This window comes from Euphorbia lathyris, chromosome 8 (genome assembly GCF_963576675.1).
Source record: "Euphorbia lathyris chromosome 8, ddEupLath1.1, whole genome shotgun sequence".
Lineage (NCBI taxonomy): Eukaryota > Viridiplantae > Streptophyta > Magnoliopsida > Malpighiales > Euphorbiaceae > Euphorbia > Euphorbia lathyris.
Window position 1 is genome coordinate 53,168,749 of NC_088917.1, and position 72,089 is coordinate 53,240,837.

The 72,089-nt window shown below is 35.9% G+C and overlaps 2 protein-coding genes across 4 annotated transcripts; both read left to right on the top strand.

The window, feature by feature from the left end:
* The first annotated feature begins 13,041 nt into the window (after positions 1 to 13,041).
* On the top strand, positions 13,042 to 25,154 carry LOC136202234 (formin-like protein 13). Of its 2 annotated transcripts, none has more exons than XR_010674365.1 (17): positions 13,042 to 13,393; positions 13,960 to 14,651; positions 16,761 to 16,982; positions 17,093 to 18,561; positions 18,644 to 18,767; positions 18,974 to 19,045; positions 19,335 to 19,433; positions 19,561 to 19,602; positions 19,894 to 19,974; positions 20,063 to 20,113; positions 20,516 to 20,597; positions 20,756 to 20,850; positions 22,606 to 22,677; positions 22,784 to 22,895; positions 23,821 to 23,889; positions 23,971 to 24,037; positions 24,427 to 24,499. XR_010674365.1 is itself a non-coding variant. In XM_065992736.1 (17 exons), the coding sequence occupies exons 1-17, from the start codon at positions 13,321 to 13,323 to the stop codon at positions 24,597 to 24,599; spliced, it is 3,600 nt and encodes a 1,199-aa protein (XP_065848808.1). In that variant the 5' UTR covers positions 13,044 to 13,320; the 3' UTR covers positions 24,600 to 25,154. The 2 variants fall into 2 exon arrangements, 1 of the variants encoding a protein (XP_065848808.1); XM_065992736.1 differs by having other exon boundaries at positions 13,044 to 13,393; positions 22,784 to 22,900; positions 24,427 to 25,154.
* A 22,676-nt stretch (positions 25,155 to 47,830) lies between these two features.
* On the top strand, positions 47,831 to 53,461 carry LOC136202235 (reticulon-like protein B21). Of its 2 annotated transcripts, none has more exons than XM_065992737.1 (9): positions 47,831 to 49,087; positions 49,153 to 49,206; positions 49,292 to 49,394; positions 49,473 to 49,547; positions 49,621 to 49,765; positions 49,849 to 49,918; positions 51,324 to 51,389; positions 52,860 to 52,982; positions 53,058 to 53,461. In XM_065992737.1, the coding sequence occupies exons 1-9, from the start codon at positions 48,091 to 48,093 to the stop codon at positions 53,249 to 53,251; spliced, it is 1,827 nt and encodes a 608-aa protein (XP_065848809.1). In that variant the 5' UTR covers positions 47,831 to 48,090; the 3' UTR covers positions 53,252 to 53,461. The 2 variants fall into 2 exon arrangements, with proteins under 2 accessions (XP_065848809.1, XP_065848810.1); XM_065992738.1 differs by having other exon boundaries at positions 49,156 to 49,206.
* Positions 53,462 to 72,089: the final 18,628 nt, after the last annotated feature.

Here is a 72,089-nt window from a genome sequence, read left to right on the forward strand (position 1 = left end):
GTATCTAGTTAGCACCTAAACTATACACAACGAAGTGTTTTAACCCTTCCTATAAAACAAAAATGTTTCAACTCTTATTAGGTGGGCTAGGAAAGAAAGAAAAGTAAAAATAAAAAGGGAGAAACAAGATGGGTTGGGTTCCAACGAAATCAGAATGTTGATTTGCCCATAACCCATTAACCTTAAGGCTCTTCCCTTCATTTATATACTACTCAACAAACCCTAAGCATCTTACTTCCCCAAATTAAACAGACATTCTTTGGCACCTACATCTCACGCCTCTCTTTCTCCTAAAATGGCAGATTTTGTCCTACCTAAAGCTTCTCCGGTGTTGTCCTTTGGCTCCGACGGCCATCCTAAACGCCGCTATTCTCAACGGTGGTGGCGATTCTAATGACCCCCCCTCTCTCTCTCTCCCTCTCTTTGCCGTGAGACTGGTTATCTTCCTAAGGAGCAAGGTTATCGTCTATGGGTTTCAAAGGTGTGGACTCTTGCATGTTTGGGTTCTAGCATTTTTTCCATTTTCACCTCTCATTTATTCTTTACTCTTACTTAGATTAATTTGAAGAAAAAATAGAGACACCAGTTGAGGATAGCCAACGAGGAGAGAATTTCGTTTAATCGAAGCTCAAAGCACAGGGATGCCTTGATTCAACTACTTGTTGCAAAGCAACCCAAGAAAGCGTTTCTGTTCAGTTTGGAGGAGTTTCTTTATTTAGGTCTTTCATGTAATTAGTCCTTAGTGAGTCCTACTTTATTTTACATATGATATTTCTTTCTGAGAGTCTAATAAGGAAAACACTAGCTAAAGGTTCCATTCATATTGAGTAGAGATGAATCTGTAAAGCTATTACGAGTGCTTTGAATGCACAGTTTGGAAGCCTTTAAATGATACGGAAATAATGTAGCACATCCTTCCCTCTCATTTAAAGGCCTCCAAAAGAGAAGAGTCATATTGTCCCTATAGCATAGGCACCCCCCAACAATTCTCTGGACTGTGCTTCCATAAGCTTCGATGATAAGTTTAGATCAGCTGTATAGGGATTTCACCTGAGAAAAAGGGTGTTTTCTTGTTTGCAATCTTTACGTCCTTCTCCTTCCTCCTCTTCTGCTGGTTAGTGTCTTGCTATTTAAGGGTCTTCTTGTGGACGTAATTAGTCTGGGTTAAAAAGGGTTTGTCACTGCTTTGTAATTATTCTGGCTGTAATTAAAGAGGTATTGTCACCTCTGTTTTTTTTTACTTTTACAGTCCCTCCCCACTTTGTTGTTTCCTACATTTGGCTGAAGTTTATGCGAATTGCCCTTTGTCTATACAAATTGTTTTTTTCTTTCTATTTTTTCTATGATTTGGCTTGGTTTAAATTAATTAACCATTCTTGTGTGTTTTCTGTTTAGTTAAAAACAAAATATCTGTACACCCAAACAATGAATGTTAGTTTTAGTTTGTGACAAAATGGATTTATATCAATTAATTCGGCTAATTTTAAGTGTTGTTTTAATAATATTAGTCTTTATCAACTAAAATATAATTAATTCAAAATAATAATATAAGTATCCATTAGCCTTTGTGAACTAAGTTTCGTCGATCAAGTCGTCAATCTTAAAATCGATTATCCTAACATTGAAAAAGATAATAGATGAAAAGTAATAATGAAACGATTAAAATTCAAGACCTAAAAAGAGTTGATCAAATATTATAAGCGAGATGAAACAAAAATAAGTAAAAAAAAAATTCTTGAAGCATTTAATATGTATTTATGAAATATTTGAGAAATGGGTAAATTACTCCGGACAAAATGGGTATCTACAAGTTTATTTCTGATGACATCCATAATAGGCCAAGAATCAAAACATGAACATGAGAAAAGATTGGTCTAAAAATTCTGAATTATAACATCCAAATGAAAGACCAATCCCACCAGCAACCCTGATCATCTATAAGCTTAGAGAAAACATTCTTACGTCTTGAGGAAGAATTGGGAAAATTATTTAGTAACAAAACTAAAAAATGATGTAATAAAACACAGAAGGAGACATAATTATGCATATCCTTAGTTAACCACCATTAACGAAAAACTTATCAATCTATTATATATAGTTAACCTGTTATTTTGATTAGGGATAAGGTGCAAAAATACATATAACGTTGATAGCCAGGAGAAATTTTACCCCTAACGTTTAAAATGTTGCAATTTCATCTGTAATGTTTCCAATAAAGAACAAATTTACCCTCTAATATTGACAAGTTTGGTCAATTTGGGAAATAATTCATCAAACTGTCTTCTCAGTCATGAATCATGTCATCTACACTTCACTCTCATCTATTGACTAGGTGCGGATGGACATTCAGGGGACTAGCAATGCCTATAAAAGAAAGAAGTAAAAGATTGCTCTGAAATGAGACTTGTTAGTGATATTGATATGGAAAATTATGTTGTGTTAGAAGTAAAATTAATAAGCGTCATTTTATCACTCATTAGTAACAGATTACAACCATAAAAATAGACGTGAATTATTTTTAACAAAAATTTAAAAATTATGCTGCATTTTATACGACTTGGACAAAAAATACAAATATTTCATCGAATTTAAAATATTACTTTTTAAATATTACTAAAAATATTAATTTTTTTAAGAACCATTTGATATGCAAACTAGTGCAAAAAAAGGAAGAACATATATGTCTTTTATAATGATATTTGAAATTGGTCCAACTTGCCAATACTAGAGGTAAATTTGCTATTGGCTACCAATGTTAATGGTAAAATTGCCCCTGACTATTAACGTTAGAGGTATTTTCACACTTTATCCCTTTCGACGATTAACCTATATGTTGATCGACAATTGATTATTAAGAATTTTTCATTAAAAAAATTTAATCTATATTTTAAATTTAATAACTAGTTATTTAAATATAAAATTAAAAATATTAAAATCAAAATTCAATTAAAATAAAATAAACACTTACATAAATAAATTTATTTTTTCTATATATTTTTAACTTAAAAATGAAATTTAAGTATATATTTATATATAAATAATTTAAGTTTTTTTTTATAAATTTGTATTAATTATAGGGTAAATCACGAAAAAAATGCTCGTGGTTTGCCTTATTTGCAAATAGAGGTCCGTGGTTTAAAAGTTTGCAAATAGAGGTATGTGATATGCTTTTTTTTACAGTATTTAAAATTAAACTTTTAAGTAATTGATGACAACATGAGTATTTTTTTATTTTTTTTTCAATTACATTTATATATTGACAAAATACAGATCCCAAAATCAAATTGCAACTGTGTAAATGAACTTAAATACCAATTTAGTTCATAAACTGTTAGATTAATAAAAAAAAACATAAAATTCCACCATATTATTTATTGTTTTGATTTAGAAAGTTGTTTTTTTCGGGGGGTTGTGTTTTGTTGATATGTAAGAATAATTTTTTTTAAGATAAAAATATATTTAGTTGTAATTAGAACTTAACTGTGTAATTGTAATACTTTGTTTTGTAAATAAAACATACCACAGACCTTTATTTTTTAAACTTTTAAACCACACATCTCTATTTGCGAATTGGACAAACCACATGCATTTTTTTCGTACTTTTCCCTTAATTATATATATAATCTAATTTATTAGTATTTAGTTTTAAATAATCATTAATTTTTGAAATGAAAATTATACTCAAATTTTAGTTAATTTATTTTTCGATTTGATTTTAATTTAATTTTTATTTTTCCAAACATATCCCTACCAAGGGCATTATCTCTAGCGATTATTTTTCGATTTGATTTGATTTCAATTTAATTTTTATTTTTCCAAACATATCCCTACCAAGGGCATTATCTTTGTACTGGTTTCATATTTTTTTCATCTCTTTATTTATATATTTAGTTCTTTGTCTTTTTGGGGGTGCCAACCTGGTTGGGATTCCCGTTGGGCTAGGTCTGTATTTCAATAAAAAAAATTATTTTTCCATTAACATTTTGGAGCGGTGGAAGAATATATTTATTTATTAACAAATGAATTTAATCATTCAACGTTATATAACAATGTGAATAAAGTCTATGTGAATAGTCTATATATATATATATATATATATATATATATATATATATATATAAGGGTCAAATTGACATGAAGGGTCATTTTAATCCAAATCACTCAACTTGGTCTTTAAAATTGGCGTGCATGGTCCAATTAAACCAGGGTCAAATCAGCATTGAAAGTATAATATGGTTTTGATATCCAAACTTTATTATGTTTAAATTTTGATATTTGAAATCTGTTTTTATACTTAAAAGGTGGGGTAAATTTCATCCATAGTGTACAAACTTTACCTTAAATCACACTTTGGTGTACAGACTTCAATTTGTCACACTAATATATACGTACTTAGGGGTGGCCTCCCACTGTGGTATATGACCGGTTAAAATGACCGATCAACGCTCAGTCAACGCGCCACCTCAACTTTGACCGGTCAAAAAGTAAAAAAAAAAATCAACCACTAATATAAAATTACTATTATACCCTCTCCTTCTTTCTTCGTCCTTTCCTTTCCCCTTCTTCTCCCCCTTTCTCTCTCCAACCCCTCTCTCTCTTCAAGATTATCTCGTGCTCAAACTTATGTCGGACCAAACTTGTGAAAAATTTCCACCACCAAATAGTAAGTCAATTTACCCATTTCTCCTTTTGTCTTCTTCCTCTCTTTCACTTTAAAATTGTTCAAACCAGAGCTTATCCATGGCTGCTTTTCTTCTCTTCTTTTTTCTCTCTTTACACCTATCTTCCTCTTCTTCTTCTTCTTCTAATAATGATCAACCCACAACTTTCATCGTTAAAGTCCAATTCGATGCCAAGCCTTCCATTTTCACTCTCCACAAGCACTGGTACGACTCTTTCCTCTCCTCCCTCTCTTCTTCTCAAACTAAATTCACTGATTCACCCGAGTCACACGAGTCAAGAGTCATTCATATTTACAAAAACGTTTTCCATGGCTTCTCTGCGAAGCTTTCCCCAATCGAGGCACTTAAGATTCAAACGTTGCCCTATGTGCTCGTTGTAATTCCTGAAAGAGTCACGACGGTTCCGTTTTTCACTAATAAAGTTGTGCAGCAGTACATATTTGGGTGGGAAGAGGAGGCGGCGAAAGTGGTGGAAGATGTGATGAAGAATCCCGATTTGCAACAATCATTGACTGATTTTTTGCTTCACTGAAATTAAATCCACCTACAAGGGATGGTCTTTGTCTTTCAAATTAATTTAAAAAGAAAACCCATTTTTATTTATTATTCTAATTGAATAAATTAAAAGATCTAATGCTGGCATTATTGGTGGATGGATGCAACAGAATTATTGGCCAAATAGAAAAAATAAATATCAGAAAATAAATTGTGATGAAATAATAAATAAATAAAGGTAGAAAAATAATTGGATCAATGGAAGTTTGAGGCTCAAAGGTTGGTAATTAGGTGAGCATTAGATAATCTTGAAGAAAGAGAGGAGTTAGAGTGAGAAAGGGAGAAGAGAGAAGGGAAAGGAAGAAGAAAGAAAAATAGGGTATAGTAGTAATTTTATATTAGTGGTTGATTTTTTTTTTTACTTTTTGACCGGTCAAAGCTGAGGTGGCGCGTTGACTGAGTGTTGACCGGTCATTTTAACCGGCCATATACCACAGTGAGAGGTCACCTCTAAGTACGTATATATTAGTGTGACAAATTGAAGTCTGTATACCAAAATGTGATTTAGGGTAAAGTTTGTACACCATGGATGAAATTTACCCATTAAAAGGTGTTGAAACCACACTAATAAAGAAAATCTCTAAAAATTCTCTGAAATAAGAGTATGAGTCCTAAACAATTAATTATAATAGAAACTTCTTAAAACAGAGACATAAACCTCATTAAACCCCTCAAAATAGCATTAGTGCATAATTATGCATGCACCAACGTATAACCCTTTTGAAATCATGAATATATATATAAAAAATTTCTTTTATTTCTTATAAATAATTTTTTTTCTAAATTTTTGGCTAGTGAATTAATAATATTAAGTAATAATATATAACAAAAATAAAATTTGGATATATTTTAGGCTTAATACATCAAAAGCCCCTGAACTTGTCCAAAAAGATTGATTGGCTCCCTGAACTTACATAGTGTCTCATTAGCCCCCCCAATTTGCTTAAAATAACCTATTGGCCGCATGAATTTGTTTAAAATGACCTATTGGCTCCCTGAACTTGCTTATAGTAATCCATTTGCCCCCTGGACTTGTTTAAAGTGACCTACATTGCCATTTGTTTAAGTCCATAAAAAAATTCAAAACTTAAAAAGTTAAGGCTTAATTCGTGATTATACGTCTTTAAAACAACTTAACTTGTTATTTTGTACATTTTTATGGCGTTTTTATAGATTTAGGGACATAATCATGACATTTTAAGCAAGTTTAGAGGGCTAATGAGACACCATGTAAGTTTAGGGGGCCAATCAACCATTTTGGACAAGTTTAGGAGGACAACTGATGTATTAAACCTATATTTTATTTATAAAAACAACGTACCCAATTTTAAATAGAAACTACTTGAATTTATAATTTTAATTCTATTAAATTTTAAATTCTTTTTCTAAAGAAATAATTCTATATTAAGTGATAGAATATGAGAAAAATAAATAAAAACCAAAACCACACTAATGAAAGAAATTTCTAAAAATCTCTCGAAATAAAAGTATTGCTACAAACAATTAATTCTGATAAAAACTCCACAAAACAGAGGCAAAAAAACCTTATTAAATCCTCAAAATAGTATTAGTGTATCGATGTTTTGTTTGGTGAATAAAGTAATGTATTAACGCCAAAACATTTTACGGATACAAAGAATATAATAATTTTTAAATATAAAATTAGATTTCAGATATAAAATTCGGATATAAAAAGGGTGTTGTTAAATCCATCCCCAAATTCCCACCCCTAGCCCCGTGAAAGGACGAAAATGCCCTTTCATGGGTTTTGGGGAGGGAAATTTCTATTTTTTTTGTCAATCCGACACGCGGGCGTGTGGATATCACGCCTCACCGCGTGGTCGGACGTGATAGACACACGCCTCACCGCGTGGTCGGACGTGATAGGCCCATGCCTCACCGCAAGGTCGGGCAGTTGGCTGTCACGTCCGACCACGCGGTGAGGCGTGTGTCTATCACGTCCGACCACGCGGTGAGGCGTGATATCCACACGCCCGCGTGTCGGATTGGCAAAAAAAAAATAGCTTTTTAACCCCGTAAATAGTTCATTAAATCCGTAAGTAGGCCGTTAAACCCGTAAATAGGCCGTTAAGCCCGTAACTACAGAATTATACTTAACAAATAAAATTTAAAAACATAAAAATTAAAATAAACATTAATAAACATAAACATTTATAAACGTAAAAGAGTAAATATAATATCTACAACAAAAAGTGTTAAAATGTATGAATTTCTACAACAAAAATTCAGCTCGCCCGACGCCACGCATCCATAAACTCATCCATCTCCCTCTTAATGCATGGAACATCCTCGTCAGATCGGTGGGTAGCCGATAGTTGGGTGACACGCCACAACCAGCTAACCCACTGCAAAAAAAATTAATAAATAAATATTAACAATTAAACACATATAAACTAATACTAAATAATAATATTAAATAATAATAAACTTACAAATTCGCTGTTGGCGCGAGCATGCTGTACCGGTCCAGCCTGTGATGCATGAAGGAGATGGGGATGCGAATGTCGCCTATACCAGTCCATATAAGCAGGATCACATGCAGTGGGATCGTATCCAACTGGTCGGCATCTCCTTCGATCAATGCCCCGAGCCAATGGAAATCTCCGCCAGGTATCCTCAACTGTGACTAAGGAATGCGTGAGCTTATACGCTATAAATCTCTATGGTCGTACTTCTTTATCAGGTCTAATACGCTCAGCTGGGATAGGCTGAGTATATCCGACCTGTCGCAACGCTCGATCGGGCATATACGGCTCGACGATGTCTCTACACCGTATCCAACCGGCGTATGACACTCGAAGCCGATCATCATCGGGGACAGGACCATAAGGCAACCACGTCACCTGAAAAAAAAATAATACTCAATAAAAAATAATAATATACTATAAATAATACTTACATTAATTCTAAAATTTTATAAAATACCTCTACCGCCGTCATACGGTCCAGCTGCCTGCGTATGGTATCTAGTCGGGTGGTCGTCTTGCCTGGTACCCCGACCTCCCATCTCAGTGCACGGGCATGGTCAGCTGGGATCAAGTGAGCTCCTCTATGCGGCCGGAACACCGGAAAATACTCGTATATCCATGCCTGCAGTAGGGTCAAACATCCGCATATACCTGAATAGTCTCCCCGCGCTGGGTCGGCTGTCTCCCCAGAAAATACTCGCAAAACGACCTCCTACGCGTTGGGTCGGCCGTCTCCCCGGGGTCGGCTGCTCATCGCTCTCCTCAACCTCGCGATCATGTGCAACTGCAGACTGTCGCACTGCCCGGGCTACCACATCCAGGTAGTCCTGAAAAGAATCGCTATGAGGCTCTCTGTCATCAAAATCGGTCGCCCCCTCCGATCCATCAATATCGGGCTGCTCCACAATCGATCCCCTCCTCAATTGGTCCGTCGCAGCCCCTCTCCGCCTACGACCGGAAATATCAATACCACGCAATCTCGTATGCCGTGGTGTATCATCCTCGCCGTCCATATCTAGACGACGAGCAGATGACGAGATGGATTTCCCACCCCTAGTAGGCCGCTCCGTCTACAAAAAAAATTACACTAAATTAATAAAATTGTAAATAATGTAAATTATACTAAATTTATAAAATTATGCTAAATTTATAAAATTATGCTAAAATACTACTAAATTAATATAATTGTAAATAATGTAAATTATACTAAATTTATAAAATCATGCTAATACTATACTAAACTAGTCGAAAACCCGTGCGATGCACGGGGTATGAAACTTTTATATAATTTAGATAAATAAATAAATTGACATATTTACTTTTAAATAATTTTATATCATTTTATGAAAAAATTTATATTATGTATATTTGAAATTAATATATATTTTTTAATGATAATTCAAATTAAACTAATTTTAAAAATAATTGACTACTTTTTTATAGAATTTTAACTAAAGATGAATGATTTATTTATTTTTACAAAATTCAATGGTTTGTACTTTTTAGGAATTTTAATACATTTTCATATTCCAAATATTCTGTGAAACAATAATAATAAAATAGCAGATTAATTAAGAAATATATTAGAATATAATAAAAAAGCAAAACTTGAATTAAACTATAATTAAAATTAAATATTATATTTACGATACAAAAGAATTACAATATAGGTTAAACAAAAATTGAATTAAACTACAATTAAAATTAAATATTATATCTACGATACAAAAGAATTACAGTCTATGTTAAAATGGAAGCAACATCAATATATTATTCTATAAACTATTACAATCAATACTTTTCTAATGTTGCATATGAAGAAACTTTATCAATTTAATATGTTACATATAAAAAAATAAAATTTGTAAGAATTAGTCACAAATTCATCTTGATGATAATTATTTTGGTTGATGGAATTTCATGATCACCAAGTATTCGAATTCAATTATTCATTCTGCTACAATAACCCAATATATCTAATTGAATCAGTTTAAGATGATGATTTCTCCTATTTTCATCTCGTAATATCTCATCAAGACATTCGATCAATTTGTTCTTCATTCTTTCACTATATAAAATATCATCCATACTCGCAGATATCACTTATTTGACTTCATTAATATTTTCTAATAATTATATATTCTTGAATTTTGTAACTAAGAAAAACAAACAAAAGAATTGAAAAAAAATGAAGGGACGAAAAAGATAATTAGGAGAGAACCATCTTCCTCTCGAGTTTTTTATTTTTGAAAATAAGAGAATGTCGAGACATAAGCGTATAAAGAGGAGAGTGAAAATATTTTTTGCCCATTAATTAAACATTTTATTTTTTCTTAATGAAGTATTAAGTCCATAAATTAATTTTAGTTAAATAGAATTAAATCGCAATTGTAACCACTCAGTACAAAAAAAAAACGTTTTATAATTAATATGTGAAATTAATTATATTAATTAGAATCATTATGCTCAACATTTGAGAATTTGAAGAGATTCAAATAATAATATTTTCTTAATTAATATTTTTCAATAATTTGTCCTATGATCATATTTCATTTTCATCTGTTAAAAACTCTTGAAATACTAACAATTTTGTACGAACCATAATATAATAGCTAAAAATTATATAAGCCAATGTTGCAAAAGCAATTATCTCAATATCCATAATTAATGTACATTTTTAGGATTTTGAGCATCAAAATTTATTTTTATTTACCTTGATTTTGAATTCGTATCTAGCATAATCCACATTCTTCAAGAATAAACATCTTATCAAGCGTATTAGACGCTTACAATCTCCTTGTCTAGAAAATTGGGAAAAAATAACTTCTTAATAATAATAATAATAATAATAATAATAATAATATAACAGAATTTATATTGAAATAAACTTCATTGTAAGTATACTATTCCAATATCTCTTTAATATTTTATTTAATATGTCTCAAACTTCAATAAACAACTATCGTGTGAAACTTTATATCTATTTGTACCAAAATGCATAAAAATAAAAAAAATACAATCCATATCAATTAGTCAAACTCAAACTAAAAAAACGAGTGGATTTCAACATGTTTCGAATTAGAAAAAGTAATCTAACTTCAATTAAAACTAAAAATTGTGTTCATAAAAAGCCGAAAATCTAAATTTTAGTTAGAGTTAACAATCAAAACGATAACACCTAGGAACATATACTAAAAAAGAATGCAAATATACAAAATCTTTATTTTAGTCATTTTGAAAAATAAATAAATAAAAAAGAAAACATGGATAAGGTAGCGAGATGTATGGAATCTGGATAACGACAGAAATAGAATTTCATCTCTGAAAGATGAAACTATAACAATAGTTGTTTAATAAAAATAAAACAACAGCACAATTGAGAAAGCCAAAAATTGAGTTCATATAAAGCCGAAAATCTAAATTTTAGTTAAGAGTTAGCAATCGAAACGATAACACCTAGCAACATATACTGAAAAAGAATACAAATTTACAAATCTTTATTTTAGTCATTTTGAAAAAAAAGACAAATAAAAAAGAAAACATGGATAAGATAGCGAGAGGTATGGAACCTGGGTAACGACAGAAATGGAATTACATCTCTGAAAAATGAAACTATAACAACTATTGTTTAATAAAAGAAAACAACAACACAATTGACAACAAAAATAACTACAACATATGAAAAAAAATCGAATAATTACCTTGAGAAACATAAGAATTTCTTGTAATTTTTGACACTTTTGTGTTTTCCGGTTTTAGTTGTTCATGCATCTTCTATTTCTATCGGATTTTTTCAATTGAAGCTATCAGTTTGAAAAAAAAAGACAAATAAAAAAGAAAACATGGATAAGATAGCGAGAGGTATAGAACCTGGGTAACAACAGAAATGAATCTGAAAGATGAAACTATAACAACTATTGTTTAATAAAAATAAAACAACAACATAATTGAGAACAAAATAACTACAACATATGAACAAAGTAGAATATTTACCTTCAGAAATATAATACTATCTATCGTGACCAATGAATATAATGGTGAAATACTATCTATCATGCTTTATATAGAAATTTATTTGTGACTTTTGGATTTCCTTTGCTTTGTGTTTTTTCATCTTCTCGTAACTCTTGCTTTCTTTTATTATTTTAATTAATAGGCTAGTAATTATTTAATATATTATAAATATAAATTTGTTATTTTCAATTAATTAAATATTTATTTTTAATTAATTAAATATTTTTAATCTGATTTTTTACTACGTTGACAACTCATCAAAAAGACCTCTAAAACACTTCTTCTTATTTCTCTCTGCTTCCGTAATTATATATAGTATAGATATTATAAATATAAATTTGTTATTTTATAAATATAAATTTGTTATTTTTAATTAATTAAATATTTATTTTTAATTAATTACATATTTTTAATCTGATTTTTTACTACGTTGACAACTCATCAAAAAGACATCTAAAACACTTCTTCTCATTTCTCTCTGCTTCCGTAATTATATATAGTATAGATTTATACTAAAATTAAACTAAAATTATAAAATTACACTAAATTACTAAAATTTTAAATGATATAAATTTTTATAAAAAAACAATGTGGGCGTAAGGGAATCACGCCCGAACCACTGGTCGGGCGTATGAACATCACGCCATATCAGTGGTGCGGGCGTATGAGCATCACGTCCGACCAGTGGTTCGGGCGTATGCGTATCATGCCCTACCACTGGTGCGAGCATGTGGCTATCACGCCCGCACCACTGGTCGGGCGTGATACTCATACGCCCGAACCGCAGATCGGGCGTGATTCTCATACGCCCGACTGCGATTCCGGCGAATTTATAAAAACCCCCCACAGATTCATTTCGATCTAAAAATCAACGAAATAAAGCGGTAAATCTTACCACTTTAGCTTTTCCTTTACGGTTTATGTCACCATCCATGATTCGGTTCACTAATTTGTCCGGATTTGAGCAAAAATCGTATAGGGTTCTTGAGAGGTTTTAGGTTTTTTCAAATTTAGTGCAAAGGATAGTTCGGTCCATTCACGAGGTTAGAAGTATAAATTAGTGGCTAGGTTTAGTAACCCACAGTAAAAAAAAAAAAAATGTTATATCTTCATCATGGGTTAATTTGAGTATCTATAACTAAAAGAACTGAACTATTGATTTGGGCTAACTTGAAGCGCCAGACCCTTTGTTCGTGTAAAAAGAAGTCTTCAACCAATGAGGGAAACGTGTCAATTTTCTCGTAATAGAAAACAATAAGTTTACGGAAACGCCCCCGTGCATCAGCTCAAAAGTCGGTCGTTAATGGCGTCCACGTCATCATGAAACCCGCCAGTTTGGTGAGAAGGAAAATTCCGCAAACAGAGAGCGAGAGAGAGATTTCAGACACTGTTAACAAACAAACAAACAAAAATCCAATCACTTCATTGTGATTCTTGATCTACAACCCAAGTTGCAGCTTTCTCACAGAAACTAAGATTATTATCTTTTCTGAACGAAAAAATTCAATTTCAACTAGTCTATCCGTCGTTTTCGAGCTCATACAATTGTTATTTATTGGAGATAGAAGAAGAAAAAGAAGATGGCGTTGTTTCGGAAATTATTCTACAAGAAGCCACCTGATGGATTGCTCGAGATCTGTGAGCGAGTTTACGGTCCGTTCTTTTATTTTCATTTTCATTTTGTTAATTTGAATTGGAATTTCGTGGTTCTTCATTTTGTTTTTATGTTATTTTGTTTTTGAGTTGAGATATAATTTAGTTCAATCATCAAGTGTTGAAGTACATTCATTTCTCTTTTCTAGTGGGTATGTGATGAAAGCAAACAAAACCGAGAGGGGAGGAAATGCCATGCAATTCAGTTGTATGCTTTTCAATAATGGTTTAAATAGAATCACCTTTGGATGCTTTTTCGATAATGGTTGAATAGAATCACCATTAAGTTACTTCGTTGTCCTTTTTGCAGAATAGTTGATAGTCCCTACCATAATTGTATGATTGAAAAGGACTATCATGTTTTTGTTGGATTTTACTCTTTTTCTTGTATTACTGAACCTTTACAAAGGTGAATTTTCAGTATAACTTTGAAACTCATAATCCTATTTTTATTGGCACTTTAGGTCTTAAATTTGAAAAAAGCTCTAGCTTCCTTTCATTTGGTGCAAACTAGCAAGTTAACCTGTAATTTTATAACTGACAACCTCCTTTTTGTGTAAATGTAGTCTTTGATTACTGCTTTACCAACGATGCTTGGCAAGAACAAAACTATAAAACCTATATGGGTGGTATTATTGGTCAACTTAAAGAACATTTCCCAGATGCTTCATTCTTGGGGTTTAATTTTCATGAGGAACAGACACAAAGCCAGCTTGCTGATATTCTTTCTGAATATGATATGACCATTATGGAGTACCCTTGGCAATATGAAGGTTGCCCTCTGCTCAAAATGGAAGTGATCCACCATTTTCTAAAATCAGGCGAAAGTTGGCTTTCACTTGGACAAAATAATCTTCTCCTAATGCATTGTGAACGGGTTGGTTGGCCGGTTCTAGCTTTAATGCTTGCAGCACTATTGATTTATAGGAACCAGTACAGTGGAGAGCACAAAACTCTTGACATGATCTACAGACAAGCTCCTCGTGACCTCTTACAGTTGCTTTCTCCAGTGAACCCTATCCCTTCTCAGTTGAGGTATCTACAGTATGTTTCAAGAAGGAATGTGGCTTCAGAATGGCCACCGTTGGATCGAGGTCTCACATTGGATTGTGTTATCATTAGATTTATTCCTGATTTTGATGGACAAGGGGGTTGTCGTCCGGTATTTCGAATGTATGGACATGGTGTTTCACATCAAGCTTCGAATCTACCATGTTTATCTCCTAGGAAAATCAAACCTGTCCGCACTTATAAGCAGGTAATTTCATACGGACTTCACTTTGGTGCTATTTCATTTGCATTGTATATGCCACCATTGTTAATTTTGGTAACCTTTAGAGAGAGTCTAACTTGACATATCTTACTTGTTCCTATATTTCAGACCGCAGCATCGAATTAAGGGTGAACGTGGCCCCTAAGTTGGCAGTCAGGATCAATTTAGCCCATTTTACAAATTTTAGGTATCAACTCAGCCCTTAAGTTGGCAATATTTGACAAATTTTACAAATTTTAGGTATTAAAACTGATTGTATTTTTGGCTAATTTGTCAAATAGTGCCAACTTGGGGGCTGAGTTGATACCTAAAATTCAATTTGGGTTAAATTGAATGATCCTTGCTGCCAATTTTAGGGGCCATTGTGACCCTTAATTCGTGTAACGTTTGCTTTACCTGTCACTTTTGGAGTTGATATTAGGTTGGGCTACATTGTATGGTTTAGGGTGGTTTCTAAAACGGAGCTTAGATAGGACATGAATGACAATGGAAAAAATGGACATCAATAGACTCATAACTAAGAATTTCAGGCAAACTTGCTAAAAACCAAGGTAGCTTTTAGCTGTGTGAATCTCTGCTTCTAACACAGCAAGATAAACTGCCTCGTCATTGAAATTGAGGAACCTTTAATATCACGATGGAGACGGATCATCCACAATGCTTCATAATAAGGAAAAGTCTTGCTTTTAAGGTGTTTAAAGTCCTAGTTGGTTTTGCTGTTGTCATATTTAACTTCCATTTGAACAAAATGGGAAGAATGTCTTAGTATAGTTGATATAGTTTTTTTTTTTTTTTTGAAATGTATACTGAGACTTGATCTCAGGGGCTCCTGATTGCTCTAGATTACTGCTGATCATTTCAACATAGGCAAATTAGTTTTGATACTTCTAAACCGATGAATCATGACAAAGTTATTTTCAAATAACATGTCTTTGTTTTTTTAACCCTTTTTAAACATTTATAGCTTGCTAGATTCTATGATTATTAGAATATTTACTTTGTCCGTCGAACTTCCAATAATAAAGGAATCCTAATAGTATTAAGAGGATTGAATCATCTTCGTTGTTGGCATTTTGGGGTTTTCTTCAATTTATTTGAGAAGATGTAAGAGATTCTGTAACCCCCTCACTAGATTTAGGACATATGAATTCATTCATTCATTCATTTAAGTCCTAACTCAATTAACCAATCGTTACATCTTAACGATACACTAATCTTCTACTAATCGCATTATGCATATGAAACTTCTACTGACAATGAGATGAATCTAAAATGTATGTATTCAATTATGAAAACATATATGAATGTGGGAAGACTCATATGTTAGGGTTTTAGGGATGTTATAGATTCGGTGTCCTTTTGGTTCTTCTGGCCCTTCAAATTTTTCCTTTATCCGCTTCTCTTTCATGATGATTCTTTCACTTGGTCAATATATATAGATTATGCTTGAGAAAAAGGGATTTTATATTTATAAATTCTCCAATAAGGTGAATGCTGATGTTCAGCTGCAAAAAAAAAAAAAGAAAAAGGCTTTCCCTCCTGATTAATATGTATGTTCTGTAAGCATAGTAAATCTCTTTCTAATTTGTTTATGCATTGTGACTGGAGCAACATCAATAATTTCTTCTAATTACCTAGTATTTTTCAGAAGTATTTGGTATGTTAGAATCTTTAGAGAATTTCATTGATTATCAATGCAGAGGGTTTGCATATAGAAGAGAAGCCAAATAGGGATGAGCAAAATTGAACCAGAAACCGAAAACCGACTTGAACCGAACTGAATCAATTAACAATACAAAGCCAAAAAACGGTTAAAATTAACGTGAACTTTTTGTTAGTTGCTACAAGAGGAAGCGAAGTGCCTATCCACATGACAGAAAGAGGTATGTGGATTTGAGATTCATTTTGAGGGATTCTATTAATAGTGATCTTAATTTAGCTGTGCTTTATCATTCCTATGAATTCCAATACAATAGAGAAGATTTGGTTTTAATTGTTCACTGAAAGATCATAGTGCTTCTGTTTTTATCTCTGATGATGCATTTTCTTCAATAAGCTCCTACAAGTTATATGATTCTCGAATCCTTTTTTCAGGCAGAAAGCGAACTAATTAAAGTTGACATCAACTGTCATGTTCAAGGTGATGTTGTGCTTGAGTGTATTACCTTCAATGATGACATGGAACACGAAAAGATGATGTTTCGAGCTGCATTTAACACAGCTTTTATTAGGTCAAACATCTTGATACTCAACCGCGATGAAATTGACATACCGTGGGATGCTAAGAACCAATTTCCAAAGGACTTTAGAGCAGAGGTAATTCTTAGCCTTAGGCAACTTTCTATTATTGTTTGTTTTCCTTGTTCTTTTCTGTTGCATGCATCCATTTTTTTTTTCTCTAACTTAAGTGTATTATCTGGGTCAAGATTCTTTTCTCAGAGATGAATGCTACTGATTCCATTGTTAAAGTAGATTTCAATGATTATGAGGCAAAGGAAGGTCTGCCAGTGGAAGCATTTGCTAAAGTTCATGAGATCTTTAGTCCTTTTGATTGGTGCAATTCTAATCCTGATTTGGCACTGAATATGCTTCAGCAAATAAGTGAGTCAAACACTGTCCAGGAGCATTCCGACACCAATTTGCAACAGACCGCACAATTTATCTCTCAAAGCCTTCGAAGGGAGGAACCAGATCTTCAAGAGAACAAGAAGGTGGTGGCCTTTGATACTGGCAAAAAGAGCTCCATCTCGTCAGCAGAAAAGTTTGATCATGTACATTCACTAAAATCATCTTCTGGTGCTTCTGTGTATGACGAGACTGTGCAGAAATACTTGAAATCTAGCCTTCAAAGTCCCAATCAATCAGATCCAATATCTAAACAGCAACCTCAGTCATTGCTAGATTCTGGTCATAAACCTCTATCACATGTTGATGATTCGGAATCTAGAGCTGCTGCATATCAGACAGTAGCAGCTTCACCTGGAACTGATTCCTTGGAGCAACCTCTCATGAAGTCTAGCACCTCGGTAACTCTTCCACCTTCACCACCTCCTATCGATCAACTTTCAGTTTCAAAACCGGTAGATGCTTCATTCAAAAAAAAGATTCAGGACATCCCCAAAGCGACTTCTGATACTACCTCAACATTACCTCACCCTCCCTCATCTCCTATACCTCCACCAATGCCTCCTTTGAGGGATAACCAAACCGTCGAATCTGTATCTCCGATTCCATCACGTACTCCCACTCCACCTTTAAGGGAGAACGGAAAAACTAGTGGACATCTTCCACCTCTTCCTACCCCACTTCTAAATGAGAATAGTAAAACTTGCGTTGGACCTCCTCCCCCTCCACCACCTCCATACACCTCTTCTACTCCATCTCTACCTCCTTCACCACCACCTCCATCCACCTCTTCTTCTGCTCCATCAGCACCCCCTCCCCCACCACCTCCATCCACCTCCTCTTCTGCTCCATCTGTACCCCCTCTCCCACCACCTCCATCCACCTCGTCTTCTGCTCCATCTGCTCCATCTGCACTCCCACCCCCACCACCTCCATCCACCTCCTCTTCTGCTCCATCTGCACCCCCACCCCCTCCATCCACCTCCTCTTCTGCTCCATCTGCACCCCCACCCCCTCCATCCACCTCCTCTTCTGCTCCATCTGCACCCGCTCCTCCCATGCCTTTTGGTAAATCTCAACTTTCAACACCTGCGCCACCATCTCCTTCACTACCATCTATTTCTTCTAGTGCAAAGGGCCGCTTACCTCGGAATTTAGGTACAAGGAGCCAGCAAGCTAAAAAGCTAAAGCCTTTGCATTGGCTGAAGTTAACAAGAGCTGTTCAAGGAAGCTTATGGGCAGAGACACAAAAATCTGGGGAACCGTCTAAGTAATGTGTAGTTTATATCATTTATTGGAATTTTTTTTCAACAGTCTAGTTCTTTTACGCATTTTCTGTTCATCACTTCTAGGGCTGCAGAGATTGACATGTCTGAGCTCGAGAATCTTTTTTCAGCATCAGCTTCAAATTTAGATCATGGGAGAAAGTTGAGCACCCAAAGCTCACGGGGACCTAAAGTTGAAAGAGTGCAACTGGTATTCTTATTTGCAAATTGCAAATCCATATGCATATGCATTTGCATCTGCAATTGATTTTTCTTTTTTCTTTTTATATATATATATATATATATATACACGCACACATATAAGCTCAATATGTGGGCATTTGTGTTTGACTTGTGTGGATTTACCAATTTCAGTACGTATTACTGTAGCCATTACTTGATATTATTTCATTTCAGATTGACCACAGACGAGCATATAATTGTGAAATAATGCTTTCAAAGGTGAAAGTACCGCTGAATGAATTGACGGTAAGCTAAATTTAGCATTTAGAATTTGCTATTATGTCATTTCTTTCACCATTTTCATTATGGATAAGCCATATATTATTACTTTAGCCACCTGTAGTCATTACTTGATATTATTGCATGGAATCTTCTTGTGAATATTATTATGTGCATGGACATTCTTAGAGCATATTCTAGAGCTTAAATAATATTATAGATAGTTTTTTTTTTTTGCTTACTATCAGATTTATCTTGAATGAAAATAGAAATATGTTCTTGAATCTTAATCCTCAATTTAACCTATGGTTTTCAGAGGTTTGTGCTTGCCCTTGAGGATTCAGTATTAGATATTGATCAGGTTGAAAACCTCATAAAGTTCTGTCCAACAAAAGAAGAGATAGAACTACTTAAGGTAAACTGAACTATTTAGTATTGTGCTCTATTCAGTTTGATCGTTAGCTAATTGCTACTGTTAGTGCCATCTAGATGATACTACTATCTATTTGAGTTATGCTTTCTTTTTTCCCATTCTGTTTCAGAATTACACAGGAGAAAAGGAAAAGTTGGGAAAATGTGAACAGGTATGTAGAATTCAATATCTGCTACAACATTACATTACATGCAGTAATATGTTTGATGCTTGAATTGAAACTGTTTTCAAGTATTCTAGACATCAGATATTGGAAATCAATTCCGCCACTAATCCTCCTATAATATAGCTTCCCCATTTTATAAGGATTGACTCAAATTGAGAAATATCCATTAGAAACTGCAAAAACAGATACAAAGTTGAGATGAATGCTTAAAAGTTAAAATAATCTGAGTATATTGGATTTATTTTGGATTAATAAGTTTATGGATCTCTGTGGCAGTTTTTCACAGAGTTGATGCAAGTACCAAGAATAGAATCTAAACTTAGAGTCTTCTCATTCAAGATGCAGTTTCTTACTCAGGTAAGAAATGGATTCTCTTACCTGCTGGGTGATACTTTTCCAGTTTTGCCTTAAGTACAAGTTCTGTCATTTTTATGTTTCTATCTAGATCTCTGACCTTAGAAGAAGTCTGAATGTGGTGAACTGTGCAACAGAAGAGGCAAGTTGCTCTCTCTCTCACTCTTCTTTGCTTTCTGATATAAGGGTCAATTTTGCCCCTAAGTTATTGGAGAAGATTAGTTTTACTCTTTATCTTACAAAATGGCTCATTGTTGCCCCTATTGTGGCAACCCTAGCTCAATTGTACCCTTTTCCAATTGATTCCATCAGAAAATTTGTCGTTAGTTACTGTCTAAATGATTTGTTGGTACTTTCATTGGTATTTACTTGGAAAATGGTATAATTGAGTTAGAAGTTCTACCATGAGGCAACATTGGGCTGTTTTGCACGATAAAATGATTTCCCCCAATAAGCGTAGGGATATATTTGACCCTTAACCTTTCCTTTTACGACTTCGGTAGGTATTAAAATATTTGCATCATGCTGCCACTGCTCTTAGCAGATAAGGAGTTCCGAGAAGTTGAAAAGAATCATGCAGACTATTCTTTCACTCGGAAACGCTTTAAATCAAGGAACTGCTAGGGGTAAGTCAAAATTTTGATGACACTTTATGATAATATACCAAGATCAAGCACTTGCTTTATACTTTATTCCGCATGCATCTGCATTAGAAAAGAAGCTGCACTAGAAAAGAGAAGGCCCGTGATTGAGTGGTAATTTCTTTTTCTTTTTTTTTATATAGGCGCTGCTATTGGATTCAGGTTGGACAGCCTTCTGAAACTAACTGATACACGGGCAAGGAACAACAAGATGACTCTCATGCATTATCTTTGTAAGGTACAAATTGTTACTTGATGAACTAAATGTAAACACAAGATGGTTCCTAGACGGGTTTGGATCCTCTCAAGTTGGCTTTGAACTTGAGAGGTGATGTTTGATAAATCTCAACCATTTAATGCAAAAATGAATGCTTGAGATTTAATTAAATGATAAATGAATAACCAATTTCCAAAATGTAAACATTGAATTTCATATATTCATTTTGCATTTGATGATTGCGATTATAAAGTGATTTCTCAAATTCAAAGCCAACTTGAGATCCTTATCCTTTTCAGTCACGCATACACACATCTCAAGAAGAAGTCAACCATGACTAGACATCCCGAGTAGGCAAGCAGACACATCCATATAGAAAGTGTAGTTCAAACATGTGGATCTATAAATGGATATTGAACTAGTTATTTATTTTTATTTTTTTTCCGTTTTCACCATCCACTTGATTCTAAATTCGAGCTAGTATGGACCATCACAAGAAGGGATAAGCTCTTCGAGGCAATTGTTTTCACCATACATAAGCCCTCCAATTAACAGTTTGTTAGATTGTACAATAATGACCTTCATATGTGCATTGCATCTTTTCTAAAAGGCATTATGGAAGATAAAAAAAAAAACTAAATAAATGAATAAAATCAAAATTTTGAGGAGTAATGATTTCCTATGAGCCAGATATGGCTCTAAATATATATAAAAACGCGTTTAACAGTCCAAGTCCTACTGGCCTAATTTACTTTTGGGCACAAACCACTTGGACAAGTAATTATTAATAGTTGGCATAGGTTATATGAACCCTTATATCCTCTTCTCTTACCAACATGGCCCAAATCATGACAATAAAGTAGGTAAAGCCTCAGTAAGTTGTAAAGGAAGGTCCAACATAGAGGTGAGAAAACAGGACGGATTGGTTTGGATTAAGTCATTGTGAGTTGTAATGTTTTTCAGTGGGCTCAGATCACTCATGTTCATATCATGAAAGATTTCAGGTTGAATTTGTGTTTAGTCAGTCTTTTAAATTTGTTTTTTTTTCAAATTTTTAGGGTAATTTTTTCCCCCTAAATTTGTATGTGTATATTTAAGCAATAATATTCATAAATAGTACATAATTTAGTTGCAGAATGAATTCTAATTCTTAAACTCATGTAAAATTGGAAATATGTTCATTCCATTCCCTTCTATGATCTTTTTCACTGTTTTTTGTTATGTTTTGATTTTGGAAGCCGTCCTGTTTTTAGTGATAATGGGCAGATGAGTAGGAGTTCTGCAAGAAAATTAATCTTGTGCTAATGCTCAAAAGACATGATACTTATTACTCCCTTCATTCTCAAATAAGTGTCGTTTTAGATAATTGTTTTTGTTCTTTTTTAAGTGTCGTTTTCGTTTTTCAATAAAATTTAGTATAGTTTTTTGGTCTAAGCATTTAAATTTTGTCTTGATTTATGTGTTTTTTGAGCTTTCAAAGTTTCTTCTCCAATCATTATAGGAGAGAGAATTTTTATTTAGTTAATCCATGTAAATTTATTAATTTAAGTGCATCTTAATTGTATTTCTTAATTTGTGTGAAAATTCTAGAATGACACTTATTTGAGAATGGAGGGAGTATTTTCTTATGAGATCTTGTTTACTGAATATGAAACTTTTGTCATCGAATTTCAAGAGGTTCAAACAGCATTTTCTGTTTCTATCTACTTAGATGTTTGCAATCATGGTAATTCTGATTAATGTACTGCATTGTACTTTTTTGTTTATATGCTATAGGTGCTTGCTGACAAACTACCAGAACTTCTAGATTTTTCTAAAGAGCTTGCTAATTTGGAACCTGCAGCAAGGGTATTATTTTTATTTGTTTCTTTTTATACGATGGTGGTTTATATATATATACACACACATATGGAAAGCTAGTATTCTTTGACTGATATGTATGTTTTCCACCTAGATACAATTGAAAATTATGGCAGAGGAAATGCAAGCTATTAGTAAAGGATTGGAAAAAACTGTACAGGAACTCTCCACCTCTGAAAGCGATGGTCCCATATCAGTGAATTTTTGTAAGGTATTTAACTTTATTATTTGATAGTTCATCCCATGCTTATGAGATGTCTACTAATGCTTGTCAACTGTTATTCGCTTGTTTGCTAAAGCTTATATATACTAGGATATCTTTTAAGGTTTTTACACATAGATTAAGAAAGTTATTAAAGTATTTTCATTATACTTATAATTTTTTTTTTTTTGGAATATAAAGCACTTTGTTAATTTTATTGTAATAAAAATTAAACAATGATAGATTTGGAAAAAATTATTAAATGTTCTCATGATGTTTTTTAAATGACATATTTTGGAATGAAAGCATTTTTCTAGAAAGACAAGTCTTTCGAAAACAAAGGGAATAGTAGTAAGCAGTTGTTCAACTTGTATAAATGTTCAGGGAGTATAATTCCTTTAGCAGAAAGGACTTAGGTCAATATATTCACCCCAAGAAACTAAGTATTGGTATTGTATGGACTATGGAGTAATAAAAAATATGTAGGGAATTCTTGAAAAATCTTATTTGAGCAGCTACCATAAAGAATTTGAAATGCAAACTCCTTTGGTATGTGTCTAAGATAGTGTATCATATCATTATCATTGTCAGTTAGCAGATGTTAGAAATAGTAAAAACAAATCTTGGAGTCTAATCTATCCCTTAGGAGTTTGGGTTACAAGGTTTCTGAGCCTCTTATACCAAAAGGCATAGAGTTCGAGTCCTGGCATTATTCATTGATTAATTTCCAGCACAAGGTGGAGATAATTTATTGTTGCACATGCTTCAAGCCTAAAGGAAATTTGAGGCCCGGGATATGTTTGAGATAAAAAAATTTATTGGTGGAGTCTTACCGATCAGCTTAAGTTCTTTGGCAGTAAATAATGCATGCATCCAGGTGTTTGCTATTGATTTGTTTTACTCATGTTATCTATCTTCAAATATTTCAGATTTTGAAGGAGTTCCTTCGTTTTGCTGAAGCTGAAGTGAGATCCTTGGCTTCTTTATATTCTGGAGTGGTACATTGTTTTTATTTCCTCTAATTACTATCTGATTTTGTAGTGTATTATATTATATTATGTAACACTTGTAGTTTACAGGGTAGAAATGTAGATGCATTGATTCTTTATTTTGGAGAAGATCCGGCACGTTGTCCATTTGAACAAGGTATTAACTAGTTGAATCAATTTATTTATTTGTTTTGCTTCAATGAGTTTGCTCATTTCATCCTGTACGTCAGCACCTAATTCTCCCAGTTTTTTGTGCAAGGATTAAAGGATCCTGAGGCCTTAGAACTTTGTTGTTTTTACATGTCTTTTTATTTTTAAACATTGAGGCCTTGATATTTTATTTTTACACATTCAGCCCTTATTTATCATTTATAAACCTATGGATTGAATCCCTATCCTAATTGAGCCCTTTGATTAAAGTGTAGGTTTATTAATGATCAAGGGCTCAAATGTGTGAAAATACAAAAATCAGGGGCTCAATGTGTAAAAACAGCTTAGGGGCCTCAGGATGGTAATTCTTTATCTACTAACAAATGTATTATGCAGTTGTTTCAACTCTAGTAAACTTTGTGAGAGTATTCAACAAATCACACGTTGAAAATTGCAAGCAAATTGAGATAGAAATGAAGAAAACAGCAGAAAGTGATAAATCAAAAATAAGCAAAAAGGATGTACAAAGCTTGGTGCCTACACCAGTTAAGAGTGGCAGCATCAAGTGATTAACTGTTTAAAAATCATATATATTCTCCTTTAAGAAGAAGTGCAGCAAAGAACAGTCATGTACATCAAGCCGGAAATGTAGATATGCAATTGATTTTTTTCTTCTGAAAGGTATGCCTATAATCCCATTTTCCTAACATGCATTTAATAGAAAATGAGAATGAAATTTTTCTTGGAGCTCTCTCCCACATTCAGTTTTTCTCTTGTTGTGAATCTATACTTTTATGCATAAAAAAGTTTCCTTTACTGTGTATATATCAATCTTTAAGCAGGAAATTAAGCTTCCAATTTGCAATAGCTATCTTCAGGGGTAAAATTTATAGCAATATGGTTGAAATTTTGTATTGGTTAGTTGCTATTTAACTTTTACATTGGAAGGATGAAATTGGTCATTATTTATACAAGTTATCTCCTTGAAATAATTAGTTAAGTTCATTCTATTGAAATTGTATTTATTGTACTTGTCTTACTAACAACAATCACATGTTGAGAATGGGAATTCAGACTTGTATTGTTTTCTTTTATTTGAGGCGGACTTGGAAATTCAGCTCCAATTAGTGTTTGTAATCCTATATCATTTTTATATAATTCTATTCTTAATCATAAGAGGAAATTACAGTAAAACCCTCTGTTAATTGACCAAAATATGGACATTCAGTTCAGCAATTGTAGCGAAGTCTAATGAAAGAGATTGGTTGATGTGAATTGTGGTTTTTGTTTGTGTCTGATTATCTGCATGTCTAGGTATTGATCTTATTTTTATCCTCTTCATCCATTAACACTGGTATGTCTGTCTCTTCACATAATCTTAACATTTACAAGACCATTACTATTTTTTCGTCGACGGATAGAAAAGGCTCTTGGAGATCAATTTGTTGTATTTTTTTTGAAAGCGTATTTTTGTATTTTTTATTTGTTAATAAATAAATTATTATATAAATGCAATTAAAATATATATTATACTATCTAGAAATAATAATCTAAAATGATTTAATATAGAAAAACATATATATTTGTAACAATATCAATGAAACAATTCAAACAAGTAAAAAATAATGTCCGTAAGTAATATAATTCATAAAAATTTATAAAATGTTTTTAAAGTTTTAAATTATATAATGGAAACAAGTAAAATATATAAAAATATTGAACAAAATTCGCAAAGGTAAAAAATTGTTTTGGTCTGATCGTTGTTTAGGCACCGTAAATGTGGCAAAAAAATGGTCAGGATAAATTGAGTCCAGTCATGTGGTAGGTCTGAGTGGTCATACTATTCTAATTGTTAGACAAGTGGCGTTGAATTATAAGGTGAAAGATGGAGCTAACAAGCGATGGGAAAACTCTGAATAACTTGTCCTAGGAATGTGTTCGGCCTATAATGTGATAATAGGGTAGGTACACCATTCTTGTTAGAATCTAAGGCATATTATCAATTAGATATGTACCACCGCATATCTTAATAGATGTGCTATAGCAAAATGAAACCAACAAGTAGGCCAATGAATGTATATGGAAGAGGTGGATGAGGAGAGATATGAACCTACAAATATTGAGCCTATAAAGGAAGTTGAAATACTAGAGTGGGAGTGTGAAGAGCTCTCTGTACAACTAAGAACCGAATGTAAAAGAGGAAGTATTGAGAATCCTCATTGAAGAATTAGAAACGTTCGCCTTGGTAAACAAAAGACATCAAAGGAGTGGATCTCGAGGTCTCAAAAAAGAGAAAAGACATGATAAGAAGGCCATGGTTGCTACTTGGAGCGATAGTGACGAAACACCGTCCTCTGAGAATGAAGCTACTGAAACTACCAATATTTGCTTCATGGTTATCGATACAGAAGAACCCAGAGTACAGTAAAACCTCTATATAGGAATACGTTTGGGATCGGACAATTTGTATAACAATTGGGAGGTTATTCTTATATAGAGTTTGGTACCCAAAAAAAAAATCTAACACTTAAAGTTTATAAATTTAACAACAATAAGAACTTTCTAATTGGAAGAGTTTTGAGTTTAGTTTAATAAAACAAATTAATGTTTAGCATATCAAGTCTACGAGTTTTATTTCCAATACCTAAAGAATTGGAAGAGTTTTGAGTTTAGTTTCCAATACATAAAGAAAAGAGTTTTATGGGAAAATGGTAAGAATTTATAGTTAAAGTTGGAATTTGTGTGCCAACTCATATTTAATCTCAATAATTTTTAAAATTTTTAATAAATTTTGTTTAAATCCTTAATACATATATACATTATTTACATAATTATTCCTATATAGAGGTATAGTTTCTAAAGGTGGGACTTGGATTATGTATAACAATTAACATTTGGGAGGTTATTCTTATTTATAACCGGCCCAAGTTGGGACCGAAATTTTTTATAACAAATTGGAGGTTATTCTTATATAGAGTATTCCTATATAGAGGTTTTACTGTATTAAGGTTGTTGAGTCATCCAACACCTCCGATGAAAAAGAACCTGATCAGAACACTGAAGTAAGTCCTGTATCTATATTTCAGGAAGAAATGATTAATGCTATGTGTGATCTTTATTCATTAACGAAAAATGTAACAAAATATCCGAGCATTAAATAGAAGGGGTGATGAGATTGAAGAGATTAAACTTGGAGATATCTAATAACTTCTTCAGCACAATACTCGTCAAGATGAGAATCTCAAAACGACGATGAAGTTTGTCACTCAAGTCTATGAGGAAAATAAATCCCTCAGAAAAGACATCACATCAATTTAGAGTCACTTAGTGACTCAGAAAAGATATAACCACCATCACCAGTACTCTGGAAGCAAAGCTCCCGGTAGGAAAGGATGGAAACCAAGATCAGAAGTTATGCCATGATACTGAAATGTGTTGGCATAAAAATGGTTATTACAATCAATATGATGAACAACTTGTTAGAACTAACACAAGAGGATCAAAAAAGACTTAGATACCTAAGAAGAAATAATCATTTTGCAGGTTAGCTTAAGATGTGCTCAAGAGTAAAAAATGTGGTACATTGACAGCGCATGATCAACACATATGACAGATGATGAAACTTAATTCATCATACTAGAGCTTAAACAAAGTGGAAACGTAAGTTTCAGAGACAATAAGAAAGGAAAGATGTTGGGCTCTAGATCCATCAGAACCAACCAATCCATCTATTGACAATGTCTCCCTAGTCAGAGGTCTGAAGTATAACCTACTGAGCGTGGCTCAGCTCTACGACAAAGGCAGAAAGGTCATCTTCGAACCTCTAGATGTCAAATCATAGATAATAAGACAAACACTCTAATCCTTACTGCTCCTAGGATAGATAATGTCTTTATGTTTAATCTGGAAAACAAGTTTTCAAAAGAAATATGTTTAGTCTCAAAGGAAGAAAATTTATGGATATGGCACAAAAGACTTGGTCATGTAAGCATGGACCTTCTGGCAAAATTAGCAAGAAATCAACTTGTTGAAGGACTGCAAACCTTAAAATTTGAAAAAGATCATTTGTGCAATGCTTGTAGATCAGGAAAACAAACAAGAAAATCTTTCAAAAGCAAAAATCTTATTTCAACCAAACATCCATTAGAACTACTACATCTAGATCTCTTTGGCCCTGTCCAGTCTCTAAATCTGGGTGGAAGAAGATACCCATTAGCTGTAGTAGATGGCTATTCTCGATACACACGGGTCATCTTTCTCAATAGCAATGACGAAACATTCGAGACATTCTCAGCACTCTGTAAGAGGATTGAGAATGAGAAGGAATTAAAAATAGCTCATATCAGAAGCGATAATGGTGGAGAATTCAGAAACCAACTGTTTGATGAATTCTGTGAAACTAGAGGCATTGACCATAATTTCTCTACTCCTAGAACTCCTCAACAAATAGGGTAGTTGAAAGGAATAACAAAATTATGGTTGAAATGGCCAGGACAATGCTTAATGAAAATAAGCTTCCGAAGTATTTCTAGGAAGAAGCTGTTAACACAACTTGCTATATTCTCAATAGGGCTCTAGTCAAACCTATTATGAAAAAGACTCTTTATGAACTATGGAAAGGGTGAAAGACTAAGATAGGATGCTTCTGAGGTTTTGGTTGCAAATGCTTTATACTAAATACTAAAGATGATCTTGCCAAATTTGATTCAAAAGCTATAGGATTTCAGTAAATAACTCTTATATTAGAAGAATCAGTACATGTCGAGTTCCCTATTACGATTGGAGTGCATCAAGGTTCTGCACTAAGCCCATTTCTTTTTGCCATCGTTATGGATGAAATAACGAGTTCACTTCAAGATGGTATACCATGATTCATGTTGTTTGCAGATGATATTGTGTTGGTTGATGAGACGAAAGAAGGTGTGGAGAGGAATTTGGAACTATGGAGACAAACTTTAGAATCTAGAGGCTTTAAGTTGAGCCAAAGTAAGACAGAATATTTGGAGTGTAAGTTTAGCAACGATAGAAGTAGGGAGGCAGGGACAATCACCCTAGATGGGAGAGTTATTCAGGCCTCGGAGTGATTCCGGTATTTAGGATCTATTATCCAAACGGATGGAGAAGTAGATGGGGATGTTGCTCATAGGATTAAATCTGGTTGGGGGAAGTGGAAGAGTGCTACGGGTTTCCTTTATGATCCCGGCATGCCTAATAGATTGAAGGGAAAATTCTACCGCACGACAATCAGACCAGCATTGTTATATGGTACGGAGTGTTGGGCAGTGAAACACTGTCACATTCATAAGATGTCGGTGGCGGAGATGCATAAGTTGAGATGGATGTGTGGTCATACGAGAAAAGATAGGGTAAGTAATGAAACAATTAGGACAAAAGTAGGGGTTACATCTATTGAGAGTAAAATGAGGGAAAACCGATTAAGGTGGTTTGGCCATGTAAGACGAAGAGCGCTTGATGCGCCAATGAGGAGGACTGAAGAGTGGCAAAGGGATGTAGTGGTGAGGGGTAGGGGTAGACCTAAGCAAACTTGGAGAAGGGTGATCGAGAGTGATATGAGTTTATTAAAGATTGAGGAGAATATGGTAGTGGATAGGACAGAGTGGAGGGAGAGAATTTGTGTCGCTGACACAACTTGATTGCACGGTTTCATATGATGGTTCATGTTAGCCGACCTCGAATCATTTCGGGACTAAGGCTTAGTTGTTATTGTTGTTGAGTAAATGTCGAGTTCAATGAGACTAACCCTGCAGAGAAGTCTAGCAAATATTCAGAAGAAGAATGAGCCTCAACACCCACTGAAGAAATTCAGGCTGCTGAACCAAGTTCAGTCGGAGCTTTTGAAGGTAAAATTGAATCAGAAATTATATTTGCTGACGATAATTTATATGCAGATATTGTAGAAACACAAGTAGCTGAAGACATTGATCTTTCGAGAGAAGTGAGAATCCCTGGAGGACACTCTGAGGGAAATATCATCGATGCTGTCGAGAACAACATAATGACTAGAGGTCAACTAAGAAGACTTCTGAGTAATGTTGCATTCGTCTCTATTCTGGAACTAAAGAATTTTTCAGAAGTAGAGAACGATGAATACTGGATGATCGCAATGCAAGAAGAGCTCGGTCAATTCAAAAGAAATGATGTATGGGACTTAGTGCCCAACCCAAAGGATAAGAAGACTGTCGGAACCAGATGGGTAAATTAGATGGAGGAGGAAACGTCATCAAAAACAAGGCAAGGCTTGTAGCCCAACGGTACAACCAACAAGAAGGTATTGACCATGGAGAAACATTTGCTCCAGTAACAAGGTTAGAAGCTACTCAAATCCTTTGTGCATTTGCGAGTTATATGAATTTTAAACTATTCCAAATGGATGTTAAAAGTGTATTTCTTAATGGATTCATAAACGAAGAGGTTTATGTAAATCAATCTCATGGATTTGAAGATGCCAAGCTTCCGAACCACGTCTATAAACTTAAGAAGGCTTTGTATGGTCTGAAACAAGCACCGCGCGCTTGGTAGGAACGTTTGGCAAACTTCCTTCTGACGAGAAAGTTTGTCACAGGCAAAGCTGATACAACCTTATTCATTACGAGAAAGGGAAAAAGCACCCTATTAGCACAAATCTATGTTGATGACGTGATTTTTGGTGCTACTGATGAATCTTTGTGTAGAGAATTTAGTAAACAGATGCAAAACGAATTTGAAATGCCCATGATGGGAGAACTTAACTTCTTTCTTGGACTACAAATCAAACAAGGGAATAATGGGATATTCATTAGTCAAGCTAAATATGCAAAACAGATACTGAAGAAATTTGACATAGAGCATTGCAAGTCAATCTCCACACATGTGAGCACATATATGGTACTTTCAGTAGATGAGTCTGGTAAGTTAGTAGACATCAAATTATACAGAGGTATAATTGGCCCCTTACTCTATCTCGTTGCTAGTAGACCTGATATTCAATTCTCAGTATGCTACTGTGCAAGATATCAATCTAACCATAAGGAATCACACTATATACTTGTGAAAAGAATCCTTGGATATTTGCAAAGTTCTATGAATGTAGGCCTATAGTATCCCAATACCTCTGAGTTCATTCTTCCGGGATACACAAATGCTGACTATAGACAATACAAGCTGGAACAAAAAAAAACATACTTCTAGAGGATGTCACTTTCTCGGAAGCAGTTTGGTCTTATGGTTCAGTAAAAAGCAATCCTTAGTGGCTCTGTCAACCACAGAAGCAGAGTACATTGCTGTTGGAAGCTTTGTTGCCCAAGTCCTCTAGATAAAGCAACAACTTGTAGATTTTGGAGTCAAATCTTAAACGATTGATGTCATGTGTGACAACAAGAGTGTTATTGACCTCTCAAAGAATCCAATCCAACACAGCAAGATGAAGCATGTTAGCATACGCCATCACTTTATTAGAGATCATGTCCTTAAAGGAGAAATCAAATTGATCTATGTACCCTCAGAAGCCCATCTTGCCGATATCTTCACTAAGCCTCTGGTAAGAGAACAATTCAGCACTCTGAGAGAAGCAATAAACACGCTCAGAACTAATTATTTGATTGCCATTGATCCCCTTCAGTAGTTCTGATTGCCACGTATGCACTCTGAGAGAAGCAATAAACACGCTCAAAACTAATTATCTGATATTGCTACGTGTTACTTCTGAATGAATGCCATGTCTCTAGTTTAACATGTGCATTAAAGGCTAGTTAACGACTATAATTAGGTAATTATGATGTTGTCATAACTCTGACGCAAGAAACTAGGTCATAATTCTAACGCTTTTTCCTGTCTAATCCATCTTGTAATTTTCATACACATGAGCGCTTTACTAAATGGCATTCGCTTGATGCAGGTTGGGTTAATGTGAATTGTTATGGTGCTAGCAAGGGTAATCCAGGACTAGCTTCAACTAGGGGTCTTATACATGATTTTTTTGGTCGTTGGTTAGGGGGTTTCTTAGTTAATTTGGGAGTGTGTTCTTCAGTCTCAGCGGAGCTGTAGGACTTTTTCTTGGTCTCCGATCGGCATGGGATAAGGGCTACACGAAAGTGATCTTAGAACTTGACTCTCTAATTGCATTAAATTATATGTTTGGGACCTCCAATGCGTATCATCCCCACGCTTGGATTATCAAGCAATGCTGAGAGTTCAAGCATAAAGGTTGAGAGTTGGTTTTTAAGCATTCTCTTAGAAAAGGGAATCAGACTGCTGACTAGTTGGCGAATTCCACATGATCTTTTACGTTGGACTTTCACGAGTATGAAATGCCTCTTACAGGCTTCCAGAGCATTCTCTTAGATGATTGGATGGGTACTTCTATGTCGAACATTCTTTTGCTTAGCTTTTCTGTCTTCCTTTTCTTTTTTGTTTTGTTTGGGCGTTTAGCCTTTACGTGTAACAAAACAAAATACAAATTTTCCAACACATATTGTTGGACAAAAATGAATAAAATTATGAAATTAATTTAAATAACAACAAACACTTCAATGTTTGAATATTCATGTCCGTTTCTGAATAGTCATGTCTGCCTTTATACACCCGTGTTCGTTCGTGAACATACATGTCTTTTCGAGTTTTATTTATACAGAATGAAATTGCCAAATTTATAGACTAGATACTAGAAAAGGTGTTGAAAAAAAGGATTCTTTGGAATTTTCCGCTCTCTATCTGTTTATATTGTTCTTGTTCTTCCGTTAGAGTTCGCTTGCTTAATCTCTTATATCTTAGAAGACGATTGTCAATAACGAAATCTCTTTTAAGAAGAATACTAATACAGATCCCAAATTTAAATCACATCTAATATAATCATCAAATTAACATATCATCTCCCCCAAAATGCAATATTTTCATTGTGGCACATCATTCAATAAGTAACTACGTTGTCACCGAAAACTAATCAAATTCCTTTTTTTTTTTTGTTATAACTGTGGAACATATATGTTGTATTTATATTTTTCCTTAAAATTTAGCCATGGGGCCCTATTAATTATCAAATGGCAGAAAAGTGTCCGTCTTGCATGTGAGATCGCCTCGGATTTGGTGTTCACGTAGACATAAAGAGAAAGCTTCAACTCAAAGAATAAATACATTTTTTTACTTTCACACCCACTAATCATTTGCTCAACCATTTTTATCTTTTCACTTTTCACTTTTCATTTTCCTTACGAGTATTCAATATTCGATTGCCACGTTTCAGGGCCGGCCTTAGATATAGGTCCGTAGTACACCAGCTTAGAGTCCAGAACTGGAAGGGGTCTAAATTTTTTTAGCTTTATATATGAAATTTAATTTTTTAATATAAATAGTAATAAAATTATATAGGAGTGACTATCTCTTTCCGCAACCCAATTAATAAAAAAATTAAAAGGCTTATTTTGTTATGTATAATTTCTTTTTATTATTAAAGGAGTTCTTATTACTTATATTATCTAGGGCCCCTAAATTGTCAGGACCGGCCCTATGCACGTTAATGCCCATCATTTTACCAAAGGTCAAATTTATATATATATATATATCGAACTTACTCAAATTTATATATAAATCGAACTTACTCAAATTTTTTCTTCTTTTATATATATATATCATTTGAATGGTCCAAAACCAACTTTTACATACCAATGTAAGATTTATTAAAATTGAACTAGATTTAGACTTTAAAAATAAGCTTGAGTCGTTTTGAACAAACTTAAAGAAATTTATCGCTTATTATATATTAGGGGGTGTTCGGATGCTCCTTTTCATGCTCATGTTTGCCTTTCAATTCGAAATGGAGAGTTTTAGATGTTTGGTTAGTGACATTCCTGTTTGCCTTTTACACTTGAAAAGTTGCATTAGGTTTTTGGTTAGTGACCTCCTGTTTGCTTTTTACACCTGAAAAGCAGCCTTTTATAAAAACAGAGAATCTCTGCTTTTTGGAAAAGCAGCTTTTTCCAACAGCAAATCGTAACAGCAAACAATAACTAGCTACAGCAAGCAGCAACAGCAAATTGTAACAACAAACAGCAACAGCCAGGGGCGGAACCAGAGGGGCTCAAGCCCCGGCAGGCGGCCCGAGAATTGAGAATTTTTTTTAGTAATGGTGTCCGATAATATTTTGAAGAGAATTATATTTACTCTATGTAGAATTATTTCAATGTTTAAAGATGGATGAGATGGTTAAGAATGCTTATTTTTATTTGAGAGGTCCTATATTTGATTTCTTTCAACCTCATTTTTTAAAAAAAAGTTTTTATTTATTTTTATTTTATTTTTCAATAATTATAAAAACATGTTACCATTATTAATTAATTTAAATGGACTCTTTATTTTTATTTTTATTTTGATAACACTTTTGAATTCATTTTTAATATGTCTTTACCTTAAAAAAAAGTAGACATGTTTAATATTCATTTTATTATGTCTTTACCGTTAAAAAAAAGTAAACATGTTTAATTTTCTATTAGTTCAATACTAGTTTCCAAAAAATGATAATATTTTTACAGTTTTAATGCGTTGGAGGCTAAAAAAATTTTGTCCAGCCCTAACGGGCTGGTCTTTGAAAATTTACCGTGAACCGCACAGTTAATTTTGATTTTTTTTTAACATTTTGAAACTTTTTTTACTGATATGTTTGAGCCCTGGGTCATCCGGGGTCCTGGTTCCGCCACTAGCAACAGCAAACAGTAGGTAAAACAAATGAACCCTTAATCAAGTTAGATTTGTAATTAATTATAAACTCAATGAGTTAATTTACCACTTTGAATCTTAATTTGTTGGAAACAGAAGTCTGAAACCATCTATATTAAAGATGGTTATGGTGGCCGGAGGGGCATGGATTGATTTGAAAAGCCAACAACGATTATAAGAGGAGCAGCAGCAGTGACGAATGCATGATTACTCGGTTGGAGGGCTAATTTTACACGTGCGTTCGCAAAAAAAAAAAAAAAATTGCTAAATCGAACTTGCTCAATTTTTTTTTGTATATATGCGTGTTATAATTTGAGTGGTCAAGAACCAATTTTTAAGTATTAATGCACAATTTCTCAAAATTAAGCTAGATTTTGTTTAAAATTCCTAACATGTAAAAAAAATTGGATTTAAGGAGGGGCGAACAGGTAAAAAAATTTAAAAAATTCATTTGAGAGAAGCTACCAGGCCAACAAAATCAATAATTTGGATTTAAGGAGGGCCTAACAGGGAAAAAAAATTAGAAATTTGGATTTAGGAAGTACCTAATAAGCCCAAAATATTACAATTTTAAATTTTGGACAAACCTAACACGTAATAGGTCATCTTAGGGGAACTAATTCAACATTCCGTTAATTTTTTCTTTTTTTTTTTGAGAAAGGGAAACCGAAACTATCCGGGATCAAAGTGGTTCCGACGACCGGAAGGATCCCTTGTCTACGCCCCTGGAGGGGCCTAACCCTCTCCAGACTCCACTTTATCTATGTCCCTATGCCGAATCCAAGCTAGCGTTTAAAATTGGCTTAACACATCATTTGCCCCCTGAACTTGTCCAAAATGGTTGATTGGCCTCCTGAACTTTCAAAGTGTCTCGATAGCTCCCTGAACTTACATAAAATGTTCAGTTAGCCTCGTAAACTTGCATAAAACGTAATCAATTGATCATTCGGTTGCAAAAAAAACTAAGTTAAATGCGAAAAATATATTGCACGCATCTTAAAAAAAGTAAAACAATCAAGATCGGGGGTATTACGGTTGTAATATTAGAGATACAAGGTTTATAGTTGAGTAAGTAATAACTTCATTTTTACTCTATTCTTGAATTAAGTAATAACATTCTAAGACACATGGAATACATCTTCCGCATTTAACTTATTTTTTTGCAACCGAGTGATCAGGGGGCTAACTGAACATTTTATGCAAGTTCAAGGAGTTATCGAGACACTTTGAAAGTTCAGGAGGCTAATCAACCATTTTGGACAAGTTGAGGGGGCAAATGATGTGTTAAGCCTTTAAAATTTGTTTCAATATAATTTTGAAGTCCCTCTATCAAGGAGAGTGAAGGAGAAAAAGAAGGATGGCTGTGAAAGTTTCAATTATTGAGTTATTATTGTTTTCATATTATATCAAGAGTAAAGTAAAAAATAAAATCTAGGTGCTTTCAATTTTTGTCAAACTGGTAATTGAATTATTATTTTCAAATAGGGACTGAGGTTTTCGTCTGCGATCAGAAGATGATTGAGGTTTTTCGCTTTAATAAAGATAATGACTTCAAAATTAAAATGAGTGTTCTCAAAATTGAAAAATTCAAAGACTTGATGATATTGTAAATAACTGCAATTCTTCTACTTTTTAATTTTGAGGTTATTTAGGTGTTATTTGGTAATGAGAGAAAGTAAATGTTTAGAGAGAAAAATTCGGAAAATGATGATTTTGGAAAATAAACAATTTGGTTCCATAATAAATATGATACTAAACAACTTTAATTCTTAGAATTTTCCATTATGAGGTCGTTAATGATTATTTTATTATGTTAAACTAAACGATCATCGTTTTTAGTAAAACGAAAACCTCAATCTTTATTTGGACAAAAAAGATGAGGTAGCGGTTTGATAAAAAATGAAAGCAGAGTGGGTTTTTCTTTTACTTTACCATTATATCAACTATCATGTTATTTTTAAATGAGTCCACCTAATTCAATTCCATTTTTTTTTATCATAATTATGTCAACCAACGGTAAACGTTGTTGTCGTGTGACCAAAAGGTTACAAGTTCGAGTCTTAGGAGCGGCCTCTTGCCAAATAAATTGACAGGGGAAGGCTTGCCCCCAGTACACCCTTGTGGTGGGACCCCTCCCCGGACCCTCGCTCAGCGGGGACGTGTAGTGCGACCGGGCCGCCCTTTTTTTATCATAATTATGTCAACCTAATCGGGTTAGTGATTTTATATTGTGTTTTTTGGATCGCTTTGTGCGGTCAGTTGAATGGGATGTCATGTTCCCTAATACCATTATCTACCACTTAGCCCAGGTAAGCTCTGATCACTCCCCTATCCTACTCGATTCAAACGGTTTAAGAACTAAGGGTCGCCGTCCTTTTCGTTTCGAAGCTATGTGGGCAAAGCAAGATGAATGTAATTTTTTTTTTATTAAAGATGATTGGCGTCGTGATGGGACCTCTGATCCCAATGTCGTCTTATCTAAGATATCTGAATGTGGTTGGGATCTATCAAAATTAATCATGAAGTTTTTGGGAATGTGGGGGATCAGCCTACGAAATCTAACAGACCGGTTAGCCACTCTACAAGCCCTTGCCCCAAATGCTCAGTTGGACAAGGAAATCTCATGTATCTCCCAAAGAATCATAGTTATCCAAGAGAAAGAAGAGGTCATGTGGAAACAACGCTCTAGGAATATGTGGCTTGGAGAGGGGGACAAGAACACTAAGTTCTTCAATGCAAAAGCAAATTCTAGAAGGAAAAGCAACTGCCTCTACCGGCTACAGAATAAAAATGGAGTTTGGTGCGACAAAGAAGATGAGATAGAGGATATAATTATCTCTTTTTATGATGAGCTATTCACCTCCTCCAATCCGGATTGCCCAGAAAACCTACTTGAGGCCATTCAGAGTAGGCTACAACCTGAAGACATCAACGATCTCTCCATCCCATTTTGCAAAGAAGAAATCAAAGCTGCACTTGATCAGATGCATCCTCTCAAAGCCATTGGTCCAGACGGTATGCTTGCTATGTTCTTTTTATCTTACTGGGATATTGTGGGGGAGGAGGTAAGTTTTGAAACACCTTTCCACATGATTTTGATTTGACAAAATTATTTAAATTAATCCATGATTAAGAGGCAATTAAATTTAAGTGATTTGATTTAATTGTACTAATATGTTTGTTCAATGTTGAGTATAAATATAGATGTAAACGGAAATAAAAAGTAAGACAGGACACAGTTAGCACAAATAGCACAACACGAGCTGAGTAAAGAGCAACTCAGCATCGTAGAAGATAAGTCACATTCAGAACAGAAGTCTGAAGATGAAGCCAGATAAAGAAGCTGAGTGGAACACAACTCAGTATCAAAAGAATAAAGTCTTCTATACAAATAAGGCCTGCAGACCAAGATGACCACGGAAGCTGAGTAAAGGCAACTCAGAAAGAAAGAACAAGTAGCTACGACAGAGTCAAGCTGAGTGTTCTTCAGGACAGCAAGATTTGTCCATTTACTAAAAGAAAAATTCTGACATCTGTCTGCACCAATAATAGAAACCTCGGAATCTTGCAAGGTAACGGTTTCAAGAGACATGGGTCAACTGGCCGTTTGCTAAAAGCCAAACTGCCACTAGAAGATAAACCTGCAGAAAAAGACAAGCCTGACATCTGCCTGATTCAGACGACAAGATTGGCCTGAACACTGAAGCTGACCAGAACGTTGTCTGAAGATAGAGCCGTTTGGATTCAATGGAAAGATCCAAATTCAAATAATTTGAACCTCTGATCTCAACTATAAAAGGACGAAGATCACTCTTGGATCAAATGCACAAGTACAATAGACAGCCGATCATAGAAAGCCAAAAAGAGCTAAAGCCAAAGCACACAAATACAAAAGAGAGATCTTACACCAACTTTCATATTCTGTGTAAAAGCTAGAGTGAATTTGTATTCATCTAAAGTGTTCTTCTTCTAGAAAGAACAGTTTTTGTATCAATTGTAAAGATTGAGAGAGTCAAGCTGAGTACTCGGTTTTTGTACTCAGTGGTAGAGAAAATCTGAGTGTTCGGTTATAGCATTCAGTAGGATTGAGTAGACGAATAGAGGACGGTACTCTTGCATACTCAATTGCTTGTAAAGGGTTTGTGCTCTACCTTTAAAGAGCTCAGTATTGGATTCTAAAAGCCCGGAGGAGTCTGGGGACTGGACGTAGGCGAAGAGGCCGAACCAGGATAAGTCATACTGAGTAATTTCTAACTCTCTTAATATATATATGTGTTTGTGTTGCTTGTTATATTTACTCAGCATATAAACTGTTTAAAGCTGACACTAAGTAAATTAGAGTGCTGAGTTGGAAGCTGACCACAAAAGTGTCAATTCCCAACTCACAAGTGAAACAGTCTTAATCAACATCTGACTAAAGCTGTCTTACACTAAGATCGGCCAAGCTGACCAAAGCTGAGTTAATAAACTCACTAAAATTATCAAGTCAGCAAGATTAATTAACGAAAAAGTTACATTAGTTCCTAACCCCACCTTGGAACTAATCATACGGGACCAACAGTAAGTAATCTGGTTCTTGGTATCCTCCAGGGAAATGAGTTTCCACCCGACCTAAATCACACTTTCATCACTCTGATCCCTAAAATCCAAGCACCCACTTCTATGAAGGATCTCTAGCCTATCAGTCTCTGTAATGTCATTTACAAATTTGTTTCCAAAGTTATAGCCAATAGACTGAAACCATTCTTAGACTCCATCATAAGACAAACCCAATGTGCCTTTGTCCCTAGCAGACTCATCACTGATAATGCCCTCATCGCCTTTGAAATGTTCCATAACATGAAATATAAGTGTCGAGGCAGGCAAGGCATCTGCGCTCTAAAGCTCGATATGAGTAAAGCCTATGACAGAGTGGAATGGTCCTTCGTCGAATTAGTTATGAGAACCATGTGCTTCCTCGACCACATCATTGATCTTGTTGTAAGATGTATGTCCACGACCTCTTTCTCTTTCCTTATAAATGGGGCACCAAAAACTTTTATCAAACCAAGCCGGGGGCTCCGATAAGGAGACCCTCTATCACCCTATTTGTTCCTACTATGTGCGGAAGGTTTCTCAGCATTGATAAAGAAAGATGAAATGGACGAACTCCTACACGGTATCAAGGTAAGCTCTCAAGCTCCTATGGTTACTCATCTATTTTTTGCAGATGACTCTTTAGTGTTCTTTAAAGCCAACTCCCGTGAAGCTATGACAATCAGAAACATCCTTTCTTGCTACGAGAGAGCCTCTGGCCAATCCGTCAATTTTGACAAGTCCAAGATCAGTTTCAGCCCCAATGTGCAAGACAGTGATAAATCTGAGATATGCAATCTCCTCAAGGTTAGTGAAGTTAAGGCATTTCCAAAATACCTGAGGATGCCCACCATCATCGGTAGATCCAAAAATATTGTCTTTACCTTCCTACGAGAGCGCCTACTTAAAAAAAAAAATTGGTGGCTGGAATGAAAAATGGCTATCTCGTGCCGGGAAAGAGATACTCATAAAAGGGGTGGCCCAGGCCATCCCACAGTATATAATGACCTGCTTTTTGCTCCCGAAGACTTTCAGTGATGATCTTCAATCCTTAATAGCGCCCTTTTGGTGGGGTTCAAATGCGGGTAAAAATCGTGTTCACTGGATAAGATGGAGTAGACTGTGTGCACTAAAGAAGGAATGTGGCCTTGGTTTTCGCCATCTGCTTTCCTTCAATCAGGTTATGTTAGCAAAACAAGCTTGGCGGATTCTGTCCCATCCTGAATCATTGTGCTCAACTATTTTCTCGTATAAATACCTCAGAACCCAGGCTTTATTCCAGGTTGAGGGGCGCGTTACTGATAGCTATGTGTGGCGAAGTCTTCTATCAGCCAGGAAGATACTAACAAGGGGTAGTATATGGAGAGTTAGAAATAGGGCGGATATCAAAATTCTATCCTCCAATTGGGTCCATGGCCTTCCTCTTCGTCGACCATTATCCTTGTGTCAGGGGCCGTCTACTGATATTGTGTCTTGCCTCATTGATCATTATTCTCACTCTTGGAATGCAGACTTAATTCGACATTGCTTCTTCCCATTTGATGCGGCTTGGATCCTTAGAATTCCACTTTGCAATCGGCAAACTCAGGACAACCTCTTTTAGGACGACTCAAAAAATGGGGAGTATACAGTCAAAATTGGGTACAGAACAACCCAAGCAATAAATGGCATACTGGGTGATATTTCAAGCACCTCCGCTGGTCCTGATGCTCTTTGGTCTCACCTGTGGCGTCTTAACCTAGCTCCCAAAAATAATCCACTTCATTTGGGGTGTATGCCATTATTCCCTCATATCTATTGATAATCTAATCAGAAGGCATATGATGAGTGATGGTTTTTGCCCTTTTTTGTGGAGGTACTGATGTGTCCCTCATTCACCTTCTTAAGGACTGTAGAAGAACTAAACTTAGATGGAAAGAATTGGGCCTATCTGATAAAGTCTATAAAATTAGAGGGAATGTTGGGATTGAATGGATTAGCAATGTGTATACCAGATTATCACAAACTGAGTTCTGCAGTTTTTTTTGCTGTTGTTGGATGACTTGGTTCGAATTCAATAAAGCAAGGCATGGAGGGGGGACTCTCACCAGGGCTAAATTTCTGTAGGGAGGCACTAACGCTGCTGCCTAGACAAGACCCAGCCTTCGATGCTCCTTGACTCCAAAGCGCAGCCAAGCTCTATGGATTCCTCCTCCTTGTGGCTTTGTCAAATTGCAATGTGATGCCTCTTTTAATGCCCAGTCCAAATCTGCAGCAACAGGTTTCATTATCAGATCGCAGGAGGGAACTGTTCTTCTTTCGGGTGCCTGCCCGCTTGGCCGATGTTGGCCGGTGACACATGCGGAACTGCTCTCTATCCTCAACGGTCTGTCCTTTGCCAGAAACTATGGGATTCGAAGGATTTCGGTCACTTCAGATTGTCAGCTCACCATAGATGCCATGTAGGAAATTAAGGCTAACGTATGACAGCGGAAATATAAAAATTTAAACCTTTTTCCACTAACCCAAAATCCGTTAATTGTTATTTCATATAAAGAGAGATAGAAGGAAATACCTTTTGACGAACTATCTACCGTTGCAAACGAAGTGCCCTCAACTCTTACTCCGAGTTCACGAGCACAAAACAAAACACAACCCAAATCAAGTTAGTGATCAACCGTGAAAACAATCAAGTATAGATTGTCTCTAATAAATCAACACAAGATCAAGGATAAAGAGAAAGAGATGAAATCAATTGAATCGGTAGGAAGCGGTGGATTATTTCGTCCTCGTCTAGGGGGTCGAAATTCTCTCTCTTGGTTGCTCTAGTGTGTTCAAAATCACACATATAGGGGGTATTTATATTCTCTTGTATCTAAACCCTAGTTAGATAGAATTAGGTTACTGAATAAGAATTTAATTCGGAATATAATTCTTATTTATTATCTATAATTATATCTTAAATATAAAGATAATAATAGTAACCTTATAGGATAATAATAGGATCAATTTAATCTAATTAAAACTCTTAACTTATTTATCCTTTAATTAATTTAATTCACAATCATAATCTAATTAGAATTGTTAAAATCAAATTAAATTATTCATGTATTTTCATACATGAAAATCGCCCCCCTATATACTGGGCCTTAGTGGACTCAGTTGGGCTTCCATTAATTAATTAACATCTGTTTCTCTTTTGGGCTCCAAGTCTTATGTGTGACCCATTAGGTTCTTATTGCTTCTAGCCGTATGCAACTATTAAATTAATTTTCACAGAATTATATTTAATCTTTGCATAACGGAATGAGTACGCGAAATGTGATTAGCAAATCCGAAACATTCCCCCAGAGCTATAAGAAGACAAGTTGATTCTGTCGTTGACCTTTCCGTATTAGTTACAGTATAATTCGATCCTTTATCAACTACATCCTTGAACTGAATCTTATGACTATGGATAATGTCAAGTCACATATAGCGAGACGTTCGTTTTACTTGTACAGGCCGAGTCAACTCCAATTAGATAGGTTAAGTGAAATTTGTATTTCAAGTCTTAAGCTATCACATTGCAAGGATTTAGAGTCGAGTATTCCACAAGCGATCCATGGACGTATCTCCCATTTATCGGGAGTGATAAATGCTCAATCCAATGTATAATTATCCTGCAATTACTTTCTGTGATACCCAATGTCTGCCGTTCACACCCCAGAGTCATCTCTGTTATGGATCGTGTTACAACAGGATCAAAGCATCACATTCCGTAATCCAGAATCACCAATTAACATTCCTTTGAGTCTGAGGATTACTTATCCCTATTAATACCAATGAGATGAACATGTGACAAGGATGAATCTACCCATCCTGTTATCTCAAGTCGGGTCCCCAATCCTAATGAACTTCTTTTCATTGGATCCATGTAACTGTCTAGATATCTGTATATATGAAGCTTGTGAGATCAGCTTTCTGTCTCGACAGAAGACATTGTTACATGTAAGTCTCAGCAGTGATATGTCAATCCTAAATATATTACTTGACTTGGGGTGGTTTTAAGTTTATTAGTTTATCATAAAGTTTCGTCTCACTTCATGCTTGTATGAACACTTTATAATCACTTTAAATAAACTTATGGATTTCCTTTTATTAGACTTTATTTAGTTCTTAAAAGGGATTGCCTTTATATAGTTATGAAAACATATCTCATTAAAACAAACGATATAAAGAAACTTCATTTACATTAAGTTTGTATCCTAGAACAATATCTATAGAACACTAAACCCCAACACGCCATTCAACAGCCCAGGGATGTTAGCTACATTGATATCATTGTCCAAACCATCCTAGAATTCTCTGCCTCCATCATGCTTGTAACCTTCATTCATGAATTAAGAGAGCAAAATGAGGCAGCTCACATCTTGGCTAAATGGGAGACTACATTAGCTGCTCCTGTTATTATGTTGGAGGAATATCCTCCTTGTATCTCTGCTTGTATCAGATGTAATGCTATTTCAAGTTAATGCAAGTCTTTGTTTTCAATAAAAAAAAACATATAGCAAGATATACAAATTAATACTTTTGAATATTTTATGTCCTTTTTTATTAGCAGGTTAACCATGACCATCTAAAAATTCGCTAATATATCATGTTTGGTTTTTGTAATGTGTTACAAGTCATATGCAAATATATGGAAAGTCTGAGTCTTGTTTCCAATTAATAATTGTAATTTTATTACTTTTATTAATTAAGTTGTCATATAAACACATGAGAAAATATGACCATAATTTTAAATATTCATATCATTTCGTGTCATTTTCGAGTTAGCATATCAATTTTAATCAAACCCAAAAATTTACGTGTTAATAAAAAATGATCCACTACTTACTAAGCTACACTCAAACACTATAATAACGTGTCGTTTTTGTGACGTGTAATCGGTCATGTGTAAGTTTGTTATCCCTAGACTTCTACCGGTAAAATGTAGACGAGCGATAAATAGAATTAGAGTTTAAAAATGACGTTTTAATATTATTTTTAAAAAATGGATCTGTGATGATATTGTTGCATTAAATTGAGCTCCGGCTCATCAATAGTCCTAGTTCCACCACTGTATATATATATTATTTAAAATTTTAACTTATGCATGGTTTAAATTTTTTATAAAAATTTGTATGTAATTTGTGTTATTTGCAAACTTAAATATTTTATTAAATATTATTGTCGTGGTATTTACCTTAAAGGAATGATCATGAACAAATATAATATCTAATTTTACAAATTATCCTATATAAAAAGTTTACTTTATAAATTAACTAATCCATAAGTTTTTTTAACCAATAAATCGATTTATAGATTACTTAACTGTAAACTCTACAAACTATATATATCTTAATTTGCAACTTTACATGTCTGAGTTCGTAAATCAAACAAAGCATATTTTTTTTTCTGTTTTTTATATTTTAACTTTTAATAACAAATCAATAAAGAAATTATACTACTATTATAATTATAGGAAAGTATACAAGTACAATAAAGAAATGAAATTTTACCTCTCTGAAAATTAGAGAAAAATACAAAAAGAAATTAAGTGGTTTCACTTATTTTCAAACACTGTCTCATATTTTAAAACTTGACAAATAGATGTTTGAGGTTCATTTCATTAACAAAGACATTATAAATTGACTAACAAAATTAAAAAAAAGAAGAAGCTATCATTGCATTTAAAGCAAATGATAATGGAGGTATTTTTGTCTATATATTTATTTTTTTAGAATTTATTTTTACTTTTTTCCTACCCAATCACTATCTTACACCTCGTGATTTCTCTATCCACCATTATTTATCTTTTCTCAAATTTCCACTCTTCTCAAGCTCTGAATATGCAAAAATGACTATTAAAATTAAATGTTTAGCTGTTGCTTTTGGTCTATTATTTAAAAAATCATCGTCTAATACAATTTCATAACAATTTCAAAATGTAACATAACAATTTCACACAACTTCGCCTGTTATGGAATCCATTGAAAGTGATTGAAATGGATTACATTTAAATGGAATCCACTAAAAATAATATTAAATTGATTGAAAAATAAATAAACATTAAAAATAACATTTTTAGCAAGTTTTGTACGCTTATTAAAAAGTTACGATGCAAAATACACAAATATAATCCAATTTCATATCTTCAAAAATTATCTGAAAGTGGATGAAATTGAATCAAATTTGACGAAATGAAATTTATATCAAACTAACAAAAAAAAAAATAAGACTAATGTTAATGTTTCTTTTGCATGAGTTTCAAAATGTTACAAACAATCTCACCCAGCCTCACGTCATATGAAATTAAGTGAAAGTTGATAAATTTGAGTGAAATTGAGTGAAAGTAGATGAAATGATTGAAATGTATATCAAAATAATACAATCAATTAAAAAACTATTAAAAAAAATGTTTACACAAGTAAAATGTCTAACATTATTATATATGCAGGTATTGTTGAAGAAAGAAGTAATATCACTAATATGAAAGTGACTAAAAGTTCACCCTCACGCTGCTTACATCGATATACATACATGCATAAACTTTCTTTGATGTATCAACTGATTTTGAAAAGCGAAATCACCTACACTAAGAAAGGTACCAACACTTCTTCTCCTCCCCTATAAAGATCCCTCTATTGAAAAAAAGAAATAAAAGAGAAAAATAAAAAAAGGGAAAACATTGCAATGTTATGATTTTCATGTGCTACATAACCGACGATTGTCCACGACCCTAAGCCACCAAAGGAATTTATTTTGAAACAAACCCCGTCGAGTTTAATGATGAAAGTCAAGAAAACTAACTAGGCATGTGGGGATACAACATATTTGTTCTCCCACAGAAGTTAGAGACCAAACCAATTTGCAAGATCATGATCTGACTAGAGTACGATGTTCTCACACGGTTAGGGATAAATGTATCAATTGGAAAATGGGCACAAACAGATTTTTATGAAAAGATGTAACATGTGGTTGGAAAAATGGCTCGCAAAAAGGGATTTTGGACACGGATTGAGACGAAACGAAAGCCAAAAGTTAAATTCAATATGTTAGGAACAAATATAAATAAGAATCTGGGGCAAAAACAGACTATAAGTGATCGAAAATGCTGGACATAATGTTTAAAAGGGAGAAGAAACTGACTTTTATGAACTTTGGGCAAGAAAACGTTAATTTTTGGGTTCGGGATTGACAAACAAACGATGGAAATTTGAAAATAGGTTGCTAAGGAACAATTAGAATCTCAGAAACACAAAATTTAGAGACTGGATGCTAAAGAAAATGGGACATGAAGTCGAGTTTATTGTACCGATTTGTTTGGGTATTTGCTTGGGGTTTCAAATGGAGACTTTCGCCATTATTTATAGTTTTTTTTATGATGTGAAAGTTGCAACATATTTACACTCTTCCATAAATTTACTCTCATCACATTTCCACTTCTTCCACTCACTCCACTCCTCCTAACTTCATGGGTTCATATGGGTAGTGGGTGACATTTTGCACATGTTTAGGACATGTGTCAACTTCAGAAATAACATGTGGAGCTCGTTGTTATGTTCAACTCCAGAAGCCTTCATTACTCGTTCAAAACCCGGTTCCGAGCCTTGAGAACGTGACCAAAGCGATTCTGCTTTTAATTCCACAGAACGTGTGGGTATAGTTACACAGTGTGTGGCTCTTTTCGATCAAGTGTGTTTGTGACTTTCATGCTTCACACGACGTGTGAATTAAACTTTTTTGGGTAAAAACTTTTCTTCAACTCCACACGACGTGTAACTGCTCAACACGGTATGTGGAGTCGTTTGAGCCATTGTGTTGGTAATCCTTACAGTTCACACGACGTGTGAATCTAGCCACATGGCGTGTGATTTGAATTTTTATAAACAGGAATTTGTTTCGACACGTGTTTCACTATAACAAACCTTATACTAATTTTATCATATACTTTTATTTGAAATAAAAATAAAATTTTATTTTATGGGCTAACATAAATAATCAATAAAAAAGTGAAATGTTTTAGTTTATCGATAAATATGTTTGGAAAATTCGATATAACAATCAAATAATTGTGAAACTTAAACGATTTTAATTTTTTTTACACTAATCTCGTTTATTTGACAGAAAATATAATGTTTTGAAAAATATTTAAGTATATAAAAATTTTGTGTTGAAAAATAAAATATTTTCCGATATTTGACTAAAGTGAATAATAATAAAAAAGTGATTGGTAATTACTATTTTTAAAAGGGTAAAAAAGTTAAAATACTTTTCTGTATGATATTTTCCGATACACAAACGAGACTAAAGTTCTGTTCTTTTTAATTGAAATTAAATAAACAGGACTGAATTAACTCAATTTTATTGAAACTGAAATAATAATATAATTATTTAAAAATAATAATAATTAAAATAATAATGGTTTTAATAATAATAAATAATTAAATGCTAAGTGAAAAAAAAGTGCTAAGTGTAGTGTGAATGGTTATTTCTGGGACCTTGATGTAGTTTTTGATGAAGGAAAAGCAGAAGCACAGAAACAGACTACCAAACAAACGCTAATCTCTCTCCTCTCTCTGTCTGTGTCTGTTTCTGTTAATAAGCAAAACAGAGCTATGAGAAAGTAAAGTGCTCTCTCTTCCTCTCACTCTCTCATCACCAACCGCCATTTTTCTTGAGCTTCAAGACTCCTCTCCCCATTATTACATTTACACCGTAATCTATGTCCCATTAGTACTCAATTATCATCAAGAATAAATTAAAGCACAAATAATGGATGTGAGCAGGAGGAGAACTGGCCTTAAAGCCAGCGTTGTTGCTGGCTCTGTTTGGGAAACCAGAATGAAATCTTTTAATGGCGATGGAATTCTCGATCATCAAATTCCTGATACTTCCAGAAAACCTCTACTCAAAAGAAGCCCTACTGCTGTTAGTGGCAAAAGGAAGACTTGGAAATCTGAGAGTTTTGATGGAACTATTCAGATTGCTAAACCCAGATTTGATTCTTCTACTTCTTCAATTAAGAATTCTGAAGAACAGAGTAGAGAATTGAGTGTTTCTGCTGATGGAATCAAGAGAGCTTCTATTACAGGGAGAAGAGCAGGAGGAGGAAGATCTGAAAATGGAAGTGAGAAAATCCCAATTCAGGGTAGCAAAGGAAGATCTGATGATGGAAATGACAAGAACTCAATTCAGATATTAAGGAAGTCAAGATCTGATGTCAAAGAGGTTGTTGAATCTGCTGCACCTCAATTGAGGAAAGTAAATTCAGATTCAGTGAGTTCTCCAAATCAGTCTGGTAAGGATATTTCAATTGATTATGGAATTGAAGAATCAAACCCAGTGATCGAAGATACTGGAATTGAAAACAATCCACAACAAATTGAGGAGAACGGATCTGAAGAATCCTGCAAAGAATTTGGTGTTTTCCAAGAACAGATAATTTCTGATGAAGAAGATGCAGCCATTGATGAAGATGATGATGACGACGAAGAAACGGAAATTGAAATTGAGGTGGAGAAGAAGAGTGTTGACATTGTGGAAATTAAATTACCAGAGGCAAAATCAGCAGAAGAGAAGCCTAAGAAAGTGGAAATCAGTAAGCCAAACAACAAAACTGAAATTCCAGAGGTAAAAGTTCATCAATTCAGAAACAGAACCGCACCGACTTCTTCAACTTTTAAACAACCTCCTCCTCCAGCTCCGGTGATGAGAAGAGCAGAAATTTACGAAAATCTCTCAAAAGCAACCAAACCCACTCCAACTTCAAGTAAGAACTTCATCTTCTTAATTCATGATTAATCTTATTTGTTTGTTTTAATTTCTCTTGTTTAGCAGTTCCTGAATACCAGAATTTTCAAGAAAGGCACAGCAAACTTCAAAATCTAGGTAAATAATGACAAATTCATATCTTGAAAATGTTAAATTCCATTCCATGTATGATTTGAGTAAAATGATGTTCCAATTTTGACAGTGGATTTAATAATGTGGAGGGACATATCGAGATCTGCATTTGTTTTTGGAATTGGTACATTCATCATAATTTCATCTTCCTATACAAAAGATCTAAATGTCAGGTCAGATATCCAAATACAGAGAAATCAAAAGTGCCCTTTATTATATTTTAGTACTAATAATTTGTTTTTCCAATGCAGCTTTATTTCTGTAATTTCTTATCTGGGTCTACTTTATCTTGCTGCCATTTTCCTGTATAGATCACTTATTTTCAGGTAAAATTCCCTGCAAAAATTAATTAATATTGAAGAAGTTGATGTATTAATTTGATTAAACTGAAAAATTCAGGGGAGTTATAGATGTAAATGATACAATTCATGTTTTTGGAGAAGAAGAGGCAATTTGGTTAGTGAAGTTGTTTTTACCTTACTTGAATGAGAGTTTATTGAGAATTAAAGCCCTTTTCTCTGGTGATCCTGCTACTACAATGAAGGTAATTTTTTTTTTTTTTTTTCTTTTTGTGAATGGAAAAAATGGAGAAAGAGACAAAAACATGATGAAGTGTGAAAATGGCAGATGGCAGTTTTGCTGTTTGTCTTTGCCAGGTGTGGCAGCTCTATAACCATATGGAAGATGGCTAAATTGGGTATGTGCTATGTTTATTGACGGTGAATTTTCAATTCATAGAAATTGATTTTTTAATTTCAAAAAAAAAAAAATTGATTTTTTTTTATACAATTTTAAATTTTATTAGATGGTTAAAACATTGGAGTTTCCGAAACATAAAATTGCATGAAAAATCTTATTTTTACTCTTAAAAAAAACTTATATTTTATTGATAGTGCTTGAAATTGCAACGTTTAATAAAATGTTAAACTTAAAATTGTAGTATTGTTTTATGTAGCTAAATCTGCTTTTCCCTACTTACCCCAAGAACCATATAACTAAAATTACCACTCCCTTTCAAAAAAAAAAAAAAAAATATTAAGCATTTAGTATTTTAGGTTTAGTAAAATGTAAAATATTTGGTAAGTTGTTCCATGACTTTGAAACTTTTCATATTTGAGATACTCATCTACTTCTAAATTTTATTCCTAAAAAATTGTTACAAAGTAAAACTTATCCTAAAATAAATTTTATGACCTAATATGTTGATAAAGATGACCTAATTATTTTAATTCATGAATGATTTCATCAATTTTTCCATTAAAAAACAACTATATTATTATTTTTTTTAAAAAAACTAAAGAAAAATAATTAATGAAAGTTTGCTGATGTAGTAGTTAGTACTACATTGAATTAAGAGTCAAAATGGTCCCTCAAGTTGGCATATAGGATCAACTCAATCTTAAAAAAAAAAAAAATATATCAACTTAGCTATAAGTTGATAACTTTTGATAAATTGATACAAATATAGGGGTGTTTATTTACCTACTTTTCACATCCTTTTTGCCTTTTCATTTTAAAAGACAGAGTTTTAAGTGTTCGGTTAGACTCCTCTTGTTAGCCTTTTACGGTTGAAAAACAGCATTAAATGTTTGGTTAGTGACTTCCTGTTTGCCTTTTACACCTGAAAAGCAGTCTTTTACAAAAGCAGAGAATCGCTGCTTTTCGGAAAAACAGCTTTTTCCAACAGCAAACAGCAACAACAAACAGTATGTAAAACAAACGGACTCAGTTTTAATATTAAAAAAATTTTAAAATTTGAGTCTATTTGAGGACTGAATTTATACTTAAATTTCAATTTAAACTAAATTAATCCTGATTGTCTAAGTTTGAAGACTATTTTATTGATAATATTTAATAGTATATTTATTTACTCTTGAAAAATAATACTCATTCCGGTCTTTAACAGATCATTCTATCTCTATTAATTTGTTCTTATTAATATAACTTCTTATATTACCAACGAAATTTTCACAAAAAGAAAATTAAATTTTTTTTTTTTTTTTTTTTTTTTTGTGTATGATAACTATTAATACAAACAATTGTAATTAGTAAGAGTTGTTCGTTCCATTCTTTTACTGAAATAAGGTTGTTTTGTTCTTCAGGGTTTTTTGGAGTTTTCATAGTACCAAAAGTATGTTCATCATACTCCAAACAGTTAACTGGCTATGGTAAAATAATTCTTCAACTCTTATTATCTAAAATTGTCTAGTTTAACATAGAGATCAATGATGCACATTCATTAGAAAAGGGTCCATCATAATGATGGGAAATGGACCCACTTAAGATCTCTTATAGTTGTGTCTGGTGGCCTAACGGCTACCTTGAGCGGTGGTGGTGGTAGATCTGAATGGCTCCTATAATTAATTACACACTCAAAGTCAAAATCTATCATCATTAATCTCAATTATCGGATGCTAATTAGGCCAACCAACATCACATCTCATTCTTCAATTATATTACCTTCCGTGTGGAGCCCAAAAATCATGGCCCTGTGGCCCGGACTTTACTTATAGATTGGGCCGGATCAGTTTCGAACCTGACTTAACTGAATTTTACATTAAATTAAATTGGGAAAATCCAATTTAACTTAGATTAGATTAACATCGAACTCTGTTTGAGCTGGGTTAAGCTAAGGAAATTCATTTTCAATTCCAGCCCAACACATAGAACTAATATATATTGATATGAACTATAAATTATAATTAAAGTAATAAAACAAATAAAAAAATTTAAACTTTAGACAATTAATTCAACAAAAATAATTTTATATGATAAAAAAGTAACAAAGTAACAAAAAAGATTAAATAAAAGTAATCTGTATATAAGGGCGCATCGGGCTGACTTTTAAAACAAATATTAAATCCAATCTATATATTATGTGAGGATTAAGTGAGTCCAAGCCCAGTCCGATCAATTTTTAAATATGGATGCTCAAACCTCACCTAAGAGAGATGGGTACAGATCTATTTGAAAGCCTGTAATGTGATACCACTTCTATGGATTTTTCTTTAAAACATTTTTTTTTCTGAATAAAAATTAATATTTAAAATATTAGTTTCAAATATAAAAAAACACAGAAAATCCAATCATAGGTTAAATATAAATGTTAGATCATATCTAACATGTGATTGACCCAAATAAAAGATTACAAGTTGCATCATCATGAATAAGTTTAAAATAATAAACTGATGGCTTAAAGCACTAGTCTACTCCACTACCGACTCCTTGATATATCCAAAATATTAATTTTTTGCCTCATGATCTATTATATTTGGTAATATTTATTTATAACCAATTCAAAATGATAATTGTTAATTGATTTCTATTAGGTAACGTTTTATATTTTTTTAATAAATTAATTTATTCCACGTACGATTATTTTAGTGATGTGTCAAATTTTTATTAATGAATTCTCACTTTTACTATTCAATGTGTCAACAATCATGTGATAATTTGGTTCAAAAAAAAAAAAAAAAACAATCATGTGATAATAATCAAATTATGAATAGATTATGTGGTGGATAGTGTTTTAAGCGTAGATCTGTTTTGGACGGTCTTTTATTTTTGAATTTGATTATATACCTTAAGCTTTTTTGTTTTTTTCTTTTTTGAATAAATTATTTAAAATAATGATGAAGCAAAATTTTGGATCCGGCGGTTCCGAGATGCGTGGGATTCATGCACGCACAAGAAAGCAGTGGCTCTGGCAATCTTCAGTCTTGTTTGGAATCTATCTTCAATGCTTGCACGTGTATGGGCAGGTACCATATGTACACTTTTGACTTTTGACTTTTCATCTTATACTATTGGATTCTCATTATATACCATTGTTTCAGTGTTTATGATGTTTGTGGCCGTTCGATATTATCAACAGTCTATGGAGTCAGATGATTGGGTAGATGTAGAACCAGAGGATGAAGCTGCAGCTGCAGGAGAAGATGATTCTTTGCAGGGACAAAATGGTGGACAAAGAGAAGGTGGGCCTAGGCCTACTCCGCTTCAAATAAATAAATTGAAAAAGGGATCTTAAATAAATTTGCCATACAAAATAGCCAAATAATGTAAAAAATTTATTTTCATTTTTTTTATTAGTTAATATAGTTTAACAATAATTAGTGTTCTTTCAAAAAAAAAAAAAAAAAAACAATAATTAGTGTGAATAGTATGATGTTCAAACATTACTACTTGATACTAACAAGCTCACTACGGCATCATTATAAAATTAATTGATTATTCTTTATTTACCATGCAAATTTCATAATAATTGGGGTAAAGTACCTTTAACCCATAAATTAGTTTGACGGTTTTATAATTAAAGATAGTTCTGATCTAATTAATTAAGTTAATTAAATTAATTTATGAACAATTAATTGGTTTTTCTATTAATTAGAATAATCAATCACATTAGGCCGCAGTGAAATGGGATTGAAGCTATTAGAGACTCGCAAAGGGAATGGGTTTATGAGACAATGAAAATCAAAAAGCTGGTGATCGAATTTTATAGGGAGCTTTTCCATGATGAGGAGGAGCATTCACACAACTTCCATTCGTCCCATTGTTATCCAGTAGTGAGTGAGGAGCTAAAGAACCACACATTTAGACCAGTGACGGATGAGGATATAGCGGCAGTTGTTTTCGACATTGAGGCTGCTGAGGCATCGGGTATTGATAGTCTACCAGCTGGTTTCTATCAGAAGTATTGGTCTACGATTAAAGAGGGATTCTATGGTTTTGTTGGCGGGGTCTTCCAGGGGGCTAAGGATATTCGACATGTTAATAACACGCTAGTAGTTCTGATTCTAAAGGTTAGTAATCTGACATCTTTCTATCAAATGCGGCCAATAAGCTTATGCAATGTCCTATACAAAACGGTCACTAACGTCATTACTAATAGAATGAGAATAATCCTGCTTGAGCTTATCAGTCAAAATCAAGCTAGCTTCGTGCCCGATAGACAAATGGTGGATAACATTATCATTACACAAGAGGTGGTGCATTCTATGTGAGTGAAGAAAGGGAAAAGAGACATTATTGATTTGAAGTTAGACCTGGAGAAAGCCTTCGATAGGCTTAATTACAAGCTTCTCGTGGAGTCAATTAGGCTTGTCGGGTTCCTTAAATCCTGGAGTGCCATAATTGAGGCTTGTCTCTCATCGATTGCTACGCGGGTCATGATTAACAGGGGTATGACGGAGGAATTCACCCTTTTCCATGGTGTTAGGAAAGGAGACCCAATGAGCTTGTACTTATTCATCCTTGCAACGGAAAGGCTTGTGCATCTTATTCAAGAGACTGTGGCTGCAAAACGATTACATCCAGTTAAACTTAGTAAGTTTTGCCCCATGGTAACTCACTTATTTTTTGCGGATGAAGTTATCCTGTTTGTGGAAGGGAGTGAAGAGCAACTAGCTATTATAATGGAAATCATGCATAAATTTTGTTCGGGCTCGGGACAGCGACTCAACATCCAGAAGTCTCGTCTCCTTTGTTCTAAGAATATGTCGGAGGCAACTTGCAAGAGGTTGAGCGATCTATCAGGAATCCCACTCACGAGCTCTCCGGGTAAGTATCTTGGAATCCCCTAATTCAGTGGACGGGTCTCTAAATCATCCTTTAAATATTTATTTGATAAAGTGAATAACAAATGCGCTAGTTGGAAGGCAAAGCCATTGTCTTTAGCAGGAAGATTAACACTAGTCCAGTCGGTAAATAGTGCGGCTTCGAACCACGTAATGAAGTCGAACCTTCTCCCCATACCGGTGTTGAAAGGGTTAGATCGAATAAACCATCGTTTTCTATGGGGCGGGACTATGGAGGATAGGAAGGTTCACCTTATCCCATAACAGGAGGTCTAAGGTCTACCAGCCAAAGAATTTAGGAGGCTTGGGAATTTGCTAGGCATGGGACAATAACAAAGTTCTTCCGATGAAATTGCTTTGGAGGATGTGGCAGAACCCCAACGTAATGTGGGTCCGTTTGCTATACGGCAAATACAGAAAAGATTTGATTTTTGGGGGAATTAATGAGAGTAAAGTGTTGTTCCTTTTTATGGAAAGGGGTGAGTGCAGTTTTCTAGGAGATTTTCACGAGAATATCGTGGAAGGTAGGGAATGGAAGATAAACCTGGTTAATTCTGGATGGACCCTGGCTTGATAAGAGGAAATCTATTGAGGTTTGTACTAGGCAGCCCTCCTGTCCCCCCCCCCCCCCCCCCCCCACCGAGGTGATGAATTAGAGGGTTTTGGATGTTGTAATCGAAGAGGGTAAATGGGATTGGTCAAAATTCGAACATTATTTGGATATTGAGGTCTCATGCGGATTTAGGGAGTGAAAGTGAATAGAGAATCGAACGACGCCGATTCTCGACATTGGGCATTTTCAAATAACATTGCTTTTTCTTGTAAATAGGCATATTCAGCATTTAATCTTAATACGAAAGAAACGTCCTCACAGGTATAGAAATGGATATGGTCGCTAGATATTTCTTATCAGATTCGAAGTTTTGTTTGGTTATGCGCTCATGACGAATGTGGAGCGGAGACGTCACTATTTGGTAGTGACAGATGTATATAGTAGGTGAAATTTGGCATTTGAATCGATCAGGCATGCTCTCCAGGATTGCGCGAGTAGTTCTTCGGTATCCCGATAGGTTTTACTAACTAATTATCACATGGTTTTCTTTGCGGTACCGGCAAGTGATTGGGTTCATGAGTGTGTGGAAGGGGATATTCTTAAGGGCTTAGAGGACGGCTTATCCTTTTTTTCCACTGTCTGTCACAAGGTTTGGAGATGGAAAAATGTCAAAATCTTCGGGGAAGATACTGTTGTACCAAACCGTCCATAAGAAGTTATTTTAGGAAAAATGAGGTTGTTTTGTGAAAGCTTCTAGACAACAAATTCGTGTCTAAATACTTTGCCTTTGTGCCTTCGGTGGACTGGATAGGATAGACCGAGGGAGGGCTAGGCTAAACTGAATATTGATGGCTCGAGAAGCTCGACAGGGAGAATTGTTACCGAGGGAGTGTTGATGGACACAGTAGGCCATTGGATGACGGGATTCATGCAGAACTTGGGATTTGGATCGTCCTTTATAGCGGAACTTTGCAGAATCTTGTTCAGGATGAGGATGGTGATGGAGTTGGGTATTTAGAGGTTGCATGTTGAGGTGGATAATTTGGAGGCAATGCAGATGATCTCAAACGAGAGGATGCCGAGCACATATATCCTAAACTTGATTACTCTATCAAACAAGCTCGTTTAGAGTTTATTCAAGTGGAATTCCTACATATTTTTAAGAAGCAGAATCGAGTGTTAGATCGTCTTGTATTTGAAGGCCATAAAGCGCAGCTTGGGTTATCATGTGTATGAATCCGTCGGAAACCATGGCTTGTCTTCTAATGGAGGATAATGTTGGAGCTTGCTTCCTAAGGCTTGTGCCTAGCTAAGATCTGTTTGTTTTGGTTGGTTTGCTATTCTTTTCATTCTGTTACAAACAAAAAAAAGAATAATCAATCACAAATTAGTTAATTAAGTTAAAAGAAGAACACATGTTCATGGAAATTACTACAACAAATGAAAAATAGTAAAAACGTGACATCATGGACCTAAACAGTAAAAACATGAGACCATGGGAAATTTTTAAGCAATGGGAGAATGTGAGAGAAATAGTTGTGACATTTTCGAATCCATCACTAGAAAAAGGAAAGGATGGTACAAATAAAAGTTCAACCAAACTCAAAACTTAATAACAATACGAACATACAAAATGTCAAGCGTCTAAAAATGTTTATTATTGTATTTTCAATTTTTAGTTTTTCAATTATTTATTCACAAGAATTTTTAGTTCCTTGCAATACTGTCTTAGTTTTTTTTTTCAGTAGGTACAATTCTCTTTCCATATTCATTTTATTTCAATTAATTCAATCATTTAAGTTTGTTTGATATTTTTTAGGAATGGTTCTTCAATTAATTTTATTTTCATAGATTTAATTACAAACGTAAAGTTATTTAGTCCTTTCAACTTACTACACAATCATTCGATAAAAAGTCATATTTAACAATTTTAGGATTTCTTTACAAAATCTCTGTCACGCTTAATTCGATTCGAAGAGGCAAATATAATATTTTGACACACTCAATGGGACTTTTAACAATGCTATCAAAACATATTTCTAATAAAAAAGATGTTATATCCCACGTTGTAGTGTTTGTGTCGGGTAATACATGGCATGTTGCTGAGATCATTAATCAAATTAAAGGAGGTTGCATTGATTCTCCCAAGATGATCAAATGAACACTAGCCAAAGTAGTAGGAGCATTAGTTAGGGAACCACCATAACTATCCATGGGAGTAAGACTAGCAGTAGAAGCAGTAGTAGAAGCATGGGCGCCTGGAAAAGATTTAGGATGGGAGGCAACTATGCATGGCACTTCTTGACCGTGTCTCTAAGGGACAGTTGAACGATCGACTCATGAATGTTTTCGAGTAAATGTGTAACATCTCGGTCCAATACCATATAGATATTATCTGCGTGTATTTGATTCACACCTTACTAATAAATTCCAGCCATTCTCTCTCCATTTCTAATTTCGGGTTCAGTCCATTCCTGCCCCATCGACATCCCTTAAAGCCGCTCTTTACTCAGACCTTCTACCCTAGGTGCCACCCACTTCAAACCGGGTTGTTACAAGATAAGCCAATAACTCAAACACATTTGGTCTATTCTTTGAGCAGGAATCACATGGCTACCTTTCCCGTCCTTCCTCTCTCTCAACTCCTGACTAATTTCAGCAGTATCTAAGCTTTTTGGTCAAGTTAAATCAGCTAATTAAGAGTCAGATTCTACGAGAGAGTTGGATCCATTATTTCTGCTCTAGCAAAGTAGGAAAATTAAACGTATGCTTTCATGCTCAATGGGATCTAACAGTCCGATAGATTTTTAATAACAACAATGGGTGGATGATTCCAGACATGTTACCGATTCCACCATACTTGGCCACAATCACATGCCCGTTAGGCAGATAATCAAAGTGCATCATGTCTCATCTGGGCCATGTAGTGAACTTGGTCTAAGGATTCCAATATAAATGCTATTGAGTCACATCTGTTGAAACATAATTTCCACACAAATTTTGATTTGACAAATCTATCTAAATTAGAATTAAAATCCTAAGATAAATTCTTAACACATTAATTTTAAAAGCTTTGATTTATTACTACTTGATGACCCGCGAGGCTAAACCGGGTCATACTCATTTCGCAGGCCCAGCCCATACTTAGACCTATGGTCTAAGATCGGATGAGACCCGAATAAAGAAAGCGGGCGCAGCGAGTAACTGCCCCGAATGGGACCCGAATAAGCGGAAACGGGTGAAGCGAGTAACCGCCCCGAATTCCTAAACGGAGCATCAAGACTCCCACTCAGAACCACGTTCGTTGCCATGAAAGCCACGAAAGGGACATGGCCTAAAAAGGGGGAACCGCCCTCAGAACGTGGCCCACTAAGGAGTAACCGCCCTCGGCGGTTACCTAAAAAACACCTATAAAAGGCCTTAAGAACGAGGGAAAAAGGTACACTCACAATTTTCCCCGCAATACTATTGTCAAATTACCAACCTTCTTACAAAAACTGACTTGATCGTCGGAGAGTTTTCCCGGAGTTCCTGTCTCCGGTTCTGTTTTGCAGGTAACTCCGGCAGAGAATATCAAATCGGATCCGGCAAGTTATCATTGGTGCGGTGAACGTGGACCTTTTTTACCAACATTTGGTTAAAGGTACGCGAAGAACATGTCAGAACCATCACGAACGACCGGCGTTACCACTAGATCAACCAGTATGAACTCCAGGGGACCACGGATTGCGAATTCGCAACCTGCAAGTACACAGCCTGTGGTGCCTAGCTCATCGGGTCCTTCGGGACAATTGAGTCCCTTATTGGAAGTCCAAGTGCAAACTGAGATGGAAATCTCCAATAGTGATTTCGTGCAGATGGCAGGACAAGTCTTGGCTTCGAACATGAGCCAGGCGGCTGGAGATCGAATGATTAATTTACTAACTGCCCTCGCCGAACACAATACCGCCGTGGCGGCTGCTCCTCAAGAACCTGTGGTTATCTCAACACAATCACCGACTATCCCTGTCATATCGGCCCTCCCGCAGCCATCTCAGGTGCCAAATCAAGTGGGCCAGAGTAGTCGCACAAACCCACACAGCCACCCGAGCAACTACTCGCACCCAGATCTCATTACGACGATACATCCGACCTGGCAGCCATCCCAACCGTTGCCAGGAGTGCAAGGCACTCTTCCGCTACAGCAAGTGGAACCTTTTCCTCACAGACATTCGGAGTTGATGACTCTTGGGCGAGAGCACACATGGAACTTTGATCCTATAACGGGACAGCGGTTAGTCCCCCAACAGGCACACGTCTCAACACCGATGGGCGGATGGATGCCACCCAGAATTCACCGGCAGCGGATGGAGGAAGTCCGGCGAATACCCGATATTGACTTAGAAGATCAATTACGGAGCATGATGGAGCGAATGGGGTACTCGCCTAGGCCGAGAGCAGAGGTCCAGAGCGATTCACCTTTTGCCCCTTCGTTGCGGGAATTCATTCCAGATCACAGAATCAAAGCGCCCGCGATACCTAAATACTATGGGGATCCAAATTATGATCCTGAGGCTCATGTCAGGAACTACAGAGAACTAATGGATGTTGCAGGAGCGAGTGAAAGCATCATTTGCAGGTTATTCTCGACAACTTTGGGCGGAGCCGCATCTGATTGGTTTCGATCTTTACCCGCAGAATCTATTCACAATTGGCATCAATATAGTCGGGATTTCTGTGCGAAATTTGTGGGCTGTAAAGCAGCGGATGTGACGGATAGGTAGCTGAAGGAGATCAAACAGAGGAACTATAATTCCCTAAGGGAATTTGTTGTCGCATTCAACGATATTCTGGTGCGATTGCAAAACCCGAATATCGTGAGCATCCGCAACATCATGGCAGATGGAACCACAGATTGGAGTATGCGGGAGGAAATCATCCACAACAAGCCGCGCACAGTGGCCGAACTCATGAAAATAGAAAAGGAATTCATGGAAGTGGATGATGTCAACAGGGAACATAGGGCTCAAACCCGGCGAGAAAGAGATGCCGCTAGATCCACTTCGGACAATCGGCGCCAGACCCAGTCCAAAAGTAATTTTGTTCGAAGAGGCGATCACCCCTTTCAAAGTGGCGGATATCAGACACCATTAAACACGACTCGCCAGGAGGTGTTACTTTGGATCGAAAAGAGCCCCCTGAAGAAGGATGTGCGGTTCCCCGAGGTAAAAGGTCGAACCAGTTTGGGGCGACATCCTAACAAATATTGCAGGTTCCACAGATTGAACGGCCACGACACGAACGATTGCTATGAATTGAAGAAGGAGATTGAAAGGCTGATCGAAAGGGGCAAACTGAATCAATTTGTACGAAAGGAGACTAGTGATGAGAAAGCAACGTTACCACATGAAGAAGAGGCAAGGCCCGAAAAGAAGCAGAAAAAAGGAGTGATAAACGTGATAGCCGGCGGGATCTATGAGCGTCCAACAAAAAGAGCTCGCCGTGAACAGCGAAAAAGCAACACTCATAGGGGGGATGCCCTCAATTACTCATTCGCGCGAATCACGGAGCCGCATGCGGATGCTTTGGTGATTACAATGGTTGTAGAAGGATGGGACGTCAAGCGGGTCCTTATTGATACTGGCAGTTCTTGTAATGTTATTACTCGGACTGCATTCAACAAGTTGGGAATTAATGACGAGCGAGTGGAACATACATTCATGGATGTAACAGGTTTTGGGGGTCAATCCTCTCAAACAAGTGGACAGGTGGTGTTGGAGGCAGAAATGGGCGATAAAAAGCTAAAATGGCGAGGTGATTTAGAATTCGGAATTGTTGATCTCCCATTGGCCTACAACATAATTCTGGGATGCCCATTCCTGTCAGAAACGGAGTCGCTCATCTCAATGAAGCATTTAACATTACATTTACCAACACACCAAGGGCGAGTCATAGTTGAAGGTGATCAACTTGTATCTCAACAGGCCTATACATTGTCACTTGAACCAAAGCCAGACGAGGAAGATAGGGTAGAGGAGAAGTTGCCAGCGGAAGCATTGGGAGAAACGGAACTATTCGCCATCTCAAGCGACAAAAATGTGCGAATAGCGATGGGCCTCCCCGAAGAAACGAAGAAAGCCATTGCCGAGGTGCTGGTCCAATGTGAGTCGGCATTTTCCGCCCCAAATGAAATACTGAAAGGAATAAGTCCAGATGTAGCAACCCATCGTTTGAATGTAGACAAAGGTGCAACCCCAGTGCGACAGAAAAAGAGAGGACATGCTCCTGAGCGGCAAAAGGCGATTGAAAAAGCAGTGGCGGATTTGCTAAAGTCAGATGCAATTCGAGAAGTCACCTATCCGGAGTGGTTAGCCAATGTGGTGCTAGTCAAAAAGCCAAATGGAACGTACAGAATGTGCGTCGACTTCAAAGATCTGAACAAGGCATGTCCGAAGGATATGTATCCGCTTCCTAACATTGATATATTGGTGGATGGAACTGTAGGATATGAAGCTTTATCATTCACCGACGTGAAATCCAGTTACCATCAGATACCCATGGAGAAGGCGGATGAAATCAAAACATCGTTCATAACTCACCAGGCGACTTATTGCTTCAAGGTGATGCCCTTTGGATTGAAAAACGCGGGAGCAACATACCAGAGGATGATGAACAAGATATTTTCAGACAAATCCGGCGAGAACTTCTCGATCTACGTTGATGACATGATCATCAAAAGCAAGAAAATGCAAGACCACCCGCAGGATATCAAAGAAATCCTGGAAGTGCTAATCAAATATGGCCTCAAATTGAACCCAGAGAAATGCACATTCGGAGCAAGAGCGGGAAAGTTCCTGGGTTTCATTGTTAGCGGCAAGGGAGTTGAGGCGAATCCCGAGAAGGTTAAAGCAGTAATGGAGATGAAAACGCCGAGGAGCATAAGAGAAGTACAGAGACTAAATGGGCGGTTGGTCGCATTAGGGCGATTCATATCATGCTCAGCTAGGAGATGTCTACCTTTCTACAATGCCATCAAAAAATCCAAGTCCTTTGAATGGACGCCGGATTGTCAAGAAGCATTCGAGGGGATAAAGCGATTACTGTGTTATCCGCCCTTAATGAGTAGGCCGGAGGATGGAGAAGATTTATTTCTCTACGTATCCGTCACCAATATGGCGATATGCACTGTGATGGTGCGAGAAGAAGAAGGGCAACAATATCCAGTGTACTACGTGAGCAAAGTCCTGAAGGATGCAGAACTCCGGTATTCGAAGTTGGACAAAATGGCCCTCGCAGTGATAACCACGGCGGCTAGATTGAAACCATACTTTCAGGCGCATACTATCATTGTGAGTAGGGCTGGGCGCGGATCCCGGAGATACTGGACCGGACCGAATATCCGAGGAAAAAACTCTGGAATTGGACCGGACCGTTGACTTTTTTTGAAGAACCGAACTGGATTGGACCGTTGACTTTTCGTCAAAGAACTGGACCGAACTGGACCGAAATTTATCCAGGACCGGACCGATAACCGAATTGGATTGGATTGGATTGGACCGAACTGAAATAACTGAAAGTTTAGCAATAATAAATTTATATTTCATACATTAACTTTATATAAAGAGAAATATTATATAATATATAGTTATATATTTTGTAAGGTTTGGTAAACTAATTACAATAATATAAATTTATAATTTATTAATAAGGTATAACATTATTATTGTTAATCGCCTTAACCATCTAAACCAATTCTACTTCTTATTAACCATTTAATTAAGTAACAAATATTAGAAGTTTTAAATATTAAAATTTTTAAACATTTTATAAAATAGAATCTCGTGCTTCTTTACCCCATTCTCTCTGCTTCGATTTTTTTCTACGGTTCTATCTCCTCCATTGCACTCCATCGCTGCTACCACCTCACACGCCGCCACCTCCACCTTGCACACCGCCACCTTTTACCGATCTAAAGTCTGGTAAGTTTTCTAAACTCTGAACTTTTATATTTCAATTTCTAAACTCTGTGTTGCGTACATTGTGTAGATTTGAAGTTTTATATGTTCTGTGTTATATTTGAAGTTTTATATGTTAGGGTATTAGATATAGTTCTTAATTAATTCACAGAAGCTTCCTCTCATGGAAAATCAATTAGGAAAATTTTCTTCACCTGGTTTTTCAGCCATGGAAAATTTTCTAGACAGCCACTCCCAACTTTCCCATCTCATCACCTCTTGTTCAATCGGGTATTATGGGGTCTTATAGCTAAGCAATAAACTTCAAACATCACCTACACTTTCTAATATAAACATCAATATAAGGGACCTATAAAGCTACAAAAAATGGAGGAAATCTTCGTGAAATTATGCATATAAGAGAAGGGAGATATCAGTCACTTGAAGAATGTTTGGCTCGTGAATACAGAATCACTCTTCGGACTATTTCTTCACAAATGTCCAATAATTTATAGTGGAAATTCATATGAACAATTGAACATGCTTTGTGTTATTTACTTTTTTTAGTCCATTTCGCAGTATGAACTGTCTTAATTTGGAACGCCTGTTTATTCTCTTGGGAAAAATTTGCATATTATGGTCTCAAATCATGTTAATTGTTTGGTGAATCATGATTGACCTTGAATCGCATTGTAATTTTGTGTTTGCCGAATTAATTTTGTGTTTATTCTGTATATGATTCTTTAAGTGAATCTTGTCGTCTTATGCTTCTATTTTATCATATCTATTGTGGTGGAAGGTTAATGTTATGCGATATCCTGCTTTATCCAAAGTTGTAAAAGATGTTTTTACAATTCAATGCTCAACTGTGGCTTCTGAATCTATGTTTAGCACAAATGGTAAAACTTTGGATCAATTTATGAGTTTTTTTAACTCCTGCTACAACTGCGGTTTTAATTTGTTGTCAAGATTGGTTGAAAACTTCAACTCAAGCTTTCAAGCATGAAGAAGAAGTTGAAGATCTTGAAGCTATTGAAGAAGGTAATATTTACTTAGCAATTATATTTCATAGTTTTATTTTAATTAAATGTTTATGAATACTAACTATATAAATGTTATTTAATTTGTAGAAATTAGTTCTGATCCTGAAATTGCATCATCTCTTTTATCCATATTTCAATTGGATATCTAAGGTTTTTTTGACCGAATCAAATGCACTTTGGTAAGCATATTTTTTTCCTTTTACTTTTTGCTAGTGTGTTGATTAATTTTATTGAAGTGAAAGCTAATTAATTTAACATTTGTTGATTCAATTACAAATTTTATATGTTTAGATTGATGTTTGGCTTTTACTGCCTTTGCTTTGGAAAACAAGGAATTTGTTGCGTTAAGAAGATTCAATTACAAATTGGGATGATGATTAGGGAGATTTTGCTAATGAAGTGTTGTCTTTTTTGAATTAAAGGTTGTTTGTTTTTATGGATTTGTTATTTTGTAACTTTGATTTTGTGGGTTTTTTTAGCCTTGTTGTCTACCGTAACTTTTAATACTTTGATTTTATCGGGTTTTTTTAGCCTTGTTGTCTACTGTAACTTTTAATGAATGTTGTTTACTTCCTAAAAAAATATCATTTATTTCAAGTTATGTAAGATAATAAAATTTTATATTTTATTATTTTGTAAATTAAATTTTTAATTTATTTTTTAGGACTTAAACTATTAGATATTTATCCGAATCACCGAAAAATTATATTGGATTGGACCGGAACTGAATCTCCGAATCCCCGAACTGGACTGGACTGAAATTTTGGGGCAATTCAATTCTGGAGATTTCATTTTATTTATCTCCGAATTTCAATCCAACACTGGAGATTCATGAATCCCCGACTTGGACCGAACTGTGCCCAGCCCTAATTGTGAGAACTGGCATCCCAATGCGAAAGGTATTACAGAAACCTGACGCATCCGGCCGGTTGATGGAATGGTCAATTCGCCTGGGAGAATTCGATATTCGCTATGAAGGGAGACCAGCGCTAAAGAGCCAAGTACTCGCCGATTTCGTGAACGAATTCACCTGGGATGACGATGAATGTCCGAAGGCACAAAAAGAAGAGTGGAGCATGTACACAGATGGGGCATTATCTACAGATGGAGCTGGGCTAGGAGTCGTCATCAAGGGCCCGGAGGTTATTCGCATGTGCTATGCAGCAAAATTAACTTTCAAAACTACCAATAATGCCGCAGAGTATGAAGCAATGATATACGGATTGAAGTTGCTCAATGAACTCACCCCAGAAAGAGTGGTAATCTACAGCGATTCCAAACTCATGATAAACCAGATCACAAAAAATTATCTGGTGAAACAGGAGGAGCTAGTAAAATACCATCAGGTAGTCGGCAGATTGACACAAGAGTTAACGCACAAGGGAGTCGTTTGGGAGATGGTGCATGTTCCGCGAGGCCAAAATGCAAAGGCTGACGAATTGGCAAAAGCAGCGGCAAGTAGAGAACCATGGAGTCAAAAGGCATGCAATTTGGAAATAAAATCGGCACCAGCATTCGAGGTCGATCAGATTATGGTCATCGAAGAACTGGAAGACGATGAAGATTGGCGGATGCCCATTTGCCAATATCTGGAGCACGGAGATTTACCGGTTGATAAGAGCTTAGCCAGAAAGCTAATTGGGCAGTCAGCTCGATACTCAATTCGGGATGGAACTTTGTATCGGAAATCGTACACATGTCCATGGTTGAAATGCATTAGTCGCAACGAAGGAGACTACGTGCTGCGAGAATTACATGAAGGAATTTGTGGCGCGCACGAAGCTTCGGCGGCGTTGGCAAGAAAGGTCAAACTGATGGGATACTACTGGCCCAAGGTGGTGGAAGATTCCCAGAAGATGGTTGCGGAATGTCACAATTGTCAAATACATGCGAATGAAAAACATGTTCCCGGAGCCGAACAAATCGCTATAATGACGGCATGGCCATTCGCAACATGGGGAATCGGTATAATGGGTCCATTCCCAGAAACGACAAAGAAAAGGAAGTACTTAATAGTCGCAGTTGACCACTTCAGCAAATGGGTAGAAGCGGAGGCAGTAACCGCACAAACACCTGAGCGAATGATCGAGTTCTTACGAGAGAACATTATCATGCGATTTGGAATCCCGCAAAAGCTTATAACCGACAATGGCACCCAGTTCAACTGTGCCAAGTTCAAAGCATACTGCGAAAGCATGGGGATCAAAAATCATTTTTCTTCCGTAAACCATCCCTAATTGAATGGTATGACGGAGGTTACCAACAGGGCCATGATTCAAGGCATCAAGAAGCGGCTAGGAGACAAAAAAAACAGGTTGGGCGGATGAGATACCCCATATGTTGTGGGCATACAGAACCTCTGTAAAGGCAGCAACAGGCGAAACACCTTTCTCGCTAGTTTATGGAGCCGAAGCAGTCCTACCTGTTGAAATCAAGTCGCCCACAGATCAGATAATTTATTATTGCGACACACAAAATCCTATCAACATTAGAGATGCTTTGGATTCTGTGGAGGAACGAAGAGAAAAAGCTTATATGCGAATTGCAGTATACCGCAATAGAATCAAGAAATATCATGACAGAAGAATGCGAAAAGTAATAATCAACGAGAACGACTTGGTCTTGAAAAAAGCGGATAAAATACAATCCAGAGATGGCAAAGGCAAGCTGGGCGTCAACTGGATCGGACCATACAAAGTATCCAAGAAGCTGGGACCAGCCACTTTTGAAATCGAAGAAATGAGCGGAAAGAAGCTCCCGCGCACCTGGAATCTAGCGAATCTACGCCTATATAAAAAGGCCGAGTAGTTCGAGGAAATGACGAGTACTCTTTTTCCTTTTATGAGTTTTTCCCATTGGGTTTTCTGATAAAAGGTTTTAATGAGGCTTTGATCCCACACAGTTGGTGTACCTATGTAATAAACCTTTTCTCTTTATCAATAAAGGTATTCAATTGTTACATTTATTCAATATGTTACGCCCGAATGCGGATTGTTCTTAAAAACACATAAATGTGTTGCCTATTAAAGAAAGGCGGATGCATGATTACGCATCACTCGCAAAACCCTTAGGGTTAAACTCAAAAAACACATAAATGTGTTGCCTATTAAAGAAAGGCGGATGCATGATTACGCATCACTCGCAAAACCCTTAGGGTTAAACTCAAAAAACACATAAATGTGTTGCCTATTAAAGAAAGGCGGATGCATGATTACGCATCACTCGCAAAACCTTATGATTAACCTTATGATTATATTATTTTCGAAAGAAAAATAATAGAGTAAGGCATAAAATTAAGCGAATAAACGAGTACTCAAAAATTGCAAAAAGGGTTTGGCCACCCTAGCGAAAGCAAAAATTACTATGAAGAATTACAAGTATGAAGTCGGCAAAAGGCAAGGATCATACATGAAAATAAAGTGACAATAATCGCACGTATAGGCAAGGCAAAGCGGCAAGTGAAAGAAAATTAATATATACGGGCAGTTTGTTACATACAAAAAGTCCAAATATAAATTAAACTATGCTACGACTTCCTCTCCTTCACCCCTATTGCTTTCCTCGCCTCCAGCGACTCCCTCATCTCCTCCAGTGGGCGGATCTACTTCAAGCGAATCCTCAACCCTCGAATCAATAACTGCTTCAGAGGGCGGTACCTCTTGCTCAGGCTGAGAGATGTCCTGCGGTGCCCCTTCTTCCGCATTCTGGGTAGGGATCTCGTCGATAATTGGAGATTCCTGCAAACTCTTCCAATCTAAGAGGAGTACCTCATCCATATCAGCATCCTCGGCTTCCAGCTTGTCCCACTTCTCAGTTAAATCCTTTTCAGGGATGGGAACCTTGGGGCGGTTAAGTACGAGACCCTGATGTCCGTGCTCATAAGCGGCATGAATCCGCTCCCCATACCAGTAGATGCGGGCACCGTCTTCAGCCAGAATTTCCTCAGCCCTCTTCTTTTGTGTCTCCTTGGAATCAGCTAGATCATTGAGGGCCTTTCGCAGCTCATCGGACTTAGCCTGAAGAGATTTAAGAGCCTCCTCCTTCTCGCTCACAGCCTTCTGAAGGGCGCCTTCTAGGACCTTCACCTTCCCTTGGACATCATCATAAAGCGACTTCTGAGTCGCTAATTCAGTACCAAGTCCTTCCAACTCCTTGGCTCGCTCGGCATCCCTTCGGAGAATGCCCTCAGCGAAATTGATAATCTTCATATAAAACGGCTCACGAATAAAAAAGGGCGAATAGAAATAGGCGGTTACAATGGACACAAGATCCTTGAAAGAGAATGACAAGCAACAATATACCTCTACAGAACGCTTCTCGATCCCCTCCACAGCGGTAGGGAGCGGTACTTGTTCGCATACACGGGAAGCAGAGGGAAGCCGCCCGAGGACATTGCATATGGAAGAGACAATGTCCTTGCAAGAAAAACTCATGGCCATGCCAAAGGTCCTAGTCCACCATCCGCTGATGTCGGGAATTGGCTGCAAAGGCGTAAAGAAAAATACAAAAAGAACAGCAGATAGCTCATGAGGAAAAAAGTAGCAATATAGAAAGAGGGAATAGATCAGGATACCTCATGAATTGGGGTACTGCTCTTTTCTTTGGATGAGGCGGATACGGGTGTACCGCCAACAGTAAGGGACACGGAGGTGTTCTTCTTCTTGGGACGAGAAGACTCTGTATCCGCACTTATCTTCCGCTTCCTCGTCAAAGGAAGATCCTCGGAGGCAGAAGCAGGACCTTGTGAAACGGAGGCCCTTACAGGAGAAGCCGCCTCAATGGAAGGAATCGTTCCTCCAGAAGAATCCGCCCCTACAACGGAGGCGGTTCCCGCCATCCGCTTCTTCCTTCTCGCTAGGGCTTTAGCCTCCCGATCTGCAGCGATTTGAGATAAAGGATCACCCCTGTAAAGGGTTAAAAGAAATCATCAACTTGGAAATAAAAAGTACCTTGTACAAAAACGCGATAAGGGATATAGACCACGCGATCTCCCTCGCGGTAGGCAATCGCTACTCGGCTCCTTAGCATATGGAAGGCCTGATCATATGTCCATACAAAAGGAGGGGTACTCTTCAGGAACTTGATGACGGCGGATTCTTCCTCGCTGGGATAACCGAAGTTCAAACTCTTCACATTGGGCCGGCCCCAATGGCGAAGGAAGTTCGGATTTCCCTCATTAAACTTGATAAAAAAAAGTAAGAGCGATCCCACTCGCGGATCTTGTTCAGTTTCTCGTCAAAACCATAGTATCCGCTCTGGCGGATGAAAGTGAAATACCCCGCCGAACTCTTGAAATGATGAAGCTTGGAGAAAATTTTAAGCGAGAAAGGAACCTCCAAACAATCCGCCAGAAATTTATCCAGGGTCAAGTCGGCCCATCCATTTGGATGTAACTGCCCGGGTGCGATTCTGTAACCGCCGAGGATGGAAGCAATCTCATCCGCCAGCGGATAAGTGAAGCCGCAGATAATCTGGGCGATGAAAATGGTGAAATACCCCTTTGGGTAATCGCCCGGACCTCTATCCTCCCCGGGAATGATGGTCTCGAGACCTTAGAGCCAAGGATATTGCACCCGCAAATCCTCAATGGTCTCGTCACAAACTAGGCTTCCCGACCTGTCCCTCTTTGGTAACAAACGGGGGGTTGGGACAGGTGGCGGAATCAACTTCTTAGGGTCAAAACCTAGACCCTCGTCGGTTGTATTCGCCAGGTGGAGGAAGTCAGCGGGGTGGGAATCAGACCCATGAGAACTGGTTGAAACTTCATCAACCATCTCATCAACTTCATGAGAAACCTCGCGGACGTAGCTCTCATCGAATGGTGCGAAGTCAAGGTCGGGGTTCGACATGTTGAGGAAAAGAAATAAACAGAAGTAAAAAGCCGAACGAGGTACAAATTATGAAGAGGAAAACTTACATGGGAAAGACAACACAGAGAAATGACGGAAATAAGAGGTCAACGCCGGAAAAGATGACGCCGGAAAAGAAATAACGAAAGAGGAAAAATTCACAAGTTTTTGAATTTTGAATAGACAAGCGAAAACGAAGCGTCCCCTATGAACAGACCCTAAAAGGCTCTTGTATCAAACTAAAGGGGAGGCATGTGATGACCCAGGAGGCTAAACCGGGTCATACTCATTTCGCAGGCCCAGCCCATACTTAGACCTATGGTCTAAGATCGGATGAGACCCGAATAAAGGAAGCGGGCGCAGCGAGTAACCGCCCCGAATGGGACCCGAATAAGCGGAAACGGGTGAAGCGAGTAACAGACCCGAATTCCTAAACGGAGCATCAAGACTCCCACTCAGAACCACGTTCGTTGCCATGAAAGCCACGAAAGGGACATGGCCTAAAAAGGGGGAACCGCCCTCAGAACGTGGCCCACTAAGGAGTAACCGCCCTCGGCGGTTACCTAAAAAACACCTATAAAAGGCCTTAAGAACGAGGGAAAAAGGTACACTCACAATTTTCCCCGCAATATTATTGTCAAATTACCAACCTTCTTACAAAAACTGACTTGATCGTCCGAGAGTTTTCCCGGAGATCCTGTCTCCGGTTCTGTTTTGCAGGTAACTCCGGCAAAGAATATCAAATCGGATCCGGCAAGTTATCACTACTAATGTTTTTGTTGAGCATTTTGGATAAATTAAATTCTAAGTGCAAAAGAAATTAAAGATAAAGCTCAAGCCCATAAGTCAAGTCAAGACCCAAGAAAGAAAAGAAGAAAGTCAAACGGATCAAAGGTTTTTGGATCCACTCAGCCCAGCAGAAAGAAGGATCCAGAAGAAAAGCCAATGTCATCACAAAGAAGCTGCTGACTTCGAAGGGAAAAAGAGAAGGCAGACAAGCTACAAGTTGACTTCCTAACTTGCAGACAAAGGCTATGCAATTGAGGAAAGATTCAGATGCATACTGAGTAAAGCAACTGAAGCATATTGAGAAAAGCAACTGAAGCACCGATCAACGAGACAGAGAAGACTTCGTTCTTATTGGTCGTGACACTGGCTGCTGAGGATGAAAGGGACAGCAGAGCCGTTTCCCTCCAACGGTTATTTCAAAATTCGAAATGACTGATGCCTTGAAGTGTCACTATAAAAGGCCTGTCATTTGCTTCATTGGAACTTGATCTTCAACAAGCGAAAGCTCTGAGCAAATTTATTTGAAGTTCCCTCTAAAAGCAAAGTAAAGACATATTTACACAAACTCTTATTCTTCTGTGTAATCAATAGATTAGATGATTCAAGTGTTCTTTGTTTTAGAACAAAAACTTTATCAATCACAAAATTTAGTTAGGAGACTCTGAGTTGCTCAGTATTTAGCAATTAGAGTTGAATAGTGTTGAGTGTAGGTATATAGAGGACGGTACTCTATAACTGCTCGCTGGCTATTGTAAAGAGTTTGTGCTCCACCTAAAAGAGCTTAGTAGTGAATTAAAGCTCGAAAAAGGAATTACGGGGACTGGATATAGGCAGGAGGCCGAACCAGGATAAACTGTTGAGTAACATTTTCTATCCCTTATCTCCTATATCTGTTTGCTTTTATTTTCGGCTAAGAAAAGATTGAACTTAAGCCTGCTGAGTTGCGTGATCCAGTGCTGAGTTCAGGAATAGACTTCTAAGTGTTATTTCCTGAATCAACATCAGAAGCAACTTTAGTTGCTAACCAACTAAAGTTGACTCTGACCACACTTGGTATCATTGTGCGAATTAATCTGTGTGAGAAAATACAACTCACAAATTAAACAAGTCAGCCTTAATAC

What these genes read in the sequence shown, in the direction of transcription:
- LOC136202234 (XM_065992736.1), top strand. Translation starts at nt 13,321, where the DNA reads ATGGCGTTGTTTCGGAAATTATTCTACAAGAAGCCACCTGATGGATTG. An exon ending in GATCTGTGAGCGAGTTTACG is followed by an intron (nt 13,394 to 13,959) that starts GTCCGTTCTTTT and finishes GTGTAAATGTAG; the next exon opens with TCTTTGATTACTGCTTTACC. An exon ending in AGATGCAGTTTCTTACTCAG is followed by an intron (nt 19,975 to 20,062) that starts GTAAGAAATGGA and finishes GTTTCTATCTAG; the next exon opens with ATCTCTGACCTTAGAAGAAG.
- LOC136202235 (XM_065992737.1), top strand. Translation starts at nt 48,091, where the DNA reads ATGGATGTGAGCAGGAGGAGAACTGGCCTTAAAGCCAGCGTTGTTGCT. An exon ending in CAGCAAACTTCAAAATCTAG is followed by an intron (nt 49,207 to 49,291) that starts GTAAATAATGAC and finishes CAATTTTGACAG; the next exon opens with TGGATTTAATAATGTGGAGG. An exon ending in ATGGAAGATGGCTAAATTGG is followed by an intron (nt 49,919 to 51,323) that starts GTATGTGCTATG and finishes TTTGTTCTTCAG; the next exon opens with GGTTTTTTGGAGTTTTCATA.